Here is a 72,089-nt window from a genome sequence, read left to right as displayed (position 1 = left end):
CAAATCAGAGCAAAGCAGGGCAAAGGCTATCACTGCCTTGAAAATCTGTATCCATGCCTTTATTTCTTCCTGCCGTTGCTGCTGGAGACAAAATCTCAAGAGCTGTACTTCTTCAAAGCAGGATGAAATTATCTTCTTGAAAACAACAAAACAGAATAACTTTTAAGGGAAATAAATACCGAACATAACCTCTGTGTCACCTCCTTTAGCATCTCCCGATTTCTTCCTTTGAGCTTCCCAAGCTTTGCTTTCTCTTTCCTACTCCTGCCTGAAAAATTGCTGTGTTTTTCACACCCTTATGCATTTAGCCTCACAAGAAGGCTATGTTTATCTCTGTTTTAAAAATGGCTAGCAAGCTGGAAGAAAAAAAAAAAAAACAAACACAAACAAAACAAACAAACAAACATAAAGCTAGAATTTCTGAAATATCCAAGCAACACAATATTTTTCATAGATAGGTTGGTTAGCAACCTCTCTCCCCAGCAAACCCATGTCCACAGGCACAAACTCACACCTGCTGCGTGGCCTCTCCACTGGCTGTCTCTGAAGATCAAAAAGCTCCCGAGCCCACAGACCTGACTGTCACCCCTACTTCCTTCAGGGAGGAAGCAGAAAAGGAGGGAGGGCTGTACAGGTCTGTGCAGGGATGAAAAGAGCTGGGAACAGTTCAGTGACCCTGGATCAACAGACTGCAGCAATGGCAGGACGCCTCTAAGCACAGGTACATTTGTCACACCTGCCTGCCTGCCATTGCCAGGGTACTGAGACCTGTCACTTCAAATCTATCCACAATATATTTCAGATCTGTAAACAAGCTCTTCTGCAGCAGCTTTGGCTCTTGGCTTAAGGAACAGGCTCTTGGTGGGTTGGTCGGGTGTGAGGCATCAACACACTATAACAGACAACGTAGGAGTCTGCTTGCAAACTACTCTTCCAGCCAAGAATGTTTCACTTTTTTTTTCTAGCATTCAGAAAATAAAATAACTTGCAACTAATGAGATAATAGAGTTACTCCACTAGCTCAAAGTGGTACGAATCAAGCCTTACATATGATCTACAAAACAGTTACGCAGCTTTTATAGAAATAAGACAAAATCAAACATTAACTGGGTCAACAAAAGTAGTGGAAAATTAATACAATTATTTCACACTGTTTCAGGAACCTTTTGTCAGAAATTCATCTGATAGGGTTCATATTCCTGTTGGCAGACTACCACAATAGGTGTTACATATTCAAATCAATGTCCAGGAAAAAAAATTCTTCATATCCAAATCTTTTAAATTACAAAACTGAATGTGTTTCATGTTCAGAGTTCACAGTAGTATCTTCTGTGAGGAGTGTAGTATTAGCTGATAAAGTGCTAGGCTTTGAAAATATCTGTAGTTGATAGAAATAGGGATGAAAGAAATTTTTCTCGTGAAAGAGAAAGGTCATCAAATTGAAAGGAAAAGAAATAGTATCACAGCATCATGACCGACTGCCCAACTTTAAGGTTCAGTTCCAGTATGGGAATAAAATTACCAGTGAAGAATCCAACGACAATCATATGTGGGTAATTGTTTGTACACATTATTTAAAAGATCTTTAAAGCAGCAATCCCTGGGGGAGAAAAATTACAAGTGGATAAAAGTCTTCACTTGTAAAATAAATTGTTCATTGTGTATTGTTTCTTCTTATTGTTTCTTAGATGAAATTTCCATTTTGAATAACTGATTTCATTTGTTCTCACTTTTCCTCATTCTTTTCTTCTCTTCCTGCGAAAAAAGAAATAGTTTTCTCCCTTTCACACAAGAAAATATGTAAAGTCAAGATTGTTTACTACCTGATGTACCAATTTGAAAATGAAACAAAGGAATGTATTTTTAAAACAATAAATTTCCAGTATGTTTACCCCTTGCATAAACAAACAGAACTGGAGTTTGCAAGAAATATTAAAGTTAATTTAAATTGCAAATATGACCTTATTAAAATGGCTTTGCAGAGAGCTATAAACAAACTGTATGTGAGCTGGTAATGTAGCCAAAATAACACATTCTCAACTAGCATTATAATTAAAGCAAAAAAAATATTGTTTTCACAGTTCTGAAAATCTCAGAAGGGGAGGAGGAGTTAGGAAAATGTTATAAGGAAATCTTAAGTTTTGGGGGAAACAAGTGTTCCAGTTGGATCTCTCTTTAAAGAATTCTTGTGACATTTACTCTTTCAAATTCAAAACAAATTCTGATGAACAGCTTGAAAATGAAATGTTATTAAGTACTTATTAATTTAATGTATTTTGAATGCTTTTCTCCTACAACCACTACATTGCTTCTTAATGTTTGAAGCACAACCATTAAGATTTACTGCATCTTCTGTGAGAATAAAAATGGAGCAATTAAGACTGTGCTTGTATCTGAAATGGATGTGGAGAGCTAATAAATTTCAGAATTAAAAGCTAATAGATAGGTTGGGCTTCTTTCTAGGTTTATGGAAAATCTATACCTGAAACTCTATTTAAAACAGGATAATGTTAGCAAGCAAATTGTTTCCTCTTACTTACAAACATAATACAGCTTGCAGAAGACCAGGAAAATTAGATGGAGCAGAGGTGAAACTCAACAGGAGACTTCTACCACCCCAAAAGTCTAACATGATTATGCCTCTCCGGTTCAGCTTGCATGGCTCTAGGTAAATGTAAAGGTGCACTTGCTCCTTTAGAGGAGTGAAGGTGTTTTCTGTTACAGGTGTGCAGGTGTTTTCTGATCACAAAGAAATGATCACTCATGTTCATGTCAGAAGGGTTTGTTTGTGCATTTATTTCACTGAAGTTGGTCTGAAGTAACTATATGTAATTAAGTTAGTTACTTATTGCCAAGAGTACATTTTCATTTGGACTCAGTACATCCAAACACAAAATAGTCAAGGACAATTTTACTGATGGAAAAAGAGTAAACCTAATACTAAAATAGACAGTGATCCTCTAAGGCTACTTCAAACAGGGATGCAAAACAGAGTTTCTCTTTCTTTCAGTATCTGTGTGGGAATTTTCAGTATTTTGTAAGACTGGGTTTGACTGTCAGTTGCTTTCCAGTTTAAGCAGAGCATACAGGGAGGGAAGAGCAGTGCCCAGAGTCAAGGTGTTGTTCCTCGTGGCTTCACAACCACTGAACCTCCTAAAGTCCTACAGCATGCAGAGACACACATTTCTTCAATACTTAGAGCTGTGCTTGAAAACAGAGACCACCAAATCTCTGATGAAAGCTTTTCAGTCCTTCTTGCTGTGGCAAAAGCATCAGAGTAATTCTTTGTAGGGCTTTCCTTCATGTCAGGGTGGTGCCCAGTGTGAGTATGTATGACTGCTCATGTCTGTCTCTGGGCTTTAAGGCATTTTCTGAATCTTCAGAGAAGACTAACATGAGACTTCCCCTTTTCACTGCCTCTGGTCAGAATGAAAATATCCGGATCCATTTGCAGCAGTTTGGTTTTTTCTGCGTCAGCACAGACTAATTCCAAATGCAAAACAGGAAAAGATGAATCAGGAAAAGATAAGCAAACTGTTGTAAATTTAAAAAAAAAAGCTAGAAAAACTGGTGCAGATTCTGGATTAGGCTTGTGGCAGGTCTGTCTGTTTGCAAAGGAATTCCCAAAATTAATTTCTTGACATGCTGCAGGATTCTGAATCACAATAACCAAAGTTTGTGTGGACCATTCTTTTTACAGTGTTGTTACTTTGGCAAAAACATCCTGGCCTCAGTCATCAGCTCTACTTACCACCAAACTGAAAAATGAGCCATTTCCCTCCAACAAAAAATAAAAAAATAAAAAAAATAGGCAAAAGGGAGGAGGGAAGCAGTTGTGCTAGAGGGCATAGGGTTAGAAAGATATTATTGTATGTAAGTAAGGGTTTTCTCCCCATGATCCTTCTACCAAACTGAAAAATGAGCCATTTCCCTCCAACAAAAAATAAAAAAATAAAAAAAATAGGCAAAAGGGAGGGAAGCAGTTGTGCTAGAGGGCATAGGGTTAGAAAGATATTATTGTATGTAAGGGTTTTCTCCCCATGATCCTTCTGGGTTTAAGCTTAAAATCCCCCATCAGCTATATGCAAATGCTGTGAAGCTGGGTTTGTAAGATTCTATGGATATGATGAATGCCCATCTGCTTTCTCTAGTCCCTGTGTGCAGAACTCGGATCTGCTCCAGCTGAGCCTGGAGCCTGATCTCTCAGTGAGAGGCTCCAGTTGAATCAGAAGCTACAGAGCACTGGCCTGTAGGCAATCTCAGCCTGCACTTCCACTGGGCTATTTTACAGAACCCTTCAGTGATGCTCTCTTCTACCTCACTGATAACTGTCCCTAAAGGTTATGGGCAGCTGGGCTGCACCAAGCTTTTGGTTACTCACAGCACAAAACCAACAGTAATCACAGTTTGGTGAGTGGCATAATCTAGATAACAGCATAGCAAGATCAAACACAGCTTCTGAGTGCCGACATTGAGTGCAAATTTTGACTGCCCCCTGTATGACAAAGGAGCTGAGACTCCTACCTAGTTCCTTATACTTTGAATTCTTCCTGGATATTCTTCTCCATCTCAAGAAGAGTCTTCATTCCTGCTGGATTCTGAACAAATACAATCTCCTTTTTAGCCCAAGAATAAAGCAAAAAGAATTATAATTTAGAACAGACACCCCTCTTCCCCCAGTCTCTTGACTGAGAAAGGAGAGCGGCAGACATACACCAGTGCCAGACATGCTGGAATATGATCCATATGGGGATAGATCCAGGGACTGGAATGGAGAGGAAATGTAATGTGAGCCAAATCCTCAGCCAAGGAAGTGCTACCTACATCTGTATCATTCTTATGAGGGAAATTCAGCCTAAGAGATTATTTTCCATATGGCAGATGGAATCATTGTTATGGAAGACACCATGTTTTAGCTTCTTTACTAAAAGAAGCTGTCATACATCTTTAGTTCCCTTTCCTTCATAGCTTTTGTTGCTAAGGGTTACCAGGTGCATGTGAAGTAGCTCCAAGCAAGACCACTAAATACACAACCAAAATTAATTCCACCTTTTTGAGTAGAAAAGAAAAAGATTCAAAATCAGGATTGCAGGTATGGCAGATGTGACTACACGAATCAACAGGTAGTATGTCACACTGAGAAGGTCCTCAAAGACTTAAACTGATATCACTATTATCCAGACAGCTCTGATTACAGGTCCGGTAGGAAGTATGAAGTAGAGCACCATATCAGTGCAAATATCTGAATTCTAGTTCAGTTTCCCAATGAAGTTGATCTCATTTTATACTGAGGATTTTCACATGGGAAAAAGGGGAGATATATTGTTTCCATTTATCGGTGTGAAAATCAGTCAAACAGCAACAAAATATTTCCTTTTCACTGTTTTCCTGCTGCTGAAAAATCACTCCTCCTTCCAAGTAGGATGTCCAACAGATTAAAAAACAGCATAAAGTTTCCCTCAGTCACAGATAACATTTATATGACTAACTATCAGGGCAGAGAGCAGAACTGCTTTCTGACCTGTTACAGACCACTGAAAAGGGGCACATGTGTCATGATCAGGGTTGGGCCATGTGATGGCTATCAGTGAGATATGGAGAGGGAAAGAGAAAGATGCTAAAGTCAAGCTCTCAGAGGCAAGAGATCCCTGAATGGTGATTTCATTTGCAGGCTCCCTTTGGCCCCCTCCCATATCAGTCTCATGATGGAGTCCCAGATCCAAAGTTCTCCCTCTACTCTGCCCTTGGGCTCCCAGCTCAACCTACACCTGAGTTCTGCCCCACCTGCACTTAGGTCAGAGAGCTGCCCCACAGCAGCCTGCCTGAGCCACAGAGAGTTCACAGGTGCAGTCACACTGTGTAGCTGTGACTGCAGCACTCTGTGAGAATAGCAGGTGGGTGAGCAATGGGTCACCTGAAAGAAATACAAGCCAATGGAGAATACTCAGAGAGATTCAGAATTGCAGTTTAAAGCCATAATTACTTGTGCCCTGGGCATGGAAAATGAATTATTGCCTTCCTCTTGCAGCAGTCTTTTATACATATTAGAAGATCAAACAGCCACACATTAATTTTTTTTTTCTGACAATCCATGTTTCTCTAGGCCTTTGATTATTCTCATTGCTTTTCTATTACATTCACATATTTCTTTGTTAACATACAATTTACACTAATAATAAGCAGAAGATCTCTTACCTCTTCAGTTAGGACTGGGATGACCAAACACTCCAAACTGAAGAAAGAGAACAGCTTTCAAAAAAGACTGAATTTCCTCCTTGGACAACAGATTTTAAGGGTGGGAAAGGTTTCTACCTTCAATAGGTATAATGATACATTAAAAACCTCTCTGGACTCTTTTCTTGAACTAGTACATAAAACAAAATTCATCTGAAGGTGAGACAGCCACATGAGAACTCTCTAAATAAGAAAAAAAACTATGAGATATTTCACTTAGAGCCACAGAGAAAGAATAGACTAGACTAGACTAGAACAGAATAGAATAGATTGTTTCTGTTGGAAGAGACCTCAGATTACAACAGAATATTTTATTTGGAAGCTACCTGCAATAATCATCTAGTCCAACTCTCTAACCAACTGAGGGCTGATCAAAAGTTAAAGAACATTTTTAAGGGCATTTTCCACATGTCTCTTAAATACTGTCAGGCTTAAGGCTCCAAAATCCTGAATTATGGGACCAATGGTGCCCACACTTTAGACAGATGATGTAAGATCTGTTTGCAAGAAGAGGCAACCCCCTAAAGCACTCAATGTCTTCACAGCCCTATGTGTGTGCTCACCACTCTGGAAATGAGTCCATTGCCTGAATCCAAAGTGGCACATGCCTGGCATCCAGATGTCCCTGAAGATGCATTTAAACCCTATCTTTAATTTATAAAATCTGTTACCACCTCCACTTTTCTAAACCTTTCCCCACAAGGCACTGAACAGGCTCTCAGGCAAGAGGAGTGAAACCAGAAGTATGGTTTGCCCTGCATACTAACACTGCTCCTGAGACAAAAACACTGCAAGCACTATCAAAACAAACACCTCTGAGCACCTCTCCTGCCATGTGCTGTCTGTTCTACAAACTTCTTTGTATTTGCAGGGATCTGGAGAAGTCAGGGAAATGCTGTGTTTCCTCCCCAGTGCTTCCCTTCTTGCTTTAGGTTTAATAATAATAGTAAGTCACTGTGAGCATGTACAAGCACAGAGGTTAAAAAAAGCCTCTGAACATTAATCTCTGCAGAGAAGTACATTTTTTAGATGATATTATAAACCAAATTATATTCTTTATTCTTATTAAGTTACAAATCTTCTACATACTCCTTTCCTACTCTCCAACCTCCTTCATGCTGCACCTACACCAGACTGACACCAGAAGTGAAGGGGAAGGACAAAATCAGATTTCTAAAATGAACTCAGAAAGTACATTGCATTGCTGCAAAGCACATTTTGCAGACAGCACTGAAAGCAATTTGAAGCACAGGCAAAAAAACCTCCTAAATCATGGCAATAAATGCAAATATTCATCACTGGGAGATTATACACATGACATGCCAAAACTGAGCTGAAAAATTACGTTCAGGAGCAGCCTCGCAATAACTCTGACCTTTTCTCTATTACTGCATTAGATAATTATCAGACCAGGAAAACCATCAAGCAACACACAAAGGAGGCAATGCAGTGCTCACAGCTCTTTGCTTTTTACTTCATTGGGTGTCTGAATTCAGTCAGTTATTATTCAGCAAACAGAAGTCACCAGTTACAGGCTGAAGGATAATATTTTGCTAGTCTGTAGAACACAAGTGAAAATATCAGCAGAACGAGCATGTATCTTTACATTGAAACTGATTACCATTTCTTAATAGAGCTGGGAATATGCTGAAGACACAGTATATACATATCCAGTATAGCAGTTAGCATGTCATGCAGATTGCTGTGGAAACACATTGCCATTTGCATGGAAACCCTTATAAAGTCCAAGGGATTGTTTACAAAAAGCAACAACAGTTAAATCCTTACATCTCAACAGCTGAATTAAGTATGAATCTTCCAGGACAACCTTGGCTTCAAAGGAAGGATGCATACCTGTAAAAGGGAGAGAGGCAGAGACCAGTAAGGAGATTTACTTTTGTTTGAGGCCCCCAAGTACCAGGACAAGAAGTTGTGATGCCTTGTGACTAGCAAAGCAAAATATGAAACTTTGAGGATATTTTGGGGTAAGAAAGGTGATGGAAGGCCGATGGTGATTGACTTAGGCATGAAATATAAGGCAAATAGTTACTGTTTTATTAATAAAGCAATAGCTCAGGCCCTGACATAAAACAGAGCTCTCACATGCTCATTTTGTGGAGAAAAACTGAGTCAATAATAGCTTCAGGGGTCTGGAGAGTTCAGTGAGGAGTAAGACAGCAGGACAGACTGACCCAGAGGGCTGTTTGGCAATAAACCCACAGAGACAGCTCAGATTTGATGGTCAGCAGGACACGATGTTTCTCTTCACAAAGAGTATGTGAAAAGGAAAGGTTAGTACTGAGCACTGTTTGAATAGAGGGAGAGCTAGCAGGTGTGGACTTGACATTTCTGAGTATAAGGCTGGGAAAAGAAGCTTTCCTTGGGACAGCCAGTGGGAATTTCAGGCAGTGAGAGCTAAACGTTTCACAAGCCCATCAGGCAAATATTTGAAAGAAAGATGACACAATAAATGTGGCATTTTATAGCCTCAGCTAATGAGCAGGCTTCAGTACCTACTGCTCTAACATCACTGAAAATCAGAACACTACTTAACCTATTTCTCATCAATGCAGATGTTTTATCCTCAAGTTTAATCTCTTTTCCTCACTTTTTCCACTTGTGATCAGCCAAGAGTATTTCCCCCTTTGCAAGGCTGCTGAATTCTGTCTTATGTAAAAAGCAGGACTATTGAATTGAATAATTCTCTCTGGGATTTACTTCTTTTCCTTGTTTTGATGGGTAAACACCAAGTCACAGTGACTTTTTCCCCTCTCTTTATTGTCTATATAAAAGACACATGCTGCTTTTAAAAGACCCATCAAAAGTAAAGAAAAAATATTTCCTAAAGGTTTTGCAATAGTCCTATTTGGAATAAAAATAGATAAATAGGCAGAATAGAAGAGCTAAAGGAGACAAAAGTGCAGGGCATCAGTCTGATGAAACATAGTTGCTACTATGTTTGACAAGGACTGAGGGGCTGTTTATCCCAAATCTCTTCCTCAAATCCATGAGTTGTGGATGCTCAATCTGTACATTTAATTAATCCTACATATATCTTCTGAATCAAATTTGACCAAGTTTTTAAAGCTCTCAAGATTTCCCTATCACTCTTATATTACAGACCAGAACAGCAACTGCTGCTCAATTCCTGTCAGAGAGAGGCCAAAAACCCTCTTGAGAAAATTTCTTGATGCAGAAATCCTGAAAATGAAGAAAGCTTCATTAGAGAACCAGATCTTACCTCTTCAATTATGACTTTTCTAGAACCACTAGAGCCCTGCTCATCCCTTTCTTACCTCTTTTCTTGAAGGAAATCTCCAGCTAAACCAGAAAACCTAATCTTAACATTCCCAGCATTGACGGGGATGGAAAAACAATTAGGGGAAATGATACTTTTTTCTTTGATAAAAAACTTTCATTTCTGCCCTCAGATAAAGATATGAAAAAGAGGACAAACCTGATTCTGCAGGTCACCCTCACAGTCCTGACTTAATAATATACTCAAAGGTTCTATAGCAAAAGGACAAGAAGGATAGAGAAAGTAGACATTATTTTTCTCCCTCTGTCCTGAGTCACCTGCTCTGCCATGGAGAGAAAGTGAGATTTTTTTTCACTCTAAAGTGGGTGGGTTGTATCTGTAGTTTGGAATGAAGGATCACAAAGAATTTAGTGCATATCAAACTTGCAATCCCAATACTCTGTATGAAGGAGGCCCTGCTCACCTCACTCACTGCTGGAACACAGCACAGAGATAACAATGAAGAAGATTCTGTACCCATGATCACGAATCAGAGCAAGTAAACAGAGCACAGTGAACATTATAGGTTACAGGGCTCAGAGCCTGAGTGTTGCAAAGCCTGACACTGACTAATCAAGTCCCACAAAACATGAGGACTTATCTAACACAAAATCTGACAGACAGATATTGGCATCCTAACATTTCTGTGTACCTTTGGCTGGTACATAAGCCAGTGAGAGAAATCTCCCTCTCAGTGGCCTACAGCATCCTGGTTTTCCTTCAGAGGCTTCCTGTCCAAGTTCTAGCCAGATAATGAACACTGATGACCTGAGTGTGCCCGGGTGGTGGTGCTCTAGGCATGTTCTGAGAGAGCCAAAGGCACCGGCTCTCTCCCTCAGGTGACTCAGCCAGCTGTCCCAGGACAAACTGGGCTTGTGCTGCTCTATAAAATGGAAGCCATTCTATCACTGTCTAAGGAAAAATGACACTCCTGTAAATTTACATTATTATTCTGAGGGGGAAATTGGTTTTTGTGATTAGTGTTCAAAGAACCCAGCCATTTCACTGAGCAAAGCACACTCCAGGAAACATACTGCCCCAAAGAACCCATTCCTACAAAAGCCAAGACAAAGAGAAGGAAATACAGTCACATCTGCAGAAGTGAAGCAAAAAAGAATTTACTTAAGTGTTATGCAGAAAGTCTGTGGCCAAGACCAGCTGTTTGAAACCTGTCAATCCTACAGCTAAGACACAAGATTCTGCTTCCTCTGCAAGCCCAGTTCTGACAAACCTTTAGCTTGATTTTGAGCCTTTTATTTCACTTCACTTTCACTGCTAAAAGTAGTATTGATCTCCCAGGAGGAATAAAATATTTCTTTGCCTCTCTGAGGTGCCATGGCAATTAAGATGGGTATAACTTTTTAGGAAGCTACCGAAATGGAAGGCACTTAGAAGTTCAAAGCAATATTATTATATTGCTCAGAAAATGACACAATATGCTGACAGAAATTATGCAGTATACTGCTTAATAAACTTAGAGCCAGCATAGTAAAAATTCTGTCAGTAATAAACTTCTTTCCCAGTTGACTGCAGTCTTGCGTTGCCAGAAATTATCATCATCTTGCAGGTCCTATAGCACTCCACCTTCATACTCAGTAAAATGGTACCCCAATGACATTGGCAGCCATATTATTTATTATCTAAAGTAATGAAAAATACAAATAATTGACCTTGGAATTCTTGGGCTTACTGCTAAATTGACCCATTAAAAAAGTAATAATATTTTATGCACACTTAGGTGAATGTGTTTCCATCTAAGTGGGTATGCCATCAAGATGTGGATCTGCCTGTATTTAATATCTTGGAGGTAATCTTTATTCCCCAATACATTTCTCTTCTTTGTTGCCCCAGATATAACTTACACTTATTGTCTTATTGCAGAATCACCTGGGCAATCACCTGTCCCTGCCTGTTCTACAAAGTAACCAACACACATCCAGAAGGCCTGAAAACAATACCAAACAATAAACCATTAGCTGATATTTGTTCTACTTTAGCACAGTGTCATCTTTTCCTATTATTTTTTAAAAGGTCATAAATTATGTATTTGTGTACATGGGTGATTTGGGAGAAAAAACATGTCACCACATATGCCAATGGCCAGTAATATCAATGGGATCCTTTTGAAAGGCCTCTGATTTACTTCCTGTTAGTCATAAATGATCTGGACATCGATTAACTGATCAAAAACATCATCTTGTCCACTCGACTGTCAGCACTTTCTAAATGGAGAACGACACAATCTGAGAGTAATTTGTAAATAACAGAGCGAAAGCTGTTCACATAAACAGATCGATGGACAAATGCATAAAGGGAATGGGGCCTCCTGACAGATTACTCATAAAAACAAGTTATTAGAATTCATTAAATAAGCATTACCAGTTTACCAGCTTTAACTATCACACAGCAGCAGATGACGGATTTCAGAGGACACGGCTCAGCAGTCTGAGCACAAGGTATTTGAAGTATTCGAATGCCTGTGAACTACTGGTTTGAATCCAGGCATAAGGCATAACATTTTGTCCCTTTATGGATGATAAGCCACATATTGGGTTCTTACGGAATGTAGATAAGACTTAGAGAGCAGTCTCTCCTGCTGGGATAATAACAATCACATATCAGCTTTTCATTAAAGGAAAAGAATTAGTCAACAGTATGCTTGGCCAATCTTCTCAAGTCCAGCACGAGCATGCGTGACTCACATCTTTCTGCTCATTGCAAACCTTTGGAGAGTGGCTTTTTTTTTTGGACACTATCTGTGACTAGCCAAAGCTGAGTGCCAGAGTATGCCTGGTAAAACTGTATAAGTGGGAATGGCAATTCATCACAGGACACAAACTGTGCAGCCAGAAAGATGCTATCACCAGTGCTACAGACATAAATCTTGAATCCTGAATCTTACCAAAGGGTTTAAGCATCATCCTGATACAATTCTTCTTTTTTGCCTTTGCTATGAGAGATCACTTATGACTTGAAACTGATTCAGAGGAAAATTATTGTGTGAAATGAACAAATTCTAAGACCAGCGTGGCTCCTTCTCGCACTAAAATTTGCTTATGAGTCCTTAAAAAGAGCACAGACAAAAAAAAATTGAGAACTGAGAAAGTCATTTTGCAAAAGATATGATGAAGAGGGAAGTTCTTTTCTAAGCAGTAATGTCTCAAGAACAATACAGATTCATCGTAGTGTGGGAAACATCTACATTTTTTATATATGTCCAGTGCAGTTACCCTGTGATATGTCTGCTAAGAGTGTGATGACCAAATTCCACAAGGCCTTCTCAGAAATGTAGCACAGACCTAACAAATTCATAAATAATCCAACATTTCTTTGACACTTATTGACTTCCCAGGGGCTCATGGAATATGAAAGACCAGAATTTTAAGCAGTGTTGCCTTGTGTAGTTGAAAGGCAAAAGATGGAAGGATTTTGTTTACCTGTAGTCAGAGATGCCGAGAGAATATGAGAAGCTGAAAGTGGAGGAGAAGTAGCTACTGAGCTTGTTCTGAAGCCAGAGAAAACATGGGTTTAGATCTCTGACACAGAGCAGAGAGCCAATAAGTTAAACCTCATATGTCAGAGTAAGCTAGGGTTGATGTTTAATATTCATATTCCATAAAAGAAAAATTTAAGATTGAGCACAGTCCAAGATGCCTTCTCATGTCACAGTACCTGAGATTTCTCCTTTGACCAGTCTATTAAGATATGGATACTGCCACAATCATTCAACGTAAAATCAGGAAAAAGAGTTTTTACCCCCTACTACTTGACCTCCCTCCCCAGCCCATCATCTATACAAGACAGTGGTAAATGGGAAACATATTTTTCCATTTTTCAGGTATTTAGTCTTTCCACAAGATGCTTCTTCCAATTGGCTTATAAGGTAGTCAGTTTGGAAAAGAAGGAATGTACTGAGGAGGATTTTATGAAGCAAAACTAGCTTTATTGGTGATAGCTGATCCAATATTGTGCTGTTTGCTTAAAATGTATTGTTGCTGTAAGCAACACACTGAATTGCAAAACTATAACTGCAAATAGTTTATATGTCTGTGGGTGTACACATCAGGAACAAAGCAGAATGCAAAGACGTTGGAATAGCTCAAACTCTAATTCAGCTATCATGCTTGCAGAGCTTGATTTACTGTTTTAATAGGGTGTCTTCTCTATGCTGGAGCTGTCTTAAGCATCATTAAAATACTAAAATTTGTTGCCAGCTAAGAACATACATATGTTTTTACAACAGCTCATCTCAAATATCATAACTCATCTGACAACAATTGTAAACTAGCATAAGATGAGGCTGACTCCTGAGTCAAGCCTCATGTATCCCCCTCCTAAAGTAGCAATCAGCCTCAACAATATGGAAAAACAGACTGTCAGTTTAATTTCCAGGAGTAAAGCACAGAGAACAAGGGTCCAGATCCATTCCCACTGACTCGACTGCCAGGCTGTGGGTTGCTCTGGTATGAGTTCTTCTTTCTTCTTTCTGAAAAATCCTGCTCTGCTCTGGAATGTTAATATGTACTTCTAAAATCAGCATTTCAAAGGGCTGCCCATGTTTATAATGAAATACTCATAGGAAGTCATGCCTGAAGTCACTTGTTTTGGTGTTTTTGGACAGGAGGATGTGCCAGATGCACTCAGTGGATTTAACAAAGAATCACACTGAAAAAGGTTCCTCTAAGTTCTTATGCTCCTCAGGCACAAGAAAATCCAGGAAAATTATTGGACTTTTATCTCAGTTTTGCACTTTTTTTTTGTGAACTAGTGTGGCTTCTCAGTCTGAATTCTTCACCAAGTGAGTTGTAAGGACACATTGCACAAATTAAGCCCAACCAGAAACCAGGGAACTGGTTTACAGAAGGGCTCACTACCCCCAGCTCCTGCTGAAGGTCACTGCTGTCTTCACTCCCCCTGGGAGTCAGCTTCACACCCCTGCTTAAAACATCCTGTAGCTAGCAGAGGGTTACTGCTCAGCCAGCTACTGCCAGGAACCCTGCCTCACTCTCTTGGCCCAGGGGCTGACACAAGCCCTGCTCTCATGCGGTGTTTTCCACATTCCAGCCCTCAGAAGCCTGCACTCTGCCGAGCCCTGCGCTCGGCTTTCTGAGGCATAGCTCTGTTCTCTTACTAGAACTCCTCCTCCTCCTCAGCTTCACTGCTCTGTGCTCTGCATTACAGCACAGGGCAGCCCAAGCACCCACAGCACTGCAGCATCATGCCCAAACAGCTGAATTTTCATTACTGCTGGGGAATCCAGCAAGAAGAGCTCCCACCGGCAACTGGCAAGTACGGATTTACACCAGCATCTCACCCAGGCTCTTCCTTCTCTCTCAGGAGCTAAAGGCTCTGTCTTAAAAAATTCACTCACTAAATAATGCAGGAGGAGCTTTTCAAAATTATTCAAAACATTGCTTAACAGGCTGCCAAGCTGCATGCCTGCACTGGTTGTACAAAGCACATATCCTGCTGGCTGAGACAGGCCCCTATTACTCACCTGCTCCAAAGATACTTGCAAAGAACCACTGTCCTCAACAGGCCACATGATATCTTGGGATCTCTCTTTCAGTTTCTTGCATATCCTTCACTTATCCAAGCACATTTTGGGTAAGCAATTTGCCTTCAAAGCACTGTGGGTTAAAGGGAAAACCTGTCAAAGTTTCAGTAACCACATTTCTTTCCCACTTTTGCACAAGAGACTAAAATTGTATCAAGGAAAAGCACAATGAAAACCTGAGATGTTCCTGATGATCCCTTTCTGTCAGACCAAACAAGGAAAAGAGCCATGACCCTGAAGCACAGAGCACCTAAAGGCCTCTAAAAATAACCAGCACTCAGAGGAACTTCATAAAGAAAACAGACAAAGAAATACACAGACAGTATTAAGATTATAAACCAATAATCAAAATTTCTGTAGTTTTTAAGAAAGACATTACTTTTCATTAGATAGAGGGTTGTGACTCTCCCACAGAATATATTATCTTCTTCTCCCACAGAAACTCACATGAAATACTGGTCTTAGGAGCCACATAAGACAAACAAGACAAATAAGCATCAAGGTCCTTGCCTTGTGCATTCTCCCCACTCTACATATAATATATCCACCCTTGAAAGAAGCAAACCACAGGGATGCCTTACATGAAAGCAGGACTACAGAACAGTCTCCAGTTTCACACATCCTCTAGTTATTGCAACAATCTCTGTCAAAATCAGAAACATTTCTCACTTTGTTTCCCAGAAGACAAGGCATAGTGATACTTTTCATGTCAGGATCTTCTGTCTTGGTCTTAATTTACACAAAGACTTTCTGCTTCCTAGTCCCTGCATACATCCAGGTAGGCTCTTTCTAGAATAATGCAAAAGGTACAGAAAGAAAACCAGGGAACCCATAACTAAGGATTTCCTTGGGTAAGGTGTTGCTGGAGAGCCTGAGCTGAGATAGCCCATACTGATGGCAGAGTTGTGCTGCTTGACCGTGGGGGTCTGTGAGGGACAGGGAAGGACATCCCCTCAGGAAGCCTGGGGCTTAATTCAGAGTGAAAGCAAATAGCAAATAGCTGGCTATTAACCTACAGCACATAAAGCTTTTGAAAACCTGGCATGAGGGAGTGAATTGCTTTCCCGGTAATCACTGCTCATTTACCTCTCCCATATTTCAGATTATGATGTTCTAAGACAGTTAATAATGGACAAACCCATCCTCCCTTTCTGCTTTCACACTGTTGACCCCTTTCTTTTCATAAGTTTCTCGATCACCCCAAAGTCAGCCAGTTCCAACTGCAGATGTGATCTTTATGCCCCCCCTTCACATGTTTACAGGGCTGCTGCCTCTCCTTGTCTCCAGACCCCTTTGAGCAAAGAACTGCTTTGCTCAAGTCTAAGCTGGATGACAATTCCTCTCAGTACAAATCTGCTGCTTCTTTCTCAGTGTCTCCATCCCTTGCAGCTGCCCAAGCTATCAATTTCATATTTTAAAACTTCAGCAGAAAAATGAGCCCCACACCTCAGAAAACCTCAGACTGCTGGGAAATAACTGTCTTGCAGCTGTACACTGTAAAAAGCTCCTGCACAGCATTCTCCTCCACTCGAGTCTGAGGTTTCACCCTGTGATCCCACCTGCACACAAGCACAGCTCTCCCAGACAGCCTCAGAGCACACACAGCTGCTTGCAGGGAGACCTTCTGATAGTGGGGCTGGGGCATTTCAGAAGCTTTTAGCATATAGGCTGTAGCAGTAAAGAGCAAACTCGTTGTACTCTAAAAATAATCACTGCAGGTCCTTTTTTAGTTTGAACAAGAGTTAAAAATTACCAAGACTCACACAAAAGCTGTGCCACTGGCAGCAATAAGAAATTGGCTTTTTCTTCATTTAATGGTTTTGATCCAGACAAACCACTGTAGGTAATAGGCGCTTTACAGAGCATCTGGGGGTTTATAGGTTAATCTGCTTTAAGGAGATGCAAAATTATTAAATGAGGAATTAGTATTCCTTGTAAGGGAAGCCTTGAGTTTTGCGCACAGAAGGCCGCCTGTAGTCTCAACCTTATCTTTCTTCTCAAGTAAAGCTGCCTCATTCCTTGTTTTCCATGGCTCAGAGAAGCTGGCCCCAAAGCCCGCAAGACAGCTGTTTCCTCAGCCATGCTTCCACTGCCATCTAGTGCCTCCAGCACACACTGCAAGGGCCTCTTTTGCTTTGCGAACTTGTCACAAAAGATAAAAAGTCCTAAGGTTCATGTCAAACCTCAATTTTTCATTCGGAAACCAATCTTTGTGATACCACTATAGATTTTTTTTTTTTTTCCGAGAACAGATCAGACTTGCTGTAATGAGGTGGGGTTTTTTTGCAGCCTGAAGTATGAGCTACCCCTCCTGACTGTCTGGGCTGAGTGGTGATTTCAAATACCATGTCAGTCACACTCAGTGAACTGGAATAGCATTGTTGTTTATCTGGTTTTGGTTAGAACTGAGAGACTCTTCACAGGGACTTGGGTCTCCAGAGGAGAAGTAGCTATAGTCACACAATAATATGAGCAGTGCTCATTAGCTTCAGGACAAAAACACTGAAGAAAGGTGACTGCAGACAGAAAAGTAGACTTGGCCTTCTTTTTCTCTTGTACTGTTCTGCTCTTTTCCTGGGTACAACTTACATAATTTTTTCAGAAAAAAAAAAAAAGGAGAGAGCCTGGACATGAGAGCATATTATGAACTCAGGTTTTTACAGATGCAATAACACTCCTCCTACTGTTTTAAGTCATGTTAAATACGCAGAGACTGATCCAACTCTAAGACACTATGTGAGCTTTACATCATTCCACCATGTGTTTCTGTATCAAACAAAGCCTTTTCCAACCTACCCTGCTCATCTCCATTCACTGGCCCCACTAGGAAAGCAACTCTGAAGCACAGCGTGTTCCCTTGCCTTTTCCAGATCTCCTTGCAGGTAGTGGGCAGCTGTTAATGATGTTATGTTTCAGCTCACTGACTCCATCACTCTTGCCTGTTTTTTTCTGTACTTATGAGACTGTCAGACTGTGAACCTACAGGATTCCAATGTACACAGAATCAATGGAGTCCTTTCCAAAACTTTGTGAAGAGACCCCTGCTCACAGTGTGACGATCCTTAGAGGTAGAGCATTATCTCTGCTCTATGCAGACACGAAGAATGAAAAAGGCAGTATGTTCAAAGGCAGTATGTTTTCATCCAAATGAAAATAAAGTCATCCCTTTCAGTCCCCTACCACCTCTAACACAAGCAGAGGCACACCCGCAGTGGCTTGTTCTCAGGGCAGTCATTTCCTCACAATTTCAACAGGAAGTGACACTGAGCTGTTAATCAATGTTGTCCCCACTAATGCATTAAGTCTTTGGAGGAAGGAAGTTAAAGCAGCAGCTCTGTTTATACTTAGGTCTACTAAGCAAGAGTGCTCAGTGCCATGGTATCCCTGTGTGCTTCCTCATGAGGAAACGGAGGCATGTGAAATGATCCCAGGAACAAAGTTAGGATGTACTCCAGACCTCCATCCACCACTCATTTAAAGCTCTGGTAACTGTAGTGAATTTAAAGTTATACAAAAATCCAGATAGTAGGAGTACTACACACAATGCTCCATAAACACTTGAAACCAGAAGAGTACATTTTGAAATGTAAGTACAGGTTAATATGAAAATTCATTGTTTTCTGATTTCAGAACACTGTCCCAACAGAGAGAAACCTAAACAGAGACTCTCTAGAGCACCAGAAAAACGCAGTATGCAACACATATTTCTCTCATTTGCAGTAGAGGACACTGATAATATTTGCATGGTATTGAGGTCCTTGTAGATTAAAGTGGGATGTGGCCCACCATCTTTTGAAGTGGTAGAAATGGGGAGAAAAAGATATTTCAGCTACCAAATGTAATGCTAAGAGATCAAAGGGCAGAAAACACTACCATACTTAGTATGTTACTGAAGAGGAAACTAGATACTTTTTCAGAGAAACTGCCTTCTGAAATGACTTAGTACAGATAACTAACCCCGGCGGAAGTCTTCAAAGGCATCTGAGGATGCAGTATAGGCTCATCAGGGAAGTTGCTGAACACAGAATTACTGTAATCAGGTTTTGATGTAATAAAAGCAACCAAGTACCCTTTCTGCATCACGCTTCTTGAAGGAAAAAAAAATTATTAAAAACAACAAAGAAACATGGTTCAAAGGAAAAGAAATAAAATCTTCCAGACTATTATATTCCAGTGCCTGAATGTATAATAAAAGTGATCAAAAACCTGCCTGACTTCCAGGAGGTTGAGTTCCAAAGAGAAGGTACAGAAGACTGGCATTTATCATTCCCAAGTCACCATGCCACACACAAGAAAAACAGCCACCTTCAATCATTGAGGATGCTACCCAGGTAGCCACCCTATATGGCATGGAGAATGTGTGGGAGAAAGGAAAAATACAGGTAAGGTCACTTGTGCCTTGGGGGCTAAAACACCACAAGAAATTTTACATTTCTACATAGTCCTTTTGCTGCCTCCTTGCAGAGCCTGTTTAGATTAATATTATTTATTATAAAAATCAAGTGATGTGACAATATTCAGATTCAGCACAAGAAAAATATAGTTAGCTGCAATACAGAGGTAAAAAGATTCAGTTGTTTAAAAGATGAAATTGTTGCATTTTCATGTGGCTAAGTATTTGTTTGAGAAGGGTGACAGATATCCCTAAGTATTCACCATTTTAAAAGTACAATCAGGAAAGGAAAACGAAACCAAGGTATGTACTGAATGTATTTACATATGGGGAGGCTGGAATTTTTGTTGTGGAGATTTACTAGAACTAATATTTAGGAAAAAATATTTATATCATACTGTGCTATTTGAAATTAAGTGAAGCAACACCATAAGAGAAACTCCTTTGGCTTGGGAACTGGATGTTCACAGTTGATGTATCTGCATGAAAGCATTAATCTAATCAAAGTATTTTGACTCTCAAAGTAGAATCACAGGTGTTTCATGAAGAGCTCAATTCATCCTGCTAGTAAATACTAGAGCTACATAAACACAAGATACATTCTGCAGTATCAACCTTCTTCTCATGAATTGGGAAGAAAAGTTGATCTCCCTGCATCACTTACACAGATCATAAACAAAAGCAATGATGCTGTTTGTCTGAAAATCCATAGAATAGCCACCTATAAAAGACAAGTGGGAGCTCTGTTACCCTTTTGTCTCAGCAGTCTAGTAAGGCATGTCCTAAAAATGTACAGTCTATCTAGCAAGGAGATGGGCTGAATGATCAACAGGGCATTCTCAGCCTCCTTCTTCTGGTACAGGCTTGCCCTGTGCACTGAGCATGTTTTGTATAATGCTGGCAAAACAATTTATTTAGGATAAGGTATCAGCTGGGCTGCAAGAAAAAGAAATTAAGCTGAACCATTAAACAGCAATCTTAGACTGAACAGGAAATAGGCAGCTTATGCCAGAGACTTTGTGAATCCCAGTGAAGCTTTACAGATCTCTGCACTGAGCCATTTGTGTGCACCTCCGTTCAGCACAAAACCTGCCTGATCTCCTGCCAGTGAATGCTATCATTTACTGCTCCCACTACAAGAGCAATCACATCAGAAGGGAATATGGACATCCTTAACAGGATTTGATGCTAGCCATTGCCAGCTGCTCTTTCAAATGACTCTGTTAACACTGTATAATCAAGCCAAGAGGCTACAGTCGCTTCGGTGTGATCTCAGATTGGCCAAGGTACACAAAACTTCCCAAAAATTTGGAAGGGGAGTGGCAGTAACAGAGAAATATTTGCCTCCTATTTTCCATAAAGCTCTGCTGCTATGCTCACAGGGAAGGAATCTTCTGCAACCAGGAGAGGGACTGAGTCACACATCACAGACATGCCTTTCAGCTGCATAACCTGTTCTCATGTTTTCTAGCCTTTTCTGATTCTACTGCTTTTGGGAAACAGCAGTGCCTAAAATTAGCTAAACATTTGCTTTTTAGCAACAATGAAGTCTCGTATTTTCTGTAGGCATTTTAACTGAATCATTGTCCATGGAAAACAGCAAAGAAGATGGCTGTATTTTCCAGCAGTAACTGAACAAAGGAAGCCAAGTTTAATCCAGATTGTTCTTTGCTTTTCCCTGTACTATTTGGGAACATGTGTGCAGTTTGGGGTTTTTTTGTTAGTGATGCTGGTTTGGTTTTTTTAATTGTCATTTTGTTGTTACCTCCTCTGTTTTAGACCATGAAGGATTCCCAGACCATGACTGCATAACATTAGAATAATATTACATGCTAGGTTCAGTTTCCTCTTACATACCCTCAAGTTAATTCTGTACTGAGACACCCCCTACGACAGTAATATCATTGAAATGCCTCTGTGAGCACAGTAAAACCAACGATTACTGTTTTCCTGCACTAAGTGAAGTCAAACTCAGTCAGGTACGGTTGATACCAACAGAAAAGGCATTTAAAAACATTTAAAAGTCAGCACTCCAACAAATACTTTTAGGATACTTTCATCTCTGCTTTCCAGAGACATGTGTAGGTTTAGCCTGGGGTACACAAAAGCAAGAGTCAGGTTTAATGCACTCATTGCAAGTTACCAGGAGCCCCTGACAAAACTGGTGTTGGGCTGTGTGTCTGTTTCTAACCTTATCCAAACATAATTCCTTGAGGGGAAAAACAGAGTTTCACAGTTGTTTGTATTAGCCACTCTGAAAACCGCAGAGAAGTATCTTGGCAGAGAGCAAAAGCTTGGCAACACTGCTGCAGCACACATTTTCCTCCGCTCAATTACTAGTGGGCCTTTTGGGCTTTTTTTAGAACACAAGTTCTAGAAACACAACCCTTATTGTTTCAGCGACACTTGGGCATAAATGGAAGGAGCACAGCAAGAGGAATTTGCTCATGCTGACTTTTCAATGCACACTACTCTCAGAATTCTAAAAAAGCTACCTGATGATTCCACTACCAGCCTAGGAAGTCTTCAAAACTGAAGGGTTTTTACAACCTGCCTGTCTGCCACTCCCAGCATGTGCTAGACTTGTACGAATGTAGTACTTACAAAGGGCTTAAAAACAAACAAAAACAAAACCAAAGCACAAATGAGAAAAAAACCCAAACCAACAAAAAAACCACGCAAAAACCAAACAAAAAGACCAAAACATCAAAGAGAGGATAATAAAGTCTCCAAGCACTGTCCTCTTTGCCCGTACTGCTGAAATAAGACAGCCATAATAATTATGATGGTTAAATTCATAATACCCACCCCACTCCAGAAAGTGGACTCTGGACAGAAACTTCAGGTAAACCAATGAAAATTTATTAAGTGAAAACAAACTGCTGCTACAATGCAGTAAAACTGATTCTATAAGGCAAAAGCAAACCACTACCACTCCAAATCAAATCTGGAAGTAAAAATTTAGTTTTGATACAGAGATACAAGGAGGCAGCTGCAAAGGGAGCCTAAAGAGTCTCCTGTAATTTTAAAGCAAAGGAGTCCTAGTGTTTTGTATGAGTCTAAAAGTCTCAAGAACTGCTCAAGTCTAACCTCAAAGATGGTGGCAGAGAAGGGACAGAATTGATTGTGATGCAGTGTCTGCATAGGTGGTAGCACATAGCTGGTTACTGGAAGGCAACAATTCCAGGGTAACTCATATCTATGGGCACAGTGGACTGGGAAACAGAACTAGCTCTATGGAATTTCTCCCTTCCTTGAAAAATCAAACCCTAAAGTTTAGCTTAAAAAAATAAAAATATTGTGTTTGAAGATAGATTCAAAAGGATATTCAAAATAAAGAAGCCTCTAAACCATTGAAGTACATCCTTACAACACTGCCTGTTTCCAAACCTACAAACTGACTTTCAGCTAAATCTCACATGACCTTAGTACTCAGCAGTTTTGCATCACTGGTCCTCAAATACGATTTAATTCCCTTCAATAAATTAAAAAAAAATCCAAATCAAAAAACAGAAAGAAGCAAAATGTATATTGAATGCTATAAGAAAATCATTTTATCAATAGCACAAGTCCTAATGCAAATGGATTTTGTGATATTTTTAATAAGGACTGGTTGGCTATATTCTTCCAATCCAATTAAGTTAATGTCAAGCATATTTATCAGAAATCACAATAGAAAAATTGTCAGCTTTCTTGCTGGAGAAAAACAAGACCCATTTTACAGAAGCATTCTGCACAAATAAAGCATTTTTAAGCATTTTATTTGTCCATTTGGAATGATTAGCATTTATAATCAACAACATAAATCCACCCCTCAGTGAAAAACCCGACAGCTTGTTATTGCCAAACATATTACAGTCTACTGAAGGGTGAAGAATTACAGACATATAAAGATGAATAACATTATGTCACCATTAAATCACTTACTCTGTTCATAACACTTTAATCCTCCAACATTGTAAATTAAGATTAGGGGGGAAAAAAAATCAACATTTCCAGTGATAAAATACGTAGTGTTCAGTACACAATATAACAGTACAGTTTATTACACTAGTGCAATAGAAAGTTAAAAAAATGGACAGCTCCTTTGGAATAACTGCATCATTGCTGATCTCTCTGCTTGTAGCCACAGAAGCTACGAGGAAGTCTCCAAGAAGCATCCAAATACAGAAATCCATCACAGCTAAAATAAATTTATTCTGAGATTATTATACTCATATTACTTCAATATGAGAACCTAAAATTAGATTCTTTCACATGTGGAGTGACCAGTGGCATTCCTTAGGAAATCAAGCAAGTAATGAACAGATCTGCATCCATACTTGAAAATTACATGGAAAATTGCCTTTCATTTTTCACCCACTTATGTAAACAGTTACTTAACATTTGGAAGTCTTTTTTAAAGAACTCTTTTTTTAAAAAGAACTCTTTTTTAAAGAGTTTTAAAGTTCAGTGGTTTAAATAATTTTTCAACATTACTGGCATGTATGAAATTTCCAAGTATGAATAAGTAGTATCAATATAACAGCTAAAAGACATAACATTTTTACTTAGTAGAGATGGAATTTTAAGAACTCTTCTCCAAAAATGAAAATGGAAGATCAACATTGTAAAAATTTTCCAGGAATGATCTGTATAACATTAACTTTATATTAGATGACAGCTTCAAAGACTCAAGTTAACAATTATTGGAATCAGCCTTCAAAACAAAGGGGATCAGAAGAATAATCTCTATAAATCAAAGTACACTGCACTCCTATTCTCCAGATGTTGCCTGCTACAAATGGCCTCATACAGCTATTAGAGCTCTGTCAAGTATGTGGAACAACTTGCTTGTCAATTAAACAGGATGTGAATGTGAAAAGTAAATGGACACAGGAAGCACATTTCATTAAGGGAATGGACATCATCTTCCTTCAACTGACCAACAACAAGAAAAATTCTGGAGCAAATTGAACTGCAAATGCTTGTGAGGAAAAACCCATTCAGTACCTCATGTCCTCAATTAATTGCTTCTTTAATAACACAGAAGCTTGGGGAAAAAATAAAATGAAGCAACAGCTAAAGAGAATCCCTCCATTCCCAAAGATCTGAATTATCCTCTGAACTTCATCCCATGATACCTAGGAAAAGTTTAAAAACAGATACTTTTGTGTCATTACCACTGCTTGGCACACTAAATAATTCCCTCTGTGTCGACCAACTGTTACTTACCTTGTAATGACATTGCAAACCCTTAAAGACAAAGACTGCTTTTTTTTTAACTTCTTTTATACCAGGAAGTGATAGTATTCATATCTCCTCTATGCCACAGTAATATAATAAACTAAATATCATTGTTAGGCTTCAATTATTTCCTATTCAAAGCTCTAAATCCATCAAAAGAGAGAGATGTTTGCCCAAGTTTCTAGGAACAAAAGGCCAGTTTCCACATGTGACCTGACATGGAAATATCCATGATGCAATGTTTTCACTCTTTGTACTATGCAAAAAACCCCACAATATTATCATCAACAAACTGTAAGTTATGGTATCTTTTCATCCATTTCAACCCTTTCAGTGGAAAGAGGAGGTAGATTAGAAATAAGCCACATGCTGGACTCCCTGATCAGTCATAAGGCACATTTCCATTCCACTGAAAATAGGGATATATTTTAGGGCTGGCAACAAAAGTTGAAAGATATAATCAAATGCGTTTGGAGAACTGCAATGTCTAGTCACAGACTGTAGCAAAAAAAGAGACAAAACATCTTTTTTTTACTATAGGAAATCTAGGTACTTTACCCAAATGAAATTTGAGAATGATAGACCTACAAAAGTATGGGGCCCACTGGCTCATAAGGCTTACTGGCATTTAATTTTTTCTTTCACAGTGAAAGCAATGGACGTAGTAGAGGAAGTGTTAAAAATGCAGCTTAGGATGAATCTGTCTTCTGTTAACTTCTAAAGTTATTTTAGAAGTGAGCTGGTAAGTTAAGATGTTGTTATTAAAAGATATTTCAATCCAAGAATTTGTTTTTATCATTACCTTGAACTAAAATTTACCCCCAAAAACAGAAGGGCAAAAATCCCACAGCAATAGGGGATAAAACTACAATCATGATGATATCTACTCAAGTAAACCTTTAACAAATACCACGGACCGAATCCAGACTCTTTGCCAAGAGATCAGTCACAGTTCAGCACTCAGCTCTCCTCCAGTTTGACTTGGCTCTTATTCAAAGTAACATGAGAACCAGGTTCTCTAAATGCCAAAGCCACCTCAGCAAGCTTCAACATGAAAGTTGTCAAACTGTGCAAACTCAAAGGAGCGAGTTCCAAGGGCAGCCCAGCCATTCTTCGGGTTGGAAATGGTGACATTCTCCCAGAGTGGATAACCATTCAACAGTCCTGAGGCCGAGTTGCCCTGAAAAAAAAGGAAAAATGTTAGCTTTGTAAAATCCAGAGCCTGCTCACATGGGAGACAAGACAAAGCAGAAGGATGTCAAGTCCACTTTCAACTACATTTCACACATTTTTTCATGCAGAGATGCATCTAAATTTTGCATAGAATCCTCTGCTGTCTATCAGCTCTGTGGAATAGATCTAATGCTTTACAGTGAACACAATAAATGCTCCTCTTCTCCTACTCACAGCTTTACTAACTCAGTGTAGAACCTGAATGGTAAACTGGTTTTCCTCTTCCTTGTATCAGACTCTTTCAAAATAGGCCACCTTTCTTAAGGTTATGTGATACACTTGGCACTGCTTCTGCAGAATGAGGCAGAAGTCAAAACTAAAGAAAGATGTAATTTAGTAATTAAGCAGAAATAAAGAGGAGACAGCAGAACTTTCAAGTACCACTAATGCCACTTCAAGATGTGGAAATTAAAAGCAATTTCAAGAAAAATTACAATTTATCTGTTATGTGTTCCACTTAACAGTATTTAGAAAAAACAGTATTTAGAAAAAAGTATTTCAGTTTACTTGTATTTCTAAATCTGAAAGACAATTATAGACACAGGTAAAAGCAAAGAATGCCTTTCAAGGTGTTGGTGTGAGAATTATTTAAAGATGGCTCTGTACTTCGATCATTACCTCAAAGATGTACTAGGTACAAAATAACAACACAGATGGAAGTTTGAAACATTGTCGTTTTAAACTACCAACACTGTTTTGAGTTTTAAGTGATTAATGCTCATCTTCAGTAACCAAATGTCTTGGCCCCTTTTACAGATGGCAAACACTGTCACAAATGTAAGTGTACCAAAACCAAGACTAAACTACATTCATTTCAGTGAATGCCTTAGGTGCAAGTGTCCTTTGTCTCCAAATGTGACAGTACAAGAGACAAAAAACAGATTCTAATACTCAGTGGCATTCTAGCATGAGGGACTCAGTCCGTAATTTTAAGAGTTACCTTCAGTAGTAAAAATCCCCCGCCAGGATTCCCCACATTTCAAGCCAGCTGGAGTTGCAAAGGTTACATTAGACAAAGGGATAAGGCACTCAGAAGAGGAACTTAAAGCCTTTTAGATACTTGCACAATGACACACCCATCAAAGCACACAGAGATATTTAAAGTACAGTTTGGGGCTGCTTTCCTCCCAAAGTCATTATGGGTAAAAAGGTGAAGTGGGAAGGAAGGAAAAAAATGCAGACAGGCTTCTCATTAACTGCAGCCCATTTACACAGTAACACAATGCCTGTGCTCTTCCAATACAGTAGAGAAGGAACTCAGCGAATGTGAGTTTGCAGTCCTTTACTGGCTCCACATACAAGGCCTTAGCCTACAAAGGGAATTGGTGGGAAACAGATTTGTAACACAGGCTAGTATTTAGTATTTTACTGACCATCTTAAGAACAGGAAGCCAGGCCATCACCTTTCCAGAAAATAAGAGACTTGCCTCTCTGCCCTTCTACCTCCAGCTTTCAATACAGCTTTCCAGTTATTTTCCATACCTTCTACAGATTCTCAGGATGTCTTTCAAATACAGGCAGCAGAACTTGGTATGGCATTTTAATATTGGTTCATGTAACAGACATTGTTTCTAGTTTTGATAGGGCAAACTAATGCAAGTACATCATCAACAGTATAGCACAGCTTTGTCTAAACCATTTAGGACTGGAAGTTTCATAACTGGTTTTCTAGCTTTTTGCCTGTGTCCTTACCTGAATGTTGAGAGTAAGTGTGTGCCATGCGTTATCCCGGACACCAGCAAGTCCTTTCATTAATATTTCTCTTCCAGCTGCAAAACAAAGCTAAGTTAGCAAAGTGTTACTTCACCTCTTTGCTGAAACTGATAAATACCAAGCTAGCGAAAGGATAATAATATCTATTTTTCAGAAGTGTTCAGGATTGACATTTTAACAATTTCAGTTGCAGTATGGAAAGCTTAATATGCAAACCTGGACTCTGCATCATCAGTACATTCTCCTGCTTTGCCAGAACTGCTTTCTCACTGAAATCCTCAATGCTCTCAGCAATTTGACATGAGATAAGGATTCACTGTATGGAGAGTATAGGTTCACAAGTGTGACAGTAGCTCTGCTCATTCTATAGATCTTCTTGTTTATTTATTGTTTGTAACTATTTTAAAATCACAGGGTTTCAGTTGCCACACTATGATGTTGCTTAGTTCTACCCAAAACTTAAGCTAAGCAAAAATGGGGTGTGATTGACACCTGGAGGGAAAACAAAGACCTGAAAAAAATTAAGTGCTACAAGTCTTCATTTATTTAGAAGACAGAGAGTATAGGTTCACAAGTGTGACAGTAGCTCTGCTCATTCTATAGATCTTCTTGTTTATTTATTGTTTGTAACTATTTTAAAATCACAGGGTTTCAGTTGCCACACTATGATGTTGCTTAGTTCTACCCAAAACTTAAGCTAAGCAAAAATGGGGTGTGATTGACACCTGGAGGGAAAACAAAGACCTGAAAAAAATTGTGCTACAAGTCTTCATTTATTTAGTAGACAGTTTTTACAGCAAGATAATTTAACATTCAGGCTCCCTTCTAGAAAAATATAAAGATGACTGAAAATAGCTGTACAGAAAAAATTATCATATTGTGTAACAAGAGTCTCAGCCTGAAATAATGAGGTGGTTGATCAAAATCCACTCATTTCATTTAGGAAAAATGACTTCTGATAGCCTGAGAAACTAATCAGGTAAAGTTGCTAGGTCTTATTACAAATAAAAAATTGAGTGGATCCTAAACACAAGTATGTATTTCCATACAGCTGAGAGTTTTTATGGAATTATACATTGCAAAGTTTCTCTAGGGAGCATTGATATGTTAAGAGAAGCTACATAAAACCTTTCTTATGCTACCCGTCTATGGTAGAAATGGAAAGGAATAGACACACACACACAAAATATATTTTATCAGATATACTGTACATATAGAAGCTACACTTGACTTATCAGAAAGTATTGAAAATTTTAATTTATACTCCTGAAGTGATAGGAAATGCATTTAAACAACTAAATAGGCCAGTGCCGGTCAAGTGCTCTAGAGATGAACACACATGAATGTTAGCATCACAAGTAGAACATGTGCTCACTCCACTGAGTTACACTAACAGGAGGATGAATAATTTGAGGAAACAGGAGGCCACTTACAATCATCACTTAAGCCAGATGGAAGTACAGTGACTTGAACTGCTCTCTAACAAAAGCCATTTCATGTCAATCGGGATTTTTTTTTCATGCATAGTTTAAGAACACAGGTCAAATCTTTCTGGAATTAATATTGTATCAGAGTATTTATAAAAAGCAAAATAGTTCATATTTGCTAGTGTAAAACAGACTTTGTTAGTGAAAAAACAAAAACTTCAGAAAGCTAAGCCTGACAAATGGGCCAGCCAGTAGCCTTCAGATGCTTTCTCCACATATTAAAAACGGCCATCATTAGAACCAACGGGTTAAATTCACAGTAATGACAAATGAACTATAAAATCTGAATGTCACCTGTTTTTATCAAAGTTATCAAAATGACATGTCCATATGCCAGCATCCCCTTTTGCAAAGAACTGCTTACCTAGGTCACTAGTGACTCTGTATGTGCCATCTGCAAAAACCCAGAAGAAAACTCCTTTGGAATCTCGCACGTATATCCCACCATTGTCAACTCTTCCTGCAATAAACACGCCTCCATCACGAGGTTTTTCTATGTAGATGTCACAAGTGACTGTCATGTTTACCCTGTAAGAGAACATTAGTGTTTTAACAAGGAAGGAATCAATTTTTTTGAGTGGGCAGTATTAGAAATTATTTGATTTCCTGAGACTACACTCCAGCTCAACAGTAAAGCACTGCGTTATGCATGCAATGAGAGCTGTAAAGAAGAATAAAGCAAATACCAGAACCATCAAATAGCACCCAGAAAATTTACACAACTTCCTCCTCCTCAGAGCTGCAAGGCTCTTAACCATAAAAATTCTTTCCCTCTATTAAGGGATCTACATCCCATGTCTGAAAGCACTTGTAATACAGATACAGCCACAAGGTCACTTAATTAAGAAGTAATAATTATCTCTAATTATTTACAGAATAAAAGACTCTCTGTGACAGCAGTTCAGCTGATAACTGAATCAGAGAACATCTATTCTAGCAACTTTTCTTCTCACCTCTAACATAGTAGCAAGAACGACCTGAGTTTTCATTCTAACGTAATGCTCCAGATTCTTGAATATATAGTCATTACACAAAAAAGATTACTTTCTTGCCTCCCCATTTATCAAAAAAGAGACCCCCACATTTCCCTTATGCCATTATAAAGAGACTCAAAGCAATACAGCAATAATTACATAGTAATACTTTCAGAATATATCCACATTCAATAAAACCATCAGAGGAAAACACCAACAAATTCAAGATAAGAGAGCAAAAAGCTTTCACATGCACAAGTTTAAAACTAAAACCAACTGAACAATCCTGAAATTGAATAATGATAAATTTCTATTGATAACTGAAGTAAAGTATCATCCTACAGAAAAATTTAATGCAAGATTGGCTCAGAATTTCAATAGAAGGTGTTCATTGTTGAAAATATCTGCAGGGATAAGCTGAGTGTTAAACTGAGGATGAAACAAACAAACTTGAGGGCCTGAAATTGAGGACTAGCATTACAAAACGTTACAGACCAGTAAAACCTGAATAATAAACTGAATATTCAGGAAGCAAGCTTGGTTTTGAAAGCAAGATGAAGTCACAGACAGAAACTGAACCAAAACAAAATAATAGAAGTTTTTAGGAATCTCAGTACAGTAATTTAAAAATAGGTCCTATGTAACTGTTCTAGGAATGACTGAGTATAATTTACTCAATGAGGGAAAGTTCATTATAGGGATAATATGAGACTTTTCTTAACAGAGGGCTACAAAACAGAAGAACAACCTTCAAGTACAAGAGGGTGGTATTCTTCCAGGTTTTGGATCAACGTAATTCAATCACATCTCTAGACCTGAACTTAGAAGTGTGAAGTAAGTTCTGAAAAAGCATTTGCCAGATCAATGATCTAATTAAAGTGAAAAAAAAAACCTGACAAAATGGCCATTTTAAGGGATGTATCAAAAGAATTTAGGCTAGGCCTCTAAGCAGAAAAGAAAGTTTTGAGCATGAAGTTTATTATTACTATTAAAATCATAAATTGTTAACATGGTCTTTCCCAAATGCTTATTAATTTTAAATAAACATTATTCTAAAATATGCTGCTTGATTCTGAATTATCATCATTGTAGCTGCTAGCAATTTTTTAGCTCCTAGAAAGAATTACAATTGTAACCATACTTTAATCAAAGCAGTAAACCTCAGCTACTTTCACCCAGAAATAAAAGTGGTTGAAGTAGGATTGGCATCAAATCCACACAATTCTAGGAACTGCTCAGAAGATGGCAGTCTGCAACAAATACAATTGAATTATGAATGAAATAGTCTGAGAGTTATGAGACTGATCAAACTCCTAACAAATAACTCAAAATACAGTAATTCAAAATTAATTTTCTTGATCCAATTTAAGGAAAAAGAAACTCAGGGCACACATTGGTGTTTCTAGTATGCCAACTCAGATCCATTAGTGTAAAAAATTAGCTTGAACAAATATGCCCAGAAGGACATAAGCAAAAAAAAGCCATTCTAAGACAGTGTAGCATTAGGCTAAACAATCATGAAATGTGGTGGACTCCCCATTCTTTAGGAGTTATTTAGACAGACACAGTTGACCTTTGACCCTGAGCAGGGCTCAATGACTTTTAGAAGTGCCTGAATCATCATTCCTACATGTCTACAGAGAATCTGAAGGCAAAAGCCCTCTGTCCAAGAGAAATGAGGCTTGAGACAAATCAACTGATCATTACTCACACTGAAGAGGAGGACATTTCCCCAAATGTCACTACAAAACAGTATTTACATACCACTTAAAATTTCCTATGACACTGATGGTCTGGTCTGCATCAGAAACCCAAGTGATGGGCCGCTGAACCACCACCTGGCGGAGTGTGAACACATGATCTCCTGGGTCAGAAGCATTTACAAAGTATTCAAATACACCTGTCTGATCTGCAAAATTTGGGGCTTCACTGAAAGGTGGGTTACCTGTTCAGAAAATAAAATACACATCAACTCTAAAACATTTTTCTTCGATGTACTTGTTTTCAGAAATTTCCCCTGAAAATTTTCTCCATATTTTTGACTTGCTATATCAAAGCAGTCCCCAAAATGGAAGTTTTTAAGCAGACACTGGTTTTGCATGAACACCAGATAAAACATTACATTAAATAAATGCTATTGCAAGCATAAGGTGTCCACTCATGCAGGTGTAAGTTGTTGGAAACACAGGTATAAATAAACAAAAACAAAATAGATCTTCAGGTTACCTCATGTAGATGACTCAAATAACATAACTTACTGCCCTCCTACATTACAATTATATCTGTGTGTGAATGAAGTTTTGGGATAAGAGAATTCTGGCTTACGGATGTTGAAATCATCACTGTAAATGCAAGGAAAGGGCTGAGGAGGAGGAGGCTCTGGGTAACCACATTTCCATCCTGTCTTGAGTGTGGTTAAAGTGTAGACTTCATCCACATTTAGGTCTATAGAAAATCTTCCCTTCCATACCTGAAATTGAAGAAAGCTCAAGCTGCAAAATTTAACAAATAAATGACAACATACTCAAGCTCCTAAAATAAAGAAGATCCTCTGAAGTCCCGATTTAAGGAAAAAACCCATCTTCTTGCCTCAGCATTTAAATATCTCTGGGCTATTTTTAAAACTCCTTTTACCCAAACTCGTTATACCTCCAGGTATGCTTGTACACAGCCAGTGTACATCAGTCAAACAACTTTAAAACACACCCTAAATATGCAACTTAAGCATTAAAGTTGAGAAGTTTCACCAAAGAGGGAAGACACACCTGAAACTGCAGAGAGACGGATAATTAAAACTGATCAACTTACCTGTAAAGGATTGAGTTGCTGGAAAAGACTGGACTTTCCAGATTCAAAATCAAGTCTGGAATGCCATACTTGAAGGGTTTCCACCATATACTACAATGGAACACACCATACAATTTAAAACACAACAACAGCAAAATAAACAACCTTGAATACCAGAGAAATACCAGTCCTCTAAGGGTGTCTAATTTTTGTTACTTTAAAGGTGTTGATCTCATTAGAGGCTACAACTTTATTCATCTAATCATCACATATGCCTTACATTTTTATAGACTATACATCAATAAGGCAATGCCCTAACATGTCCTAATGTTGCTTATAAAGACAGAAAGCACTTCAAACATGGAGACAATCTTTAGCTTCTCTATCATCAACAATACACCTTGGATACAAGCTCCCTTCCAAGATGTAACCAGACTGAAATAATATCCCACTAGTTTCACTTTTATGAGACCTTCAATCTAGTTGCTAGTTTTTGGTTTTAATTTTTGATCAAAGTATTTTGCTGACATGTCTCCATCCTTCTGCAATACTACAGCATACCAACTACATTAGTTATCAGATTTTAATCACACCTAACCCCTATAACTTCTTTTTAGTTACCAACATCAACAACAAAGCAAGCGACCTAGAGCTTGATTTGGATAAGCCATCTGATACTTCCCTAAAAGGGAGCTGTGTATCCAAATTGACACTCAATTACTTTTTGTAAGTGAACCATTTTATTGTCAAAAGTATCATCCAAATTATCTCCTCCTAAAGGCAATTATTGCTGCCAAAAAATCAAAATCAAATTCTAAATAAATAATTGTCAAATTCTGAGAAGGAATCATCCGAATCAAATAACAGTGATTCCCTCCAGTTTACACTGTGAAAGTATTGTTCACATTTCAGAGAGAAATATACTTTAGCGAGATTAAAAAATAGAATAAACAAATCAACAACTAGGAGATTCCCAGAATATCTCTTCACAGAATGCAAGAACAAAACCTACAGTATAAGATCAACTACAGCTATTCCCCTGAAAATTAACTGATAACTAGAAAGGCCATGGCTGTGCCAGCCTGACAAACTACGTCAGCATGTCAGAGCACCCAGCCTTGGAATATATAGTGAAGAAAATTTAGTTGCATTTCTGTCCTATGAAATTTCTTCTTCAATATACAGATTATTAGACTGAGAGGCAGCAATTCTACAATTTCAGTTATGACATTGCAACCTGTGATACTGACTTGAATGTATTTGATTATGAATGGCAATTCATCTTACAAGGTTGATCAAATGTATTGAAGATCTACTTACAAATGACCCTCTGAGGTAGAAAGTTGCTCTCTGAGGTATAACATTGAAATTTGGCAATGGAGGCCTGATACATTTAGAGTGATTATGACTCTGAAGAAAAAAATATGTAACAGAAGAGACACATTACTGGAATGCAACACACAGCAACATTCATGAAAAACCTATTTAGAGTGATTATGACTCTGAAGAAAAAAATATGTAACAGAAGAGACACACATTACTGGAATGCAACATACAGCAACATTCATGAAAAACAGCACAGAACTGAAATTAAAAGAGCAATAATTTATTTCAGTTATCTTAATAGCTGCAATCGCAGTAGTTTAATCATTTTATTCTGAATTCAGATTTTAAGACAGCACATGATATAACTTCCCCCCAGTGTGCCATCCAATTAAAGCTAATGTGTAATAAAAAGACAAAGATGGCATATATATTCGCCTCCAGGAAGTCTCAACAAGGTATTTGAAGTTCAGATAGAAAAAACAGCCTCTAGTGAACTCACTAATAAAGCTACAAGTATCAAAGAACATTCACAGATACCAAACTACGTAAATCAAGACATGTTCTTCATAACAAAACATGTCCTGTAACTTTTCCAGTCCATGGGAATTGCTGATGCACATACCATAGTTTCAATGATGATGGTAAGGTTCCCTAGGCCATCTGTCAGAGCTACAAAACTGCCACCTCCTTCCAAGTGTCCATCCACTTGCAAGTATGACCAGCCAGGCTGAGTAAACTGTGTGGTGTGTGCTGATACAAAAATTAGAATACAATAATTAAGACTTAATAGAAATGGTAACATTTGTAGGCTTAATTAAATTTTGCTCTCATACATGCTGACAATACTGAAACCTAATTTGGGGAAGAAAGTAACAGAACTTCCAAAATAAAATTTACCTATATAAGAGGAAAGATTCAAGAATTATACTATGGGAACATTAAAAAATACCAACACTGTGGCAGACAAAACAGTTAAAATTATAGCAATTATTTAGACATTAAACATAAATGATATATGGCAATCATGTATTTGAATATTCATCACAGTTCAGATTTTTCCAAGTCTTTTTTTTTCTTTAAATATAATAAACATTTCGTTTTAACAAATAAATGGCAGAGAAAGCACAGATGGGCAACTTCACGAGGAATAACTAAATAAGTAGGGTTTTCAGAAAGTGAAACTATCAAAGAAGAATATGACCCAGTTCATGAAAATCCTGAGCAACGGGGACACAGGAACAACTGCTCAGCTGTTCTATTCATGGGAAACTACGACCAGTTTTGCTTTAATGCTTTTACATATATAGATAGCTAGCAGAAGAACAAAAATTAAAGCATTTGTCTTGTTCCTCCTTCATGGCATTGCATAGTTGCTCTACAGAACTGCAGCAAAGACAGTAAAATATTACAGGACTACAGAGTAGCCAGTGAATCCATGTGTCCACAGACACTACATGAACATGCTTCCCTTTCCTAAGCTCAAGGAAATGCTGATTTACACAAGCCAAGAACGTCAAGCAGGAAAAGAATACAGAGGTGCTTTGTTTCACTTTTGAAAACTGAGAAGTACCAAATAGAATTGATTGATACTCAAAGATAAAAAATAAAAAAGGGAAAGGAAACAGGAAAGCACATTAACCTTTACGGGCACTTCAGATCAAAATATTTCAATAGTAACAGCTATAAAGGCAGTAGCTTATTACTTTCTGATACAGCTAAAGGTCAAGTATAAATATTTCCCTTACTATTATATCTTTCTGCTTTCTATTGAAATGAGATTATTTTCTTATTTATTAATGTATTCACAAAACTGTCCATGAATCAACCTCAATTTGGTATAAAAAAATAATCCACATAAAAACACTAAATAAATAAAGGCCTCGGAAAATACAGTGATGTTTGGTGTCAGATCACCAACTTACAACTGCAAGATTTTTACCTGTAATCCAGATAGGAGATTCAACTTTATAGTGGCCACTCCATGGCTCCTGTGCTGTCATTAATCCACATCTACCAAAGGGCAGCTCCTCATAATAACTAGCCACCAAGTTCCATGCAATTGTTCTGGAAGAAAAACAGGTGTTTTCTCCATTCATATGGGTAGTATTAGATTAACTTAGTACAAGAATCAATTCCTCCTTTTTATCCAGCATCCAATGAAAATAATTTGGGGATGGAGGGAATATCTTTCCAGCTAAAATGAAAAAGAAAACCCACAGGAGAGGAAAATAAAGTAAATCAGTGTTGAGAACTTCTTCCAAAACTGGTGGTAAATTCTCTGGCTAGAGCACCACAAAAAGTTTTATATTAAAAGAAGCATGTATTGAGGGTAAAGACTCCATTTGTTTGAGGTTTTTTTCCTGTTATGAAGGGAAAAAATTTTGCTACCAAATTCTGCAGCTTTTTGCTGAATGTTATTTCATTGAGGTTTTTGTGATTGCTTGGTTATTTCTGTGCATGGTGGTAGTTGTTTTGGGTGGAGTTTTTTTAGGGTAGCAGTTAAGTACCACAAAAAAAAAATCTTTATCCATATAAGTAACAAACAGAAAACAACTTTAACCAACCAGCCAGCCTCAAGGAGTTGTTTGCTCTATCCTGACGAGGATAATAACTTCACCTGCTTTGATATGGGCTTCACTAAAAGTGCTTTGCAAATACTTGAAACTTAAAGATCTCTGGGTCTTAAGTATGGCAATACAGCTTAACAGAGCAGTTACGCAAAGGGCAAAAGCTGTCAATCTGTTTTGCTATTGCATACAGGTGCATACAAAGGCCTCATTCTAAAGTCACTGCCACAGACTTATCACTCTATACATACATACAAAAGAGATCCTGGAATTCTACAAAAACGTGATTATAAAATAAATAACTGTTGAATTGTAAATTCAACTTGCTCACATCAAACCTGTTCTGTTGATTTCAAACTTAGAAAGAAAAGTAGGAAACAACTTCAAAGGAAACAAACTTAGCCGAAAGATAAGCTGCCTTTTGTCAGAAAGATTTTGTTTTCAGTGTAGAAGCTAAGATAACTTCACTGTTGGACATCTGGACTTAGAACTATTCTACAAAATACAACACATATTCCTTGCTGTTAGGCTGTAAAAGAAATGGGGCATATATAATTTGAAAGAGCTTGGAAAACAATGGGAAAAGAAAGACTCCGAATTAAGATATTAAATGTATGAGGATTAAGAAGCAAGCAGAATGATCAGGAATTTATTCAGGAAATACTCATCTGTTTGAAAATTTCATCTTGCAGAAAAGATAGAAGATTTTTAGAAATCAGGTAACTAAAGAAATTCCCTTTTACAATATCAGTGATTTTTTTTCTGCCAAGTCCAGTCCACTTGAAGCAAGAGACAAGAATATTTCTCTTTATTTTTCCAAAATAAAGTTACAAAGCATCTAAAATCTTTGAACAACTTTGCTTACATCTTGACATCTACATTTTCTTTAATCAAACTTTTTCTTTCAGATTACCAGTTGTTGCACCAGAAACATCAAACTTTATTTTCTATTCTTTTCTAAACCTGAGTTATGTAATTTCCCAGTAAAAATAATATTTTTCTTACCGTTTTCAGTTTGGAAAGAAAATGTGCAGAAAACAGTAAATTTATCATGCACGTTTAAGAATGGATTCTGAGAAAGAAGTTGTATGGAAAAACTAGATAATTACATCTGTAATTATCTGTTTAACTGAAGACACAAGCTGACAAAGACCTTAAGAGAAATATGATAAATTGGTTTTATTGTTATTTTACTCCAATGTTAGCTCTTCTTAAGAACATTCTCTTTTCAATAATTATCATCATTCTCAAAGGCATCTGAAATTAACTGCATAAAGCCACTGCATAAACTGCATAATCCCATCAAGTGCTGGGGAATAAGACTACTTTGCAACTTCTGGGACCTCTACTCCAGAAAGAGGTCAGAACAGCAGACTTCCTATCGTATAATATTTGAATTCAGACCACATTAGGGTAAACTTTCAGTTTACCTGTTGTCTTATCAAAGCAGATGGATGTGTTATACAGCACTTTAAATTATTCTTACATCCCAAGTTGTGAAGTAAGCAACAGTGCCCAACACTTACGAGGTCATGTTTCCATTCACATAGTTTTGGTTCAGGATCCGAGCCCAGCAGCCTGCACCAACGTCATTATTGAAAGTACTGTAATCTTCTGATGACCACAGTTTCTTCCCAGTTAATATGGCATTTTTCACTGTTTTTGTCCCAGGATAATGAGCTCTACACAATATTTTGAAAAGAAAGAGCACTTAGTACAAGGAGAAAATAAAGTTTGGAAGTACATATAGCAGCAATGATTCACTTCCTTCAAACTGAAAATGAAAGATAAAGTTTCTTTGGAATACAAGCGGAATACAAGAAAATTGAACAAGGGGGAGCTGCAGCATTCCAGAGCTTATTGTATTTATATCAGCAGATTATTTCTTCTGCTACATGATAGCATTTAGATAAACTTAGATTTACAGATACCATGCAATTTTCACAGCTTGCTAAAGCAAATTCTGTCCTGAAATTGAGCTTGAAGGTGGTCATTACCATAATGTGCTGAATAGAGAAAATACATGCTAACACATACTATCTTAAACAAAAGTATAAATAATGTAAAACCAACAGCAAGATACAGCAGTAGGCATTATGCTAAGAATTTAGCTGCATGAATGTCTTAAAACTAAACATGAACTTGACTGATTTTGTATATCTTTTTTAATAAACTCAAGTTTTAAAAAAACATGCTAGTTGGACTCGAGAAGTTACAAGGTACAAACTGATAATAGTTGAACCATATAAAGATAGCTAATTTTCTTTTCAAGATCTTCTTTAGTATAAGGAGACATTCTTTCTCCCAATGGAGACTTTATACTGAGTCACAACACTGACCCACCGTGCAAGGTTTGCTGACTGAAACAAAACCTTTCAAACCACTTGCAGAAAATAGGGTTGTGATTTTCCTCAGCACTTAGCACATTCATTGAACACACTTAATATATACACTAAAATAAAACTATTTCCTTAACTATTACCCTGCAACTTGACAAATTGATACATTTGTGGCAGGACTACAAAAAACACCAGTTTTTCTAGGCTGACTGTTTGGGATTCTTTCATTATTTTCCCTCTAGTGGACAATGACCTACTTCCCAGTGTTTTAGTCCTTCATGTAGCCTCACTAACAGTAATGTAACAGATAGTAGGGATTTCAGCTACATTCTGCTCTGCTGTAGAGATTGGCTTGGAAGCCTAAGTATTGCTTTAGTACCAAGCAAAAGGTTTTTGTAATGGCATAAAGTGCACAGCTTGCAAAAACAAAGCAGAGAAGGAATAATTTGTCTCTCTACACTCCTGAAAAGGTGTTTCTTAAGTGTCAATACCCCTACCCAATAAAAGCTGAAATATACAAGAGATATTAAATTTCCCTGTTAAGACTGAATCAGAGTAGGGATGTAAAACTTACACTTATAGAGTTACGCAAATACACCTTACTTAGACAGTGTAAAAACTGTTGAGCTTCATCCAGACGTGATCCAAGACTCCACCTATAAAAAACTGCCAGGATACTCTTCATGTTCAGAATGGGGGGAGAGGTTAATAGCAAGGGTAGATGACTCTGCCTTCCTGTATGTATTTGCAGAAAAAGCCTTCATTCTATACCTCCTATAGTTCACATATATCAAGATGAATGGAAAACTCAAATTGAAGCAAGGAACTGACAAATTTGAAACGTGACTGGGTCAGGCAAGTTTATGGGACCTAGTAAAGTTTAGAGCTACTGTAAAAAGAAAAGTTAATGAACATTTCGTACACACGTTTCCATTTAGCCATCAAGTCAGTAATCAATCTCAAACTTATTCTACTAATAAAATATTATTATGACAAAACCCAGAGCTAGGATAACAAGTCAGCTGGTTCCATGTTTTCCAAACACAAATTTGTCATTAAAACAAAATGGGAACTAAGAATCAAGCCATTGTAACTCAAAGAAGAATCACAACCCAAATTCATTTCTGGATCACAAAATTTCAGTAACAAGCCAGTGGAAATTACAAGGCCATGTACTAAGCTGTAAAGCTAAAGCACTTTTTGCATACCAGTTAAGAGTAACCAAAATCCTTAGGACAAAGTGTTGTCCAAAAAAACCTTCAATCCATCAAAAGTCCAACCATGCTCAACAGGAGTCTTCAGCATGATAGAAGACTCCTGATTCAATTAAAGGCTGAGGCTGTTACTGGGACAAGAGCCGCATGATTTGATTTGGTTAGTAAGAAAGTTTTATAGTATCAATCCTTTCCTTGCAGGTAAGAGTACAGAGAGCTAAAGCTTTGTCTGTGTTAGTTATAAATAAGATGAAGACAAACGATAAACAAACCACCAAGAAAGAAGAAGCGAGAGAACCCCCTACCCAATGACATCGACCACTCCGTGGAGCTCAGAGTCAATCATCATGACAAAGGAAATGGGCTCCCACAGTCTATCGCTGGCTATGATCCTCACCTGCTCCAGACCATGCTTATCCAATGTGTACCTCAACAGCTTGGAAAAAAAAAGGAGAGTAAAGAACAGACAGAAGGGAAAAATTAAAAAAAATGTTTTTCAAATTGTCAAAATTTAATATTGGGAAAGGCAGAATCTTCTCCAGCACTAGCTGAAAAAACTATTATGCTTCAATTCACGTTTTTGCAACTTGGACAACTGTTACACCAAACAAAACATACAAGACTGTCAAGCACAAAGTGACTTCAAAGGACACCTTCTTCCCTGAATTCCAAAATACATGATAAAAGGAAAAATTACAAGTGTTTTGTTCTCCTTACAGACACAAAGGTACAGATAAAGCATTTCATGCAAGACACTCTATTTGCAGATCAGCTGGTACAGTGCTGATGGGTAAACTACATGATTGTGTATGAACTTTCTGAACCTGAGCAATTATCTTTCACTATTTCAGCAAGAACTCTCTATGATAGTACCTTAAAGTCAGTATTGGTTGAGAAACATTATTGTTTTGTACTAACCTTAATTTCTTGATAGATAACAAAACCATGGCACAGGAAAACCTAACACTTCATTTTTTGTGATCAGTGATGGTGGGGGATGTGGGGAAAAATCTGTATGACATTCAAGAAAAACCTCTGACAAAAAGAACTCCCATTTTAAAGAACAACCAAAACATGCCTATGGTTCTAAGGGCACAAACAAAAACAAGTACTCCTATCCTTGATTCTGCCAAGCTGTTAAAGAAAAAAGAGCCTTACAGAGTCAATGCATTTCAGTGCATTCATTCTTCTAGCTGTATTGTCATAGAAATCATTACTAAAACATTTCCTAATGCACCTGCTGAGCTGCAAGTCTTGCCTAACCTGAGAAAGTTTTTTTAAGTTTATTTTAGACCATTATGATTGATGTTTACAAACTCAACACATACGAAAGCAGTTTCTTTATAAAATCCCGCTTAACTGACTTGCTATAACCCTTCAACCACTTAAACCATGATGAGCATATCATACTTCCTTACATACAGGATAAATGGTACATGAGTGACCACAAGAATGCTCTTATCACAGTAAAGTTAACAACAGATATAAACAAGTTAACAAATGTAGCACAAGTGAGCAATTTGTATCTGCATAGGTAATTTCCACTGGGAAAATGTAATTTTGTAAAAATGATGAATAATTTTGAGAAACCAGAATTAACAAAGAGAGCAAGAGCAGCAGAGTTGCCAGAAGCAAGTAAAAAAGTGTATTATGGAAAAAGAGCAAAGGCAAACAGTTGAGTTGACATTTGCTGAAACACCAGCAGAAAAAATTGACATAGGATGTATTAGTTTACAAACTTCTGGTCCTTGTTTTTACTTCTAAGTTACTGTCAGTGCATGCATTTCTAATTTTATCTGTTATCAGAAATTAACCAAGAAACAGAAACTTCTAGCTCTAGTATATGACCAGAAAAATCTCAGCTGCAGCCACAGGAAGTCCCAGGGTGGTAAGTTCCACTCTGAAAGCTCAAGTTCACCCAAAATGAAAACCAGTTGCAGACCAAGAATCCAATCCTAAGGTTTTTTCTGACTTGGAACATGCACATGCAGATTAGTTAGAAGTTTCCTGTCATTTGCTAGTGCTAAGAAGCCTAAAACACAGCTCCTAAATGGGCACTTGAAAGAAATGATAGAAGAATGATAAAGTCAGCTTACAGATGTACTAAACTGAAAGAAGCGAGAAAGACAAGAAAGACTAATCCAGCACCACTGTACACAATGATGGAAAAAATGGAAACAGCTAGGAAGTATGAAATAAGAATATATGACTCTTGAAAATGGAAAGGAAGACTTACAGATAGGAAGCAATGTTTAAAAGGCCTCCCTTCTCCCACACTTACCCGACTACCTCAATAGCATCATTAAGATAGGGATCAACTATCATCTCATTTGAGATGTTCCAATCTCCATCCGCAGCGATGATGCCAATGTTCCATAGACCCAGTCTGTCCAAAGAATGTCGAAGCACCTTAGTAACAGACAACACCACTTAAAGTACAGCCTTCATCAATGAGGCAACATGAAATATAAGACTGAGAACTTAAGAACTTTGGAAGGAGTCAGTGGAAGCCTCTATTTACAGACCGGGACGGATAAGAAAATTTCTCACTTCTCAAACAAGAGCTATGGTGGCAACTAAGACGAAGTTAATGGTAAATATTTTTAAAACTGAAGGGTTACCACTGATATTGAGATGGTCATTACCCAAAAATGGGCTTCTCATCACTTGGATAACTTTTGACACCACAAGTGCACACATATACTCCACTTGGACACTCTCAACATACTGACTCCCTAGCATGTATGTAATTCATTACACAAAAGTAATGGATTTATCATCAAGTCAGTCATGCTAAACTAATCTAACAATGACAGCTGGCTGAAATGTGGAAGTGGACATTCCTCCCCAAGTCATCAGAAGCAAAAGTTAACCTGATCCCCAAAAAAGTACATTGAAAAAACAGGGATTGAAGTTTTAAACTAGAAAAGACCTATCCATGCAGTTCTCTACAAGAAGAGAAATCTCTGCCAAGCACCTGTCTCGTTCAAGTGAAGAGCACCTAAACATTTTTTTCACTGCCCATTTTAGTGAACAAAAAAAAATCCTTGATGTTTTAAGTGTTTAATATTTAAGTTTACCCACTGCTTGGTTCTCATGTTTCACTAACTTCCAGGGAAAGCAATGAATAAACCTAGAATTACATATTTACAACAAAACTAAGGGCAACCCACTTTGAATTCAAACATGCCAGCAGAAAAGAATTCCTATTCTGTCTTTCCAGCTTCTCTTTACTATTTCACTGTTAAAGATGACAAACAGCTCACATTTGTCTGTGGAACTTCTTAGGTAAAATATACCCACACAAAATATACTCAGCCTTAATAGTTAAGAATGAACCACACTTCTAGAGGGCTGATACTATCTGAAAACTCAAACCAGAAATTAAAAAAGAAAATAAAATATATTTCAGCAGCTTGCACATACAGCTGCATCTGAAAAAAAATCCCAGTCCACAGTCTAAAATGCTTTTTTCAAATTTAGATGTAAAAGAATGATGCACTGTGTGCATGCATGCATAAAAAAGATTTTTGCAACTTGATTCAAAGATCAGTAGGCATGAACCCTCAAATTATTTCTTGCCCCCTGGCAATGTGAAGAAGAATAGGGAGTATTTCTCTTTTTCATGTAGTCAAATAAGGACAGAAATAAAAGTCTAAGTGTTGATGACAATCAAAGCCTCTATCTAAAACTAATTAAGACATAAAGCTTACAAAGAAGAAAAGTAGCAATGATCAATGATCTATCAAAAGAAAAATTCATAATACTAGAAGGTCCTTGCAATTTAAAGTATTCTAGCTACCTAGACACTCAGAAAATTTGGCTAACCACAGAGAGAGCTCAGAAGAACAAAATGAACGATTTCAGAATTTCCATGCTGAAAGAGAAGTACCAAGGGCACAGAACTGCATGCACCCAAAACACATTCCACACTTGCAGAACAGCTCCCTCACACACAGGGAGGTGCTCATGTAACTGAAAGAACAGGGTTTTCTTGAACAAGAAGTTAGAAGCATTAGAATCTCCACTTCTTTCTTTTTTTTTTTCCTACTTATTAAGAAACGTAGCTATTGCCTTAGACGATGAAGTATCTAGAATATCATCTTACAAGTAAAAATTTAGCTAGATAACTAAGAGCTTATCTGTGCTGTATTTAACAGGAATTACAGAAAATGTTTGGTGTGCAGCAGTACATTTCAGTGTATTGCCCTCTTGTGAAATGGCAGACTGCAAACAGAACTGTAGTGCTGATGAGAGAAGTGGTGCCAAATGACATTGTAAGAGTATGAATGGTAAAATAGGTGTTTAACAAAAAACCTCTTATCAGCTAACACAGAGTGGAAGGAAGGCCAAAAACCTTTCAGTAAATACTTGGGTGATTTTATGGTCAAATTTTAAACTAAATATTCAGTTCTAGAAGCCAAATGCTCGGTCCCAATTCAACAGTATTCAAAAAGCTACAAAGTAGAATGTTGCCCCAGACTCAACAGTTTGTTCTCCATATTCTTTCTCCCCACATGAGCAAGCCAAGACAAGCAGATAAGAAAGCCTCAAGGTGACATGACACAGATTTGAGATTGTTCAGCCCAAAGAAGAGGTTTTGGGGTGACCTAATTGCTGCCTTCCAGTACCTTAAGAAAGCCCACAAGAAAATATGGAGAGGGACTTTTTGCAAAAGCATGTAGTGACAGGACAAGGGGGAATGTATGGCCCCATCCCTGGATTTGTTCAAGGCTAGGCTGGATGAGGTTTTGAGCAACATGGTCTAGTGGAAGCTATCTCTGACCATGGCAGGAGGATTGGAACTGGATGATCTTTAAGGTCCCTTGCAACTCAAGCCATTCTACGATTCTCTGAGTCTTGTTTGCTTTTAAGAAGAGGTAATGCCATTGTGTCTTAGTTTCAAGCAAGAACAAGGAAAGGAACAAAGCAGGAGCTTGTGCTTAAGCTTTCACTGCAAGAAAATGTAACAAACAGAAGAGAGTTTTCAAAGCAGGGCAGGGGATGCTGCAGGAGCATTCAGTACTGAGAAATATTACAGCTATCTTAAGGTTGGTTATGTGAAATACTGTGTTCTTCCAGCTTTTTAGAACAAAAGGTACTGAATTTTGCAAAGTGAAAAACACCAAACCTTTACTGTGATTTAATAGCAATATTTAAGGGTACTGTAATCACAGAACTTAGCTACAGAATTTTAAGCAATTCTAGATCTTGGACTTCTAGCTATAGCCAAGCTAGTATAAAGATGATTTAAGTTTGTATGATAGAAGAATCAACTGAAGCTTCCATAAAAATTTAGAAGTCCTAACATTTAGCATACACTGGCATGCCCAAAGTTCAAAGTAACAGTTTCAGACACACAAAATAAACAATCTAGATATCTGAACATGTTATCTTTCCATGAATGCAACTACAAGAAATAGAGTTCAATAAGTGATATAGTTGCAGAATTAAGGTCCCTTTCCTACACAAATTCAGAAAAGCTAATTGTTTGTGTACAGTACAACAAGCACTTTATAGAAATAAGAAAAGAATACATACCTTAATGTATTTGCTACTAAATGCCCTTTCATTCCATATCTATAAAGAGAAAGTAAAATCCATTTAGAAAAACCAGGATACGTCAATGGAGAATTAAAAGATTTTATTTATATATATGTAAGATTATAGAATCCATTAATCAACTCCATGGTTTCCGTGTGTTAGAGGGAAGTGCTGGTTGATTTTGTTATCAGCTTTTCTGGGGAAAATTCTGTATGAAATTCCTAGTGGGCGCTTGTTTATCTTTCTCTAAGGTCTGCTGATTGCCTTCTCGCTGACAAGAACGCCAGAGCTGCTTGAGCTCTACAATGGCCGCAGTGTTACATTACCAATGGCTCTACAGTTTGCTAGGAATCATTGAGAAACATGTTGTGGCTTCAAGGTGTGGCCTAATGAATGGGCCCCTGTTGCAATGCATGGACATAGGAGAGCCAGAAAAACTAACATATTGAACAAAATTGATGAAGCTTACTGTTCTTTCTAATTTACACAGGACTACATCCATGCTTGAACACAAGAGAGATCCCGCATATTTTAAGTAAACAGACACAAAATGAGCTAATTTCTAAATTTTCCATCTTTTATGGAAAGAGAGTTTAAGCTAAACAGCTCAAAATTCAAAAGCAGGAGTACTGATCTTCCTTTCAAAGAACCCTCTGGCTTACAATACACATAGGCAGACACCTTGTCTCTTTCTTTTCTAACCACAACATGAACACTGTGACTCACATTCACCAATAAAGGTTTAGCTTATGGGTAAATACAACTCATTTTTATATTTCTACATCTTCCTATAAATGCTAACATGAAACTTCAGAAATGAGCCAATCAAATCATTACTTACTGAAAGGCTCATCTCATCATAAAGCAAACAGTGATACAGAACATGTACTTACAGCAAAAAGAGTGGTAAAGACTAACTATGTACAACTATAATAGCACTGAAATTGTTTTGACAGTTTCTGAGCGTTCACAGACCTCTCACTGTTTCCATGTGTTGCAGATTATACCCACAAAGAAATGAGACAATATACAATATCATCACATTGCCTGGAAAAGCAAAAATTACCCTTTCTTAGAAGGAGAGAATTTAGAAGGCTAATTACTGTGAAGTAACAACACTGAATTCAATATTACTCAAATACATGAAGTGCAGACCTTGATTCTTCTCCAAGAACGTAGGACAGAGAAAAATGTAACAGCTATTATTCCTCCCCTCCCCACAACTGATTTGCTGAAGTATCACTATGTTACCCACAGTGCAAGACTGACCCAAGTGAAATAAGCCAGTAACATCAAGGGGGATGCATTCTCCTGGAGAGAAGATACATATGAGATACTGAGGTACACTTTCCCACATTGCAGCAGAAACATCAGACTTCTAAAGGATGGGAACCAGTTTTAGAAGCTTTGTTCTGCTGAAGTAATTTTCAGCTTTTCTGCAGTTAAACTTCTCATATCAAAACATTTAAGACTCCAAAACAAGTGTCCAGTAAGTGTAGGATTGATTTTAGACGAATTTTAAACACACTTTCTTGCTCAAATAGTGAACTTGAAAGGTTTTTTCAGATTTTCTGCTTCTCTCTCTCATCTCCAATTTATGACATTTTTTCTCAGACATTCATTCACTACTTCCATAAATTGCACTATAGGAAAACACAATAGTTGTACTGCAAAACATGAACTTTTATCTACTATAAATGATTCAGGTAAAAATGCAAAAGGTTGTAAAGGACTGCTCCTCTGCTAAATAACAACCACACTTTATGCTAAGTCATGTTAGCTGACTTTCAAACTGCATTAACTGATGCTTTTTGTTATCTGGTAACTGCTGAAAGGCAAGCAGAACAAAGCAGAAAAGGAAAAAGAACTCTCAAATTATTTGGTAAGTAGTTTAGAACTGGGAAGGTAGGAACCATTTGACACTTTTTCTGCTTTAACAGCCATCATCCCAGGAAAACTGCAAACTAACACAACTACTGCCTTTCCCCTGGCAACAGTACAAGCCAAAACTGCGATTACAAAAAAAATTTCTCTTGCCATCCTCCTCCTCCTCCAGTCATCAACAATGAGAGGCAAGACCAAGATTTTAGAAGTGAAGATAGATAAAATATACATAAAATATACAGGAGATTTTGCTTTACTGACCCCAATATAATCAATGTCCAAATCATGATACTGTTTTGCTCCTAATATCCAAGAAACAATATAGTAAGCAGTGATATCTGGATAGTCATAGGGCCAATTTTCACCCTTCCCTATCCATCCTGGAAATGCCCAAGGTAACCCTGGAAAGACAGAAGAAAACAAACGAATAAGGTAAGTGGTTGGTTTACATTACTCAATAGGCTTAAAGAGCAAGTTGCAATTTGCTCTACCTGAAATGAAGGAACAAATATGCACTTGAAACTGGCTTGGTTCCAGTGAAGACAATGAAATGCAACTTCTCCAACTGCAGAGTATGGTCTAATACAAACAATGATCACGCAATTAATAGCTGGGGGTTTTTTATGAGCTAGGAAGCATTCGTTACTAGAGAACAACTGATTACATATCATTTGTCCGTGTCATGGTACTAGCTCTAATTAGTTTAAAAATCCAAAGATTTTAGGATAAAAATTTACAAAGCTAAAGACAAAGGGTCAATACAGAACATAAAAAATTGTTTATGGCCTGAACACGAATTTAAAAAGACACGATGATCTGATCATAACGAAGAAGGAAGATTAGGATCATGAAAAAGCATTTCCATGTCTCAGCTGTTCACTGGATGTTGTAGTAAATAAGAAAAACAAATTAATCTAACCAGATGCTGCTAAGCATCCAGCCAACTTGTGTAAGATACCATAGGCTAATTTAAAAGTAAACCCTCCTTCCTTTATTGAGAGTTTGATGTGAGGGAAGAGGGATATTATTAATAAGTCAATTAGTCATAAATAGTTGGCTTAACAGAACCTGAATGGCAAATCCTGCACTAAGCCTTGTTTCATGGCTGGATATGGTAAAGCCTCCTGGAAGGTGAGGGAATTAAGACACCTTTTAACCAACAGACTTCTTACCTTCTTTCATGTGAAATACATTTGTATATCCAAAATACAAAAATACAACCTAGGGTTCCACATTTGTATTGTCACAGCACACACATAACTTACAATCAAAACAGGAAGAGAGGAAACTCCTCTTACAACTCAACTACACATGTAGGACACATCTGAAGATCAGAATCACTACAGTGAAGAAGAGGTGTGTGATTGGTTTGTAATAAGAACATTTAATCAAATGCAGTGTGTGTAAGATTTACATATTTATGCTTGCAGTAACTTTTTCCCTCCCGATTATTTTTGCTCAATTATTCAGAAATTCATCCGTCATGATAAATCAATCATGTTCATTGCTGCAATACACTAAAAGCATTAGTTACTTAATACAAGCAAATTATGAGAGATTTGTTGTCTTATGCTTCTTGTCAGGATGTTGTGCTGCTGTAACAAGGTAAAACATCGTAAGCATCAAGAAAAGCTTAACAAATATTAGAGATTCTACTTTGTTTACTACAACATCAAAACATCTCTCCATTAAAATGTTAACTAAGGGTCAGATAGGTAATTTAGTCAGGGCAATAAAAAGGCATTTAAATCTAAAAGCTCAAAGCAATATACCAATCAGTTTAATGTTGGGGTTCCTCTTTTTAGCTTCTTTCATCAGCCACCATTCATAGCCCCGGAAGTAGTTCTCATCATTTTCATAGTGCATATGGGAGGGTTCAGTACCATCTGGGAAGGAAAGAGACAGGTAGCTCACAATTATCCTCTGTGTCATAAGCTGTTACACATCATAAAGTTTGCTGCATTGCTCATTAACATAGCATGCAAGCACATATCTCCAACACGGTTCACAAGTTTCTTGGTGTGTACTTCAAAGCCAAAGGAATAGTGGGAGGTAAATGCAAGATTTGCTACCCTTTGTTTAAGCACATTAACTTAGCATAATTTTAATACTTTTATTTTGGAGGTTTTTTGCCTGCTTTTAACATCAGATGTGGTTAAGTATTAGGCATTTTCTATCCCTAGCTATGATAACACTAAATCTATATTTGCTATTGTATCATATCTTAATACTAACAACCACTAGGAATGTTACAGCATTAAGATTAAGAGGAAAAAAAATCATTATACAAGCAAGTTATCTCTAAACCAAAAAACAAACAAAAGAAGGTTATAGTTTGTTTCTTCTGCACAAGGTAAATCCAGGGAGAGAAAAGACAGGAGCTATCATGAATTTTTTCAATTACAAAAAAGAGGCTGTAGGGTTTTTTATTTTTATAGCAAAAGATCTAGTTTATAATTTTCATGGTGTTATGTCACTGCAGAAAAAGGTTTTGGAATTTAATGCTATGTGCTGAATTTCCTCGGGCAAAGGTAAACGAACTAGAAAGGTGCAAAAGAATCAGTGTTGCATGGGAAATCATTACACACCAAAGTCAAGTAAAAACTTGTCTACATGACTGCAACAATTATGCAACTGATGTTAAATTGTACGCAGAGAACTCTTCTAATGAAACTTTGTTTTAAATGAAGCCTGCTGAAACAGCACATTTCATCACAGAACACAGGATTGATTTTTTTACCTTACTAACACTTGGCTATATATAAGTTTGTCAGGGACAAAGAACAATTAGATTCCAAATTTAGGCCTCATATCACATTTCAAATGAACTCCTGATCACACCTCTCAGGCCAGAAGAAGAGCTGCAGTCTAGTGCACTGAAATATATGCATCTTTTTGTTCTACTTTTCAAAACTGGACCATCACACAAGTATGTGACAGTCTCCTGAGCCAGCAGTAAGAGTGTTTGAAGAGAAGGCCTGTGCCTGCCTGAAGACGATTCCATTCCCCCCACCAGCAATTCATTGCCAAGTTCTTAAACCCAGCACAGTACTTTTCAACATGTTAATTTACACAAGAATGAAAAACAGTGTCTAACTATACAAAACACAGACGTCACAGAAAAAAATGTGCATATATAAAATATATATATACGTACAAGTATATATATACAAACATATGTATATTTATATACATAACACCACAAAACCAAATTCTATGCTTTCTATTTATTAACTGTGTCTGATGTAGCCAGACTTACTTTATGAAAAATACCAAAAAAATCATTTAAAAAAAAAATACAAGCTGTAGTCTCTGCTTCTCAGCTTTTGGTCACAAACACTTACTAAATAATTCCTCCTGTATAAAAATGTAGTAGATAGGCTAGGCAAATTACATCAAGACATTTTCATTTGCAACTCTTCCCAGGAAGAAAAAAAATCCTGCCTACTGCCAGCCAGTGCCACTTTAGTGAAACACTGCAGCTAATTAAACCAAAGAAATGTAACTATTTCTGATCAGGTGCTTTTGTATTTCATGCTTTTAAGACAAAGTATCTGGTATTGCAAAACTTGTGTGTGAGAAATGCTCTACAACTCAGAAACATACTATAAGGGAGAAAAAACAGGAATCTGCATTTGCTCTAGAATGCAACCTATTAACCATATGATGTGAGAACTGCTTCCAGGATGCTGGTGTAAATCTCTCTTGTACAAGCCATTATGGCTTACTGGAACTCAGTTCAGCTACCTCCATGCCTCAGCCCCATGTGCAGCACACGTTACTTACAGCATGACTGAAACGAGAAGTTAAATGCTGCTCATGCAAAATCCATACCTGTCGACTGTGCATCACCTCCAATCTCTACCTTGAGAATATGTAAAGAAGCACCAAAATTTGGCTGTGGAAAAAAGAGACAGAAAACCAGAATCCTGCTGTTAACAAAAAGAATGAGATAAGTCAGTGTACAATTTTGAGCTTGCTCAAAATGCATTTTTTTTACCTTTTTAAGCACCCATACCATACACCCATAAATGTATAGAGATAACATAAATTTCTGCTTTTCAAAAGAAAATCTTCCAGGATAAATAGTACACTGATCTTTAAACAGTTTCATTGATTCTTGCACCATTAACAACACTTCTCCACAACTGTGCAGATTTTAAATAGTTTATGCTCAAGAAAATACTAAAGCACTACTAAAGCAGAACACAGAATATATGAGGAACACAGTAGTACTTTAATGTTATTAGTGGTTAAACTTGTTTTCTTTTTAAATCAAATTATTGAAGTTAGTATTTTTTATTCTTGTTTGTAAAGTGTTACACTGCTTATGTGAAAGGGAATACACACAGGTCAGGAATAACCTGGAAACTACACACAGATAGGCAAGAGCAGAAAAAACCCACCACACTGGAAAACAAATGGCTAGTCCACTATCCCCTTCCCCTGGCACCTGACTGCTAGAGCCAAATATAAATTCAAGCTCATACAGGTGATTCTACTGCAAATATGTTCTTCCAGCCATTAGTGGCTTAAGAATTGCTCAAGCCAGAAGTTACAATTCATCATTATTTTAATACCCACTAATAAGCTGGCCTCCTCCATGGAATTGCCCAAGTATAATTTTGGTATCTAAAAAAATGTTTTAAACATAAGAATGCAATTTGATTTTTTTAAAAATGCTGCATACATGACATGTCTTTTGGCCTACAAGTTTGGGATTTTTGTTTGCTTTTAACAGCAAAGCAACTATTTCCAATTTACCATTTCTCTTTTTGACATTTTTTTGTTTTAAACTTTTAACACATTTGTTCTCCCATCCATGAAAGCTGACTTACACTAAAAGACAAGGAGAATGAGGCAAGGTACACTCCTCCCAAATATGACAGTTTAAGAAGTTTTGGTAAAAGAGTATGTCAAAAATTCTTTGAAAATCATGATCTCTTTACATTTTCTTTTACCACATGCTTAATCAGAACATCCATATTAGTAACACACAGCTTTAATCTCAAAAAAAACCCCACCAGCTTTGATTCCCCAGGCACATATTACACCTTACTCTACCCTTGAAAATTAATTCTTTAAACCGCATGGTAAATTATTCCCCTCCAGCCATCTGGATTGCATTACTTGAAAGTGACATGACATCCTCTTCCAGCAGAGTAATTTACAGTGCCAAAAGCAAAACAAGCTATTAATGTCCAGTGCAATAATCTTACCATATATTAAGTTGGGTAACTCTGCAGGTTACACTTGCTAAGGAACACAGCTTACAAACCAATGAACTTCCTACACCTTCTAGAGTCACTGCAGTTGTACTTGAGACAAGTTTGGAATAGATATGCTGTTACAAACCTGCTGTCTGCACAGTCATTTTTATGCTATGTTAATCTATCTGTACTTCAAAAAAATCCAAACTGTCTCTAAGGCCTCCTTGCTTCAATCACTATGAACAGCTAAACCCCCAATTTTAGCCACAGAAACTACTTATGCTATAGCCCACACAGATGATCAAATATATAGCTAAACACATTTTTGAAAACATAATTCCAAAACACATTGTAAAAACACAAAAGGAATTTTTACAACAATATGAACAGCCTCCTGAACAAAAACACCGCCTAAAATTTAAGGTTCTGATAACAATCAGCGCTAAAATAGATGTTTTACAACATGAGATTTTGTCTAATTTCAAGCAGCATAAAATATACTATAGGAGTTCCCATATTACACAGTAAGAAATTCTGCATAAAATCAAATGTTATTATTGCAGTGAAACAAATTTTACCTTGAACAGGTAGTCTAAAATCTCAGAGCGATAAGGCTCTGGGTAGTTCACCAGGAGTCTAGATGTGGCCTAAAATGAAAGAAAACATGAAAATGTCAAAACACAACTTTCAAACGTTTAACTACACCCAGCTTTTCAGTCTATGCCCTCTCACAGAGCTAATAAACCTACAAAAATAATTATAGCACCAGGAACTCAGCTAAGTCCCTACGTAAGTTGCTTCTAAACCTTCAGCTGCGCCTTTCTGGTTTCACAGGTTGCAACTGCCTTGTACTCCAGTTACCTGGAATTTACTGAAAACAGAGTCCAAAGAACAGAGAAACAAAGCGATCACACGGCTTTATGACAAGCAAGAGGCAGCTACCTCCCAGCACTATTTCTCCTGCTCTACTCAACTCTCCCTGCTTTGGCTCACCATATGCCAAGGCAAGGGGAGCTCACAGGGCACACAGAGGGGAGCCAAAAGAAAGCATCGCAGCAGGTCGAAGAGGGGATGAAAGCTCCGGGAATCTCACAGCTCTGCTGCCTGGACCACACGAAAGACGACGGGCGGCTGCGTCCAGCATTTTAAAAGGCAGGGACTACTAAGACCCTCTACATAAAAACCCGGCGTAGCTCTCCTTCAGCAGCACCCAGGACACCCCGGGCACCACGGCGCAGGTGGCCGGAGGGCTGGCGCAGAGCGGAGCGCGGCTCCATCTCCCCGCAGCCGGACCCACCGCCCGCTCCGCTCCCCTCAGCGCCTCCTGGCCTCCCCTGCCGAGCCCCGCTCCCGTCGTGGGGCTGTCCCCACACCCCGCCAGTCCTCAGGGCTCCCCTCCGCGACACCCCCGGGCCAGGCCCCGCCGAAGCCAGCACACGCTCCCACTGCCGGGATGCCCAGCCTAGGTGTCCCTCTCCGCGCCGAGGGTACCAGCACCGCAGCCCCGGCGGAGCCGCTCACCCCGCCGCCGCTGACAGCCCCGATCCCGTCGAACTCCCTGCCCAGCCCGTTGGCATCGTCCAGCACGTAGGTGGCCGTCAAGAGCGGAGCGGCACCGACCCCGGGGGGCCCCGGGCCGCAGCTGCAGGCAAGCAGGATCGTGCCCCAGAGCAGAGCCGCGCAGCCCATCCCGGCCCAGCTCCGCTCCCGCCGCGGCCGCCCCGTCCCCGCAGCGCCTCCGCTCTGCCCGGCAACGCGCGCACGTGACCGCGCCGCCCGCCAGCCCCGGGGCGGGGCGGCAGCGCCCGGCACCGCCCAGCGCCGCCGTCCGGCTCAAGGGAAAGGAGGAGGGCAGGCTTCCCAGCCTTTACGGGCAGCCCCGCCCGGCTGAAGGCTGCCGCTGCCATCTTGAGAAAGGGCAAGGCAAGCGGATGAGACGCGTGTCGCCATGCTGGAGTTGGGCACTGGGCGGCCAGTGAAGCTATCGCGGGGCCATCGCGAGTGTGGGAAAGCCGCCTGGCTGTGAGGCGAGGCGGGGTTTGTGTGGGAGCGCGGCGGGAGCGGCGTTCCGTGCAGCGTGAGAGGCCGCGCCTAGGGGCCGAATCAAGCTGTCTTTTTCGGGGGCTCTGACTCTGCTTTTTGGGGCCTCTGGCAAGGCACGATACTTGTTGCGGGCGAAGAACGGCGTTCCCTAGCGCGTCTTTCATTTCCAGGCCCTCCCAGCGCCTCGCAGCTTCCTGGTTCTGCGCCGCTCTCAGGCTGCCACCAAACGCCCTGAGAAGGATCTTGGGTCGCCGCAGGGGCAGATGCTGGGAGCGGCTCCGGGCCCGCACAGGCTCTGCCCGCGGAGGTTGCTGGCAGCGCCGCGCCCTTCCCGGGGAATCCCGGTTGGCTCCAGTTAGATCCGCAGCTCCGTCAGCAGGAGCCCAGAGAGGGATGCTGAAAGTTGAGGTTAAATGATGATGGGCTGAACGTGCCTGTTTACGCCTTCAGGGGTGCGCTGTAGGGCAGCCGCGTTGAAATGAGAGCAGCCGAGGTGGTGCTGAGCCGCACGCCAAAGATTTCCGTGAGGATTGCCGGGGTGTTCCCTCAGACTCCAGCTCATACAGGCTTGCGGCTCGCAGGAAAAGTAACCTGGAGATCGGCGATCAGCTTGATTATCGTGTAAACATTCGTAATGGGGAACTCTCTTGTCTGTTGACCACAGTGTTTCACAGAGATGCTTCATGTGCCTAGAGGAATGAGCCGTGAGGAGATGCAGTGGCTGAAGTCCCGAGTTGTGTAAGAGCTGTGGAAAAGCCCCGGTTTTGCACGCATTCTGACCATAAAGAATGCTGTTATTCGAGCCTCGGTCACTCTTATTGCCACTGTGTCTCTGCCACTGTCATTGAGGGATCTAATGTCTCAGTGATGACATTACCTGACTGACGTTTCCTGTTTATTTCTTTTTAAATAACAATACCAAGCACTCATGAAACATTTTGCACTTTACAGCAATATCGAGCATTAACTAATGAGCCTGCTCACACCCAAATGAGCTATATGATACCATTATTACATGCAGATGGTCAGAGTGACTTCCTCAGGGGTATTGTGAGTCAGTGCCAGAGGTAGCATTATGCTCCTGGTCCTATTTTGCATTCATTCCAGCAGACTGTAGAGCTTTGCACACCTGGAAGGTTTGCAAACCATTATGAATCATTAACTGATTCATTTTTATTGTTTCATTGATTAATGCATCAATTTATTTCATGTAAAAGGCTTCAGCTGTGAAATTCAGTCTCTTATTCACTCACAAGATCCTAAAATTGTCAGTTTCCAAAGCATGTATTTGCAATCCTGTGATGTGCTGTGTGCCACCCTTTTCAGTTGGTACAGAAAAACATTCTCATAATCTGTTTTGGTGGAAGGAAAAGGAAATTTTGGTGTCACTCTGTCAACTTCCTTTCTGCATCTTGACCTTTTGTTGAACCACTTTTTTCTTTACACTGAAAGGAATGAGGAGGAGGTATCTTTGCAAACAAACTCTGGGCCAGATATGGAGAGGTGAAAGAAGCAGTGGGGGGAACCATGAATTCCATAGGAATTCCACTAATTAACACAGACTGTTACTCAAGACTGTCCTACATGTCTGGATTTAGAGAAAAAAAACAGAGACACAAGGAAAAAGATAAACGAGGGGGGGTATACATTAGAAGGAAGTGTTACACATTTCAGGAAGTCTGTACCTTTCAAGTTCCTCAGCCAATGGGGAAAGAGAGAGAGAAATGTGCCCAGGAAATTAGGATGGAAAGGAGGCTGTGTCCCCTAAAAATTTTGAGAGACCCCATGGGGAATGCCCATGACATCTCCCTTTATTCAAATAAAGTTACAGGACTTCTCTGTCTCCTTTTTGGACATAAACCTCTGATGTTTGTGGATTAATTTTCCTGACAACAGCTTTGTTCATGGATCCTTTGTAAATTCAAATTTAACCAATAAACTTATTGAGGAATTAGTCATTGCTTCTTTTCTAGATAAGATTGTTTTCCACTGTTAATGCTTTTCTGTTTCAAGGTTGGGGGGTTTTTTCTCATCAAATGCTAATAACACCTGTTGTTCTTGGATGACTGATCTGAGATACTGGCTATGTCCACATCTGACAAAAACCCTGGAAAATTGTGCTGCTTACATCAGAAATTACATTTTTGCATATGGACACAATTAAGAACTTATTTTAAAATGTGCAGCTTTACTTTCAGAATGCATAAAAGGCATCATCTCCTCTCTTGCTTCCTTTGATCTTCTAATTCTGTTGTTATCACAGTAAAGAACTGTAGAAATGTTCCAACTATGTTTCTCTATTTCTAATAATTATAAGAACTGCTTTTTCTTTAGCAAAATATAGGAATGCTCAACAAAACACCAGAACCATCATACTGGACACTTACTAGGTACCATGTTAGGAAAAAGCACATGGAAAGTGATGAAACAGGTCTTTGTCTAATTCATTTTTCACTTCTGTCTCAGTGAAAATGAAGGTGTGACTGAAATTTATTTTAGAAATTTATCTAAGCAAGTGCTCTTCCGTTCACCAAAGAGAAAGGGACTCTTATAGCAGTTTGAGAATGGCCACAAGTATTGCATAGTTTAGGCTTCCTGTAAGAATCAGATCAGTAAAAATCTGTGGATGAAAAGGTCGCACACTGAAAAATAAGGAACCAAATCTCTGCATACAGTGGTTAAATATTATAGAGCTGCCTGGTATTCTCAAGGAAGTCAGCATGCCCCTATTTCAGAACTTTTCAATTTGTTCTTTCATTTCTCCTTAGCGTCTGAATCATCAAACTGGATAGTTTTGGTGTTACTCAACACATGGACATTTCAAGTGAAATGGTACCCACTTTCTTAAAGCAGAATCGTATTGTTCCAAACAGAATTTAAGAAAAAATACAATAAATTATTCTGATCACAGAGAGGGAAGAGAACTATGCTCATGTAACAACTTTCCACTGGTATAATTGGATATAATTATATGTTAAAAGAATCACTCCTCTGAAAACTGCATCCTACCTCAGAGTCAGTTTATATAAAAATACATAGATATGTAACCTGTCATAGTGCATGAAATGCTGTTATCCTTTGTTAACAGCATTTCATTAACTATTCATAAACTTCTCATAAATTCTGAAAATACTTAATTCTTTTTCCACAAACTCCTAGTGTTATTGTAAAACATTTTTGAGCTCTTCTCAGGTGGATTCTTATGTGATTCTGTGTTCAGTTTGTAGGGAAAAGCAGGTGAGGTCATTCAGGCAACAAAAAACATATTTTGAACTTATACAAGTAAACAAATAAAACACAGCATTTTATTTCTGTGGATTGGTTTCTCTGCAGAACATAATGTCTCCAAGATAAGGAGTGTATAATATACCTCATATAATTAGGCAATATTTTAAATTAAACTCTTATGAAGTCTCTAAAACTATTCCTATATCTACTGAGGTTGCTTTCATCCTTTGTTCATCATCTTTTTTCTCATGGGTAAGCATAGATTAACAAGGAATTGGAGACAGAGAAAATAAAAAAAAAAAAAGGAAGCAAAACCAAGAGATGTGTGAACTGCTGCCTGTTTATCTAAGAGCAGCTTCCTGTCTCTGTATCTGATCAAAAAGAAGCAGACACTTTTCTTAGAAGCAGATACGGGTTACACTGCCAATGGCATAACGGGAACCGCTGCACGGGGACACGTGGCAGCCAAGGTAAGTGCTCAGGAGCCTGGGACAGCTTTCAGCCTGCTGGGACAGGTTTCAGCCTAGCTCTGCCTAATGGGATGCTGACATCATACATCTGAAAGAAGGGACACAAAAGGGCCTGGAAAAGATTGCTTTGGGAGAAGGATTATTTCAATCCCAGCACAGCCAAAACACGAGACTAAGGCAAAAGACATCAAAAGACTGAATTAGGAAAGATGTGCCTAGGATTACAAAAGAAAACTTCATTCATTGTTGTAATGGCATTGCCATGATCAAAATACTGTTAATTACAAAATGGGGCAAGAATAGAGAAGAACTGTATTTAGGGGTGAATTTTCAACATTCTGAGCTGTCCCATCAGTGCAAAATGTGCCTCAGGCCTCACAGAGCATTCTGGTAAATCTTCTGTTAGTGTTCTCTAGTATTTTCAGACAACGTTAAGATACCCAGTGCTATTTATATGAATATGCAAAATGCTTAGAACTTAGCAGAAAAATAAGCTCTGGTAAAAATAGCTTCTTTGATGCCGTGTATCATGAAAATATATTGTACATCGTTCTGTATGCATAGAGGAAAACATGAGGCACTTAATGATATGGCAAAATAAAGCTTGCCTTCATGGCCTACATTCTAAAAAACGTGGTTTTTTTTTTTTCCTGTTTGATCACATTAAGTGAATGTTTATGCTCAATGAAACAGTCTGTAAAGTATATCTTAAAAAGGCTGAGCTCTTTTAGACCTGGCTGAGTCTCTACAGAATCTCATGGATGAAATTTAATGTTGCATGAGGAAAATTGCTGTTAATTTTATGCAAAAAAGGCCATGTTTCTGAAAGGCGTATTTCAGCTCTCCTAAACCATGAAGTTTTTCAGAATTGAAATGTAAGATCTGCTCATTAGGTAAAAAGAGTCAGCTGTGGAACATCCCCTGTTCTTGAAGAACTCAGCTTGGCAATAAAACTTATTTTGAGAGTACAAAGCAATCTACTTTGTTGAAATTGCTTAAAGAGATAAAGGAAAACAATCTGTCTTTCCATCTTATGACAGATATACCATATCACCAGTACAGCAGCTACTGCACTAGCTCTTACAGCACTGTTCCTTTCTTCCCTTACAAATAGGGAATACTATTATATAGTAATACTATATAATACTATTATAGAGTATAATAATAATAATAATAATAATAATAATAATAATATATAGTATAATTACTATATAATACTATTATATAGTGAATATTCCTATCTTTTTTACAGATAGGAGTAGGGAATATCCTTTTGTATTTAAGCTTATAAAAGTTTAACTTTGTACTTGGCAACTTTCAAAATGTCATAAATTGAGAGACTACATAAAGCTCTCTGTGAACCTGAAGAAGATGCGGTAGAAATGTGTTGATACAAATACAGTGTATAATGATTACTTTTCACTACAAAATCTCACAGGGCTCCTTTACAGGCTTGTTTGCATACAGTACTTGAAGCATAAACTTTGCTAGTCCATTTCTCTAAACTTTTTTGTCTTACTGACTCTTCAGAATTCCTGTACAGTAGGTTTTCTGTAGCAAAATGGCAGAGGCAGGAACTATGGTAATAATTGGATAATGTGTCTGAAAGAAAAAATTACTGTTAAGAATTATTTTTTTTTAATTTGAAAATCTGATGCCAAAACAGTCTGTAAAATAAGTCACAAGTATATGGAATTAGTCACAGTAGGTTTGGACCATGAAAGTCAAACCATTAGACCATATCATTAAACGAAAATTCCTTGATGTTTAAAAAAAACACATCATTGGAGAAAATAATATTGTTTTTTAGGATAGCTGTGAGCCAATACCATCCTCCTAGGCAAAACCAGCAGGTGTGCTCAGTAGCAGAGAGAAAACCTGGGAATGCTTCAGAACATGCATTCAGGTAAGAAAAAATCATCTTGCAATACTAAGTCCTAATTATGAAAAAAAAAACAACTCAGCAAGAAAGGGTGATAGGGACTACTTCCTCTGAAATAAGGCCACAAGCAAGTGAGTGAAATGTGTTGTAATCAGGGCAAAGTGGTGCTTTCTGCTTTTATATTTCTGTGCAAGAAACTGCAGCATGCCTTGTGGTAGGTTTTATTTGCTGGCTTTTTGACACACTTAAGTATAGGTCATCAATACATGCCAGAATGACACACTTCTTGTTATTACCATCACTGAAAGCATGTCCTCATGTAAGTACCATCAATGTGTCATCAAAGTTCAACACGGATTTCCTGGGAATGCTGCACAGCCCCCAGGGCTGTGTTCTTAGGAACTAAGGAACATACTGGTTAAGAAGAAAAGAAAGCAATGGAATATGGTGACTTGTGAATATGAAGGACAGAAAAAATTTCAGGTGGTCTCAACTGACTTCTTTGAATATCATTTTTAGTGTCCCAGCCTGTCATTAGACAATTACACTTTCAGGTATTAGTTCCTTAAGGTAGGTGGCAGAAGAGCAAAGCAAAGTCATGCTCCAAAGAACACGTAGTTTATTCAGGTAAGAGCAATAAAAGGACAAGTGTTTTACCTTATTATCAGTAAGATCAACAGAGTGAAAATCTAAGAAATAGTAAGCTAAAATGAAAAAGCTGAAAAAACCCCAAGTGGTATGAGGAAATTGGCATGTTGGTCTACTAATAGATACAAAAGAATCTGTTCTGGGTAATAAGAGAGAAGTTGGGAGCTTACAAGGATGGTGAGTCTGTAATACAACAAGTTAACAAAAGAGAAAGAGTTTATGGGGGAGGGAGAAGGAATTCCAATTCCTCAGTCACGAGACCAGGAAACACTGCCTCATACACTTGCTGCATTACACACATGCTTCTGAAAGGGCATGTTTCCCTCTTAGACATGGAGAGACCTGTCACAGGAAAAGTGTGATTAGGAGAAGAGGTAGGTATTTTATCTTTGATTCATCTGGTCTGTCTGCATACATTTGATTTCTCTTTGGTGAGAAATGGGTCACAAAACCCTGGGATACAATTTCTATAGCTAGGTTTTTATTTTGTGATACTTACCTGTACAGATAAGCTTACAATGCCTTATTTACTGTGTGGTTTTATAAAACCAAGTTGAAATGCAGACATCTTATGCTTGTCCTAAATATAGACACTGCATTTTTTTTAATTAGTCATCATGTTGATAAGGTTCCTCAATGGACCAAATTGGCAAGTCCTTCTCAAGAATTTTCCTAGGCACTCAAGCCTGTGAATGAGTTTAGCTCTAGCTGATAATTTAGGCAACTTGATCTAATAAGGCAGTGGCACGTAAAATTGAGTATGTGTTTTCTGGGTAGTTTTGTCATTGTTCCTTTTTTTTATGAATAATAATGAAAGAGGCTTTTTTGTGGACAAGAGATCCTTATAATAACCTCTCAGCACAGACAGTAAACCTGTTTTGGGTTTTTCTGGTAAACCCACAAACATATCAAACCTATAAAATGCTGTCTTTTTTCTTACCACATGGGAAAGTTTCTGCCCACAAGATGTATTGCATTGGAGTTCTTTCCCATGTGAGAACAGTTGTAGACGTGCTGTCTTGCAACCCACTCATTCTTCAGCCTCTTCACCTCCTCTGCTGAAGCTCAAAGCACAGATCAGCTATCACTTGAGCAGTCTCTCAAGCAGTTAGTATATTTGGCAATATAACTGGTCTGCAACCAATATTTTCCATTTTTTATTTCCTGAATGTAACAATTAGTTTCCTAGACAAAGGAACTGCCAAGTGTCAGAGATGTGATACTATCAGTGGGTACCAGCTGTCTCACAACTACAGACGTACACCCTTTCTTACCCTCTCTTCACTCTTTTTAAAGGTCAGCTCTTCTATGTGTTCCTAAGGCTCACACACACAACACATCCAGTCCCACTGCTTTAGTCAGGGCTGCCATTTTACTGACATTTTCACGTTGAAGCTGCTGATAACCACAGTCCTGGAAGTGACTAAGAAAAGTTTAATTTCTAATAGCTTTATAAGCTCATGCATCACAGCTGCAATTTTTAGAGGGAAGAAGTGTTAATGAAAAACTGTGCTCGGTCTCCACCTGACATGTTCACAGGGACACCCAGCAGATTGTCAGGTGCATGCAGGAACCCAACAGCCCGGCGGGTTTCACACGAGGGTTTCTGGTACATGCAGTGAGTCTTGCTGGAACAGCACACTTGATGGCAGGTTTGTGTGGGATCACATAGAAAGGAGGGGAGAGGAAGCAGGGATGTGTGAGGATGCAAACAAGACAAGAGTGATTTGCAATACAGAAAGATACCAGACACACATTTTCCCCATCTTGATCAGATTCCAATATCCAGCGGTACCTGAATCTCCCTGTATTTCTATCCTTGTCTCTCCATTGCCTTAGGAGGGAGGAGGTTGTTTGAAATAATAAATCTGCCATAGTCATATGCCCAAAGCAGTGCTTACCATAATAATAGAAAGTGCACTTCTGTTATTTTATTTGTGGTCCACTTTCTGATCGCCTTTAACTCTCCCACAAGAGAGACCCAGGATTGCAGGACACCACCCCACTCCTAGAAGAAGTGTCTTAGCTACTCATTCTGCTTCTGCTGTGGAAGCTTCCATCTAAGTGACTTTGACAACCTTTGATTTTGGGCTCCTATGCATTCCTAACTCCAGGAACATTAACATCCTCTGATCTCATAAAAACAGTTTATTTTTTCTGGACAAAAAAAAAGACACACACCAAGGATCCTGTAAAAACAACAAAAATGTAATAGCTGACATTTTTCCTTTTTGGTAGCAGAAAGCTGGAATCTTGTCAATCAGGTCCTGAAGACCTAACAGATGACGACCCATCAGACTACAACAGGGGATTTTATTGCACCCAGGCTGGAATTATCTCAAGGATACTGCTGGGGTGGACAATGAACAACAACACTGAGTGCCATGATGATCACACCCTGGATAAGTATTTGTTTCCATTTGTGTACAGCATTGTGATGATGATCAGTATTCCTATCAACTGCATATCACTCTATGCATCTTGCATTCAGGTGAGGAAAAAGAATGAGTTAGCAGTCTACATCTTTAGCCTGTCTCTGGCTGACCTTTTGTACTCTTTGATTCTGCCTCTGTGGATTGATTATGCCTGGCATGGAGATGACTGGAGGCTCTCTGCCTTGCTTTGTCAGATTTTTGCCTTCCTTACATATATGAATTTCTACACCAGCACTGCGTTCCTGGCTTGCATCTCTCTTGACAGGTACCTGGCATTAGTTCACCCCTTGAAGCTCCAGTACTTGCGCACAAGAAGATTTTCATTGATTGTCAGCATAATTGTTTGGCTTCTGGAAAGCATCTTTAATTCAGTCATATTGCTGTACAAAGAAGTATTTAATGATCCTTGCAATTTCACTAATCATACATTATGCTATGATAACTACCCCCTGGAAAGGTGGCAGGCGAACATAAATTTATTCCGGATATGCTCAGGGTACTTGGTCCCTTTGATAATCATTGTGTTTTGCTACCATAAAATCTACCAAGCAGTGAGGTATAACCAAGCCACAGTAGATGAAGAAAAGAAAAAAGTTAAGAAACTAATTGTGAACATCACAGTTAGTTTCATTGTTTGCTTCACTCCTTATCACGTTGTACTTCTTATCCGCAGCATCAAAGAACCTTCTACCTCTGACCCACATCTTTTGTTGTTGATGTATAAGATTTACAGGATCACACAGGCCTTAGCAAGTTTGAATTGCATCACAGATCCCATTCTGTACTGCTTTGTGAGTGAAACTGCACGGACAGAGATAGTGAATTTGCTCAGGTGTTGCTTGTGCCTACGAAAGCGTGGGGAAGACCAAGTAAAAGGACATGCTCCGTGCAGTTCTGCTACAAAAAACTCTGCCCTGATCACCTACAGAAGCTCTGGTGAAACACAGACTGTCAAAATTTCCTGAATCAGCACATGCTAAGGAATACTGGATAACCTAAAAGGAAAAGAAAGAAAAATTGTTCTAGGACCTTGTGTACCTAGGAAATGCCCCAAAAGACAGAGATATACCAGTCTAAGCAAAACCAGTAGCTGGAGCCAATAAGAACTTACTATAGGGTCAATGAAATCAATACATTTCTTTAAATCACGTGTGTGGTATATAAATCAGTGACAACAAACAAACACAGCCAACAAGGATGGCTGTGACGTGCTGACAGAATTACTGAGGATCCCCCACAGCACTCTCTCCTGTTGCATTTTGCTAGCCAGCCTGCTGCAATGTACTAAGATGCAGGGAGGCTGAGGTCCTCTTTGTCCTGATTAGACAGAGGGAGTGTGGTAAATTTCATGTTGTTATTTATGCTGCTATGATGGTTCATGCATTTCATTAAAGACTCCAATTCTTCTTTAGCATACCCTCAGATCAGACACTTCTTAAAATTGTTTACCTCCTGTGTATGGACACTTACCTGCATTTAAGCTTTTGTTTTCCTTGAAAAACATATATTTTAATGTATAGCTGTATGTCATGAGTTTCATTACAATACCAGTATTGGGTTTCAGATAGGTGAAGATTCATTAATTCAAGTGCCTATAAAGAAGAAAATTCTAGTCACCAGTGTTTTAATTTGGATGAAATGTTTCCTGATACATTCAGGGAAGGAAGAGAAGGATAGAAGGGTGAGATTTCACATCTCAGCAATGTAAAGGGCCAGCCTTCAGAGTTGCTTATTGTGACTAAATCTGGAGTGTGGTTCTATTTTCAGACTCAGTAGGGTAAGGTTTACATCCATTTACTTAACTGCACATGGAGGCCTCAGCTAGAGGTTCCAGGGCTCTCAGTCTGGCAGTTGTAAAAAAAATTAAACAAGCCAGCCAGCAATACTGGCAAACCAGCAAAGAGCATGAATGTACCAACAGTAAGAATGAAAGCAAAAGAACCCACATTTTTAAAAAGTTTGTGTTAGCACAAATCAGAAGTGAAGATGTTAATTCAGGTACCTGTTCATGTGCAGGCAGAAACAGCTACCTGTCTCCCTGGTTCCGTGTCCCATCCAGACACCAGACCCTCTGAAAAGAGTTAAAATATTACATTTTTTTCTCTTCTCACAACCTTTTTACTTTTTCTCAATTCCCAGGAAAAATATTTGGTTATGGTGGGATTTTTTTTGTTTCATAGGGAAAGAATTTTTCTTTCCATCAAAAAAAAGGAATTGCCCTCTAGCAAATTTGTGTGGTGGAAAGATTTTGACCAGCACTTTTCAGCACCCTTTTAGGTCTGACATTATGTGTGGAGATGTGCATAAAGTAGTCACAAGTAATAAGATATTTCTTATGAAAATGTCCCTCTGTGTTCAAATAAAAAAAATTCTCCATTGTTTTCCATTGGAACATTTCCATTGTTTTCATGAGTTGCTCTGTGTGTCTATCCTTTCTGCTAATCTCACATTCTGAAATGGGACCTTGCCAGGCTGTGCAAGCTGGGCTTGTTCAGCCTGGAGAAGACAAGACTTAGGGGTATCTAATGACAGCTTTGCAGTCCTGCAAAGAGGATACTGAGAAGATGGAGCCAAGCTCTGCACAAGAGCTCATAGCAGGAATGGTGTGTTTTAGGCCTGGCTGGAAATTAGGGACCAGGCAGCCACTTGCTCAACCTCTTTCTGTCCCCACACAGACAGGTGAAATGGAAAGGAGAATCAAAGTAAAATTTGTAGGTTTAGATAAGAACAGTTTTATAATCAAAAATAAATTTAAAATGCAGCAATAATGGTCAATTATAATAGTAATGATAATCATAAAGGAAGAAACAAGTGACACACAACACAATTACTCACCACCCACTGACCAGTGCCAGACCCCACTTCCTGAGCCTAGATCAGCCACCCTTCTGGGTGACTTCCCCCAGGTTATCTACTGGGCAGGACATTCTATTGTGTGGAATATCCCTTTGGCCAGTTCAGGTCATCTGTCCTATGCCCCCTCCCAGTTTCTTTTGAAAACCTGACTGGCAGAGCATAAAACAAGAAAAACAGTCCTTAACTTAGGATAAACATTTAATAAAACCAAATTTGTGTTAGGATAAACACAAATAAAACCATCAACACCATTCTCATTCTGAATTTAAAAGACAGCGCTGTAACACCTGTTGAAAGGAACTTAACTCTACCTGAGCTGAAAACAGGACAAGGAGGGACAAGAAATCATGTGTAAAACTTGAAGCAAGAAGGGTCAGAGTTGATATAAGGAAGAGTTTCTGAGCTATGAAGAACTGATAAGCAGTGGAGCAAGTTGCACTAAAATGTTCTGTGGGCTCCATCCTCAGTGGTTTCCAATACCCAACTCAACAAAGCTTGAGCAACATCTGACCTTTTAGGTGACCTTCCCTTTAGCAGAAGGTTGCACTTGGGATTCCCTGAGGTCCCTTCAAACCACAATTGTCTCCTGTGATTCTGTGGGTAGTCACTATTCTGGCTGTTGCTTTCCCCTCTATAAAATTACATTCCCTTCTTTTTTGTTTACATTTACTGAATTTTGTTTTGATGTGGGTTTGTGTTTCTGATTTGGTTTTTTTTTTCTGTAGTTCCTTCTTATATATTATGAAGGAAGAATTATGCAAGCAGCAGTGCAAGTTACTTAATCATTATTTTTTTTTCCACTGCTGACCTATGCATTTTGCAACAGAATGTGAAATTTCAGTGTAGCATTGAAATAAAAGCAGAACCAAACTTCACTGTAACTTCATGGAAAAAAGAACTCAGTGGTTCATTTTTAAATCTTTCACATGCCATAAAGGTTAGAATGTTAATTCTGTTTGGGCTTTTAATTTAAAGAATTTAAGAATTAATTTAAAGAACAATGAAAACTGAAGCTAAGCAACAAAACTGAGTCAAATTTAAACTCTGTATCAGGGAGTAGTGAGAGCTGGCAGCTCCAGAAGGGGCAGTGAGCCAGAAGCTGAGAGTGACAGCCAGGCCGACTGGGCAGCATCGTCACCAAGCCTCAATCCCATGACACCCAGAGAGCCAGAAAAGCAGGTCTGGCCAACTGCTCTCTGGTCACCAGACAAATCTCTGGTGACAAGGCAGGTTGGAGGTCAAGCTGGGAAGCCAAGTCAGGAAGGCAAGGTTGGGATCAGCAAGGTACAAGGCTGGACATGGCAACACCATGTCAGCATTGTCCCGTGCACAGGCAGTTAATTCCTAATGTAGTAGGAGAAGAGACCACAGACTCTGTTGGTAAAGTGACCCTGAGCTTCTGCAAAAAGCTTCATTTCCATAAAATTTCACCCTGAGATTTTATATTCTTTAATATTCCACCAATGCTTATGAAAGCCATAGCATGGACCAGCGTACGTGGGTATCTGTGGATGTTTTTCATAGCATCATTTCCTGTGGTACCTCCCTGCGTTGCTGGAGATTCACTTCCAGATGAAGGAAAACCATGAAGGTGGCTGGGCTTCATGAAAAAGCTCAGATAAGTCCACGGTCCTATCCCTTTATGATAATAACATGTAGGTATCTAATTTCTTAGATTGCTCAAAATTTCTTCTGCCTCAGAGAGCAGCTCCTGGTGGTCCCAAAACCCTGCGAGATGGCAGCTTGCCCTGCCCAAGGCCTCCAAGTCCTCTGCACCTGAAGGGCCCCCAGTAGGGCTGATCCAAGGCAGCAGCTGATAAGTGATGCTCTAGCACTGATAAGGGGAAAGAGCAAAACACATTGTGCATGTGTTTGTCATGAAATATTTTTCTTTTTTTGCTGCACCACAAAGGCTGTGTTACTGACAAATTGCTAGCCTAAGCTGACACAGGGAAGTTTTGGCTGGTCTGCTATGAATTAAAAGTAACCAAGCTATTTCACCTAAATCCTTTGAAACATTAGAAAGAGATAAAACATGTTCTGGACTGGGGCTTCAGAAAAGAGAAACACAAAAAAAAATTAAAAATTTTAAAAAAACACCACCAACAAAAATGAGACAGAAAACATTAAGGAGAAGACTGCATCAGATGATATGCACAAACCAAAAAAAAAAAAAATTTAAAAAACACCACCAGCAAAAATGAGACAGAAAACATTAAGAAGACTGTATCAGATGATATGCAAAAACCTGATCCAGGTGAATTATGAAGATACTGCAAAAGACAGAGTCAGATTCTCAACTCTGCTACTAGAAGTATTGTCATCAATGCATCACTTACAGCCTGTGTCCAGCCTCTGTACAGCAGAGTGTGTGTTCTCTAGCATCTCTCTACTGAATATCAGAGCACATACATCGTATCACTAATGTGTCACAGAAGTGCTAAAATAGTGGGAGGTGCAAAAAAAAGTGGGAAAATAGGTCAATTCCTTTTTTTTTTTTTTTTTCAAAATTAACTTTGAGTATTTTGGTGGTGGGAGCACAGACTCACAGCTTCTTTAAATGGAGTGTAAGAGAAATTGAAAAAATAAAAGGTGATGTCTCAAGAGCAAAGCTGGTACTTTGAATTTAGTATTTTGAGAAATGTTATTGCTATAGCAACTGCTAAAGGTTCAATACAGAGATAAAAGATTATTTTATTTTATTTTGTTTAATTTTCCTGGTAAAGTCAAATCTGTTGCTGGATGAAAAAAGAGCTGATGATAGAGTGGGTAAAAGCACTGTACTAGTGCCCAATCACATATAACCTTTGTGGGGTGCTGGTGGATGAGAGGCTGGACATGACCCTGCAATGTGCACTCACAGCCCAGAAAGCCAATCCTGTCCTGCACCCGAAGCAGTGGGCAGCAAGACAAGGGAGGGGATTCTGCCCTTCCATTCTGCTCTGCTCTGGTGAGACCCCATCTGCAGTGCTGCATTCAGCTCTGGAGTCCCCAGCAAAGTCCCCAGGAAGGATGTGGACCTGTTGGAGGGAGTCCAGAGGAAGGTCTTCAAGATGGTTAGAAGCATAGAGCAGCTTTCCCATGAAGAAAGGCTGAGAGATTTGGGTTTGTTCAGCCTGGTGAAGAGAAGACTTCAGGACAACCTAGTTGTGGCCTTCCAGTACCTGAAGGGAGCCTATGAGAAAGATGGAGAGGGACTTTCTACAAGGGCGTGTAGGGATAGAACAAGGGGGAAAGGCTTCAAACAGAGAGAAAGTAGGTTTAGATGAGATACTGGGAAGAAACTCTTTACTGTGAGGGTAGTGAAGCACTGGAACACATTGCCCAAAGAAGTGGTGGAGGCCCCATCCCTGGAGGTGTTCAAGGCCAGGTTGGATGGGGCTTGGAGCAACCTGGAGCGCTGGAAACTTTCCCTGCCCATGACAGGGGAGCTGGAACCAGATGATCTTTCAGGTGCCTTCCAGCCCAAGCCACTCTATAATTCTCTGATGATTCCTCAGGTCATTTAGATACAGCACATTGCCTTTCAAATGACTTACTGAAGTTCACTTAACATAAACAATGACTTGCACAAGCTTTCCACGAGAGATGGTTATTAATATCCTAAATTTGTACTATATTTCATACCTGCTGCAGCTTTATTTTGATTTCTTGTAGAATCTTGGTCTTATGTGCCATTTCTCCCTGTTTAAAAAAAAGTCTTCCTTCCTTTTAACAGAAGAACAAATGGCTGTTCTTCTGACCCCACATGAAGAACTACACCCAGAAACAATCTTATTTCAAATTTCTAGCATTTTAGCACAGAGGTTTTGCATCACAATCTTAGTCATATCTCAGGCATATATTGAACTACTGGAGAAATTGTCACCACAGTTTCCTTCATCTGATAGCTGGTACCTTACTAGATGTGCCAACAAGTACTAAATCCAGAAAGCTACATTCTGAAGGAGAGATCCATACACTGTGTTCTGTTTCACATACTTGTTTATATGTGTGAGGAAACACTGTGAGGATTCTGTTGATCCTGTAAATCAGGAATTCCTTAGACTCACATCCTTAAATGAAATTAACTGGTGAGGCTGAGGTGAGTATCCTAATTTGAAGTACCAGGTCTGAACAGGTGGTTTGGCTTATGGCAGTTCATCTTCTTAGTTATCATTTCACCACAGGAGACCCAATGACCTTTACAAAAAAAAAAGTAGTTTTTAGTGGGCAAAAGGAATACTTAACTCTGCCAAATACCTACCAAGCAATTCCTGAGATTCACTGTGTACTCAGAAAGAGAACATAAACACATGGCATCACTGTCTTAGCTTATCCTCATGCAGTGCAGCCCCACAAATAATCTTCAGTAAACCAAAGTTTCTGTTCATTCTCAGAATGTATTGAAGCAAAAAAAAAAAAAAAAAAAAAAAGAAAAGGTCAAACTGTTGAGGACTGCTGATGTATTCATGGTAACCCCATGCAAACATGTGAGCTCTCCTTCCTGGCATGCAGAAAACAAGCACATGTCACTGTCTGGCAGCTCAGTGTATGTGAACCTAATATAGGTTCTGTGGAGCACAACCAGCCTAGGAAAAAGCTTCATCCTGAGGCATACAGGGAAACAATGCTGCAGTCACATGTGTTACAGAGTTTGTGCCAGAAAAGTGTGAAATACAAGATATAATTTCTTGGACATCTGCTGTGATGTGATCAGTGCCAGTCTTCCTTCCCTGTCTGATGGGTGTTGGCTCCCAATGCAGGGTCTTAAACCCTGTTCATGTGTGACTCAGTCCTCATAACATAACAGAAAGAGAAAGATACCACAGTGTATTGTGAAGAGTGCTGTGTATTGCCTGTGACTCCACATGTAACTTTGCATTGAATTTTGCAGCTGTGAAAATTCCCCATGCTCTAAGAAGACCATTTCATGATGAAGTCTGGTGTTCAAACTTAGAGGATGATTTACTTCTGAGGAAAGCAGGAAATAAATATAGGCAGTAGCATTTAGCAGTTTAAAATTAGACCTGTTTAGAGAGGAAAAAAATCCTGAAAGTTTTTTTTATTCCTAAAAATAACTAGTAGAATCTACTGCTAGTAGATTCAAATTTTGGTTTTATATAAGCCTGACATATGTGGTTTCAAAAAGATCTAGAAATGTTCATCAGCAGTAAGCACTATAACTGTCTCTCTACCAAGGCAAGTCAAAGAAAATAACTTTATCTGAGAAGAAAACCCCTGATTCTTCCTGTCTCAATGTTGTTTATACTCACGATTTCTTCAGAATTCTTACATGTGGTTACCTGAAAGTCACAGTTCTTGTATTTGGAGGTTCATGAGTATTTTCCCCTACTTTTTCTTTTGCTTTATGTTCTTAAATGTACAGTCTTTACAATTTTAATTTTAAAAGACTAAATGTCAGCCAGGAAAAAATAATCTAAAATATATTATATTTAACTGTAATTGATTTTTAAATAAATTTTTTTAAGTGATTTGCTATGCTTTTTTAAAACCTTAATAGTCAATTTATTTCTTCAATGTAATTACAGGTTGTGTGTC

At 38.6% G+C, this 72,089-nt stretch overlaps 2 protein-coding genes across 3 annotated transcripts; one reads left to right on the top strand and one right to left on the bottom strand.

Moving 5' to 3' along the window:
• Positions 1-23,225: 23,225 nt before the first annotated feature.
• Positions 23,226-54,746, bottom strand: GALC (galactosylceramidase). The gene is made up of 17 exons (XM_039712723.1): positions 54,508-54,746; positions 53,565-53,633; positions 51,611-51,674; positions 49,549-49,662; positions 48,038-48,177; positions 45,890-45,928; positions 42,630-42,757; positions 38,322-38,477; positions 36,168-36,292; positions 34,851-34,978; positions 34,223-34,312; positions 32,924-33,013; positions 32,441-32,585; positions 31,880-32,060; positions 29,506-29,669; positions 27,634-27,710; positions 23,226-25,888 (listed from the first exon to the last, which is right to left on the bottom strand). The coding sequence occupies exons 1-17, from the start codon at positions 54,673-54,675 to the stop codon at positions 25,745-25,747; spliced, it is 2,022 nt and encodes a 673-aa protein (XP_039568657.1). The 5' UTR covers positions 54,676-54,746; the 3' UTR covers positions 23,226-25,744.
• A 3,899-nt stretch (positions 54,747-58,645) lies between these two features.
• Positions 58,646-66,071, top strand: GPR65 (G protein-coupled receptor 65). 2 transcript variants are annotated; one of them, XM_039712725.1, is made up of 3 exons: positions 58,646-58,727; positions 60,538-60,633; positions 63,499-66,071. In XM_039712725.1, exon 3 carries the CDS (start codon positions 63,620-63,622, stop codon positions 64,655-64,657), a length of 1,038 nt encoding a protein of 345 aa, XP_039568659.1. In that variant the 5' UTR covers positions 58,646-58,727; positions 60,538-60,633; positions 63,499-63,619; the 3' UTR covers positions 64,658-66,071. The 2 variants fall into 2 exon arrangements, with proteins under 2 accessions (XP_039568659.1, XP_039568658.1); XM_039712724.1 differs by having other exon boundaries at positions 63,496-66,071.
• Positions 66,072-72,089: the final 6,018 nt, after the last annotated feature.

Source organism: Passer montanus, unplaced genomic scaffold (assembly GCF_014805655.1).
Source record: "Passer montanus isolate IOZ18808 unplaced genomic scaffold, ASM1480565v1 scaffold27, whole genome shotgun sequence".
NCBI lineage: Eukaryota > Metazoa > Chordata > Aves > Passeriformes > Passeridae > Passer > Passer montanus.
This window is presented reverse-complemented; position numbering and strand designations above follow the sequence as displayed.

What these genes read in the sequence shown, in the direction of transcription:
- GALC (XM_039712723.1), bottom strand. Translation starts at nt 54,675, where the DNA reads ATGGGCTGCGCGGCTCTGCTCTGGGGCACGATCCTGCTTGCCTGCAGC. An exon ending in TGGACATTGATTATATTGGG is followed by an intron (nt 45,929 to 48,037) that starts GTCAGTAAAGCA and finishes TTCTCTTTATAG; the next exon opens with ATATGGAATGAAAGGGCATT. An exon ending in TTAGTAGCAAATACATTAAG is followed by an intron (nt 42,758 to 45,889) that starts GTATGTATTCTT and finishes TCTGTTACTAAG; the next exon opens with GTGCTTCGACATTCTTTGGA.
- GPR65 (XM_039712725.1), top strand. Translation starts at nt 63,620, where the DNA reads ATGAACAACAACACTGAGTGCCATGATGATCACACCCTGGATAAGTAT.